Source organism: Myotis nattereri (genome assembly GCF_964212035.1).
Source record: "Myotis nattereri genome assembly, chromosome: 12".
NCBI lineage: Eukaryota > Metazoa > Chordata > Mammalia > Chiroptera > Vespertilionidae > Myotis > Myotis nattereri.
In genome coordinates this window covers 53,369,538-53,437,793 of record NC_138087.1, presented here as the reverse complement: position 1 = coordinate 53,437,793, position 68,256 = coordinate 53,369,538, and the positions used below count along the sequence as shown (strand labels likewise).

The following is a 68,256-nucleotide window of genomic DNA, read 5'->3' as shown; positions in this document are numbered from 1 at the left end:
TTTTGACAACGGTGAAGCTCAGTTGTCCTCTTACCCCCTTTTTACTATGGGAAGACCTTTTTTTTTTTTAAAAAAAAAATATTTTATTGATTTTGTTACAGAAAGGAAGGGAGAGGGATAGAGAGTTAGAAACGTCGATGAGAGAGAAACATCGATCAGCTGCCTCCTGCACACCCCCTACTGGGAATGTGCTCTCAACCAAGGTACATGCCCTTGACCAGAATCGAACCTGGGACCCTTGAGTCCGCAGGCCGACGCTCTAACCACTGAGCCAAACCAGTTAGGGCAATGGGAAGACCTTTTACTGAAGGTGGAGTGTCGGGGACATCCTGGATTTAAGTGCATCAGAGGGAATGACATCTGTACACTCCTGGGGAAGTAGTTGGTACCAGCAGATTGTGCCCCATGTGAGAACTGACTTCGCAAAAACATTCTCTCCCTTTGGCATCTATGATGCTAACCCTCCTGGTTTTCCTTCTGCAAGGATGGCTGTGCTGTGGTTTTATTTGCCTCCCCATATAATTGACCCTTGAATTTTGGGTGCGATCATTCACTGCCATTACCTCTCCATCTATTCAGCCCTTAACTATTGGAATTCCTCATCCTCTACCCTTAAAGTCTAGGTAGGTTCAGTCAGAGAGGTGGGAACCAGAGAATATATAGTATATGCCAGGGCCCCATAAACTCTAAAATAGTTCGTTATCTCCCCAATCGAACTAGAAACTCCCCCAAGGAGTACATGATTATCTCCCTGCTCACACTGAGGATTCCTGGCAGGTGGAGCTACATCTCCTTTAATACAAGAACAAGTGACCAACCTAGATTTCTGGGGCAAAGAGGTTTGGGAGTCTGAGGGAATGCGGGTTCTTTACGTCTTCCAAGCCTTGAACCAGGTGGTGTATCTTGGAAGTAACTTTCACTCCCCTTACAGGTGGCTGATGGCCTGGTCAAGGTGCAGGTAGCTTTGGGGAACATCGCGAGTAAGAGAGAGAGAGTGAAGATTCTGTTCAAGAAGAGTAAGTTGCTGTCGGGTGCCTGCCTGCCTTCTTCTTTTCCATGCCTGTACTTCCTGAGGACTGGCCCTGGTCCTGCAGCCCATTAGGTCGCTGGAGTTGCCCTCCGGGGATGGAATGTGAAGACGTTTCCCTGCTGAAACGGTGAATTGGGCTGTGCTTTCTATTTTGTGGTAAAACTCCAAGCCCATGACAGTGTCCCAAGTGATGGGATAAGAGCTCTGTCTGAAAGATCCCTTTGGTGAAGTATGGAGAACAGGTATGGGATTTCCACAGGCAAGGTTCAGAGGCGGGAAATTAATTAGGCGCTGGAGTCCTAGCCTTGGCTCAGCCAGCAACCTGCCCAGTAATTAGAAATCAGATAGAGCTCTGGTTGTCTTGGTGGCACTGAGGGGCAAGGGGCCTTCCACCCTTGGTGAACATGGGTCAGTGGGAATACTGAGGGTTCCAGTATGCTCCAAGCTCTAAAGTTTGAGGTCAGCCAGCAGGTGATCAGAGGGGCGAGACAGGGAAGTGTGGATAGGAGCCCTGGTAGAGGCCTGCTAATGGACGCTGGAGGCGTCAGCTCCTCACTGAAGGCTCTCCCCGAGGTGGGCCATTCCCCCAGTATCCTTCATAAAACAGACCCTCACTCCCCAACCCTAATCCATTTTCCATCTTGCTACTTTTCTAGTCGAAGACCTGATCAAATACCTGGATCCTGAGTACATTGACCGCATTGCCATACCTGATGCCTCTAAGCTGCAGTTCATCTTAGCAGGTATGCACGTGCATCTGGGGATGTGGATTGTGGGGGAATTTGGGCACAGAGGTGGCCTCCCTGCCAGTCCTAATGGGTAAAGCCCAGGAAACTGCTGTCTGGAATTCTGGCCATCGTCTGGGCTGAAGCTGTGGGGGTCCGGTGGTTCTCGAGTAGCACTGGATGGGTTGTACTTCTGAACCACCTGGAGGCCATGGTGCTAGCCACAGTGGAAGTGACTCCAATGTTCTATCAATGGTCTACTTCTAGAATTTTCCTTTAGAACCTTTCTCACTTCTGCTCACAGAGGAGCTTCTAGGAAAGGGTGGGAGCAGAGAGCATTGCATTTGGGAGAGGAGACTATTGGCATGAGTTTCTACATCTTCTTTTCCTATGAGAAAGCTCTGGGATTTCAGAGTTCTAGGCAATGTCTGCGCATCAGTCAGTCAGCCACTCCATGAGGCAGGGTTTGCCAAGCACCTGTGCTTGTTCATTCATTGAAAAGATTTTTAATGATCATCTACTGCATCAAATTCAGGAAATCTCTTGCACTAACTCTTGAATCCAGCCCCTCCATTCCTCCCTCTGGCTGCTGCTTCAGTGTTCGTCCACTCAACATGAATGGTTACAGTTCCCCAAGTCCTCTTTTGACCCTAGCTTCCCTTCTGGCATGTGGTCCAGTGCCATCTTTCCCAAACACATTTCCAACGTGCCGCTTTGTCTACTGGGGAACTTCAGTGTCTCTTTCTTTCTCTCCTTGCTAGGATAAAAGTCCTAAACCCTTAGCCTGCCACTCAAAGCCTCCTACAGTTTGCTGGATCTCCCCTCCCATCCAGCTCTGTTTTCTATGCTCTCCTTTGTCCAGTTCAGCAACTTAAATTATTTTTCTGCTACTCATTGACAAGCAATCTTGCTTCCAAATGTTGACCTTACGGTCCTCCCTTCTTCGATGCCCTTCCCACTCTTTGCAACCATTGAAATACCCTTCGCAGGGCCATGCTCTCCTTATTGGACTCTTCCGTGACTGCCCCAGTTCTCCAGAGCCACAGAGCAGAACCGGCCTGGCCGCGGCCACGTCTCCTCTTTCAGACCTTTCCTTCCCAGGAGCCCTGAGTGTGGGGTCCTAAGTCTGAAGGAATTTGTCTCCTGTGGCCTCAGAGGGGCTCACAGAATTTGTTGAGGCTAGAGGAAGAGGCCTTCGAGTTAAAAATTGGAGAAAAGTTGGATTTGGAGAAACTTAGAGGCTCCTTGGGCTCAAGATGGGTCAGACCAGAGGCATTCAGGGGTCTGGGGGCAGAATGGGGGAATGTGCACCTTGAGAAGGGGGCAGTGGGCAGTAGCTCCAAGCTCCAGGACCCAGCCATCTCCCCTGCCAGGATCTCAGCCTCTTGCATTGGAGTAGCAGTGCCCAGGCTTGCCTCACTGCCACTATCTTGTCTGTTTATCCTCAGAGGAGCAGTTTATCCTCTCCCAGATTGCACTTCTGGAGCAGGTGGAGGCATTGGTGCCCATGCTGGACAGTGCTCATATCAAAGGTACCTCTCCACTACTCTGCTTCGGGAGGTGGGGGGATGGGCGGGACTTCCCTGTGCCTCAGGTTCCCTGGGCTCAGGCTAGGTCTGCTCCTTGTTTTTGTTTGTTTGTTTGTTTTTCCATTTTTAATCCTTATTCAAGGATATGTTTTTTTAAAATTGATTTCAGTAAGGGAGAGGGAAACATTGATTGGTTGCCTCCCATACACACCCCGACCAGGGATCGAACCTACAACTTGGGTATATGCCCTGACCAGGAATTGAACCCATGACCTCCATGGGATGATGCTCCAATGAACTGAGCCACACCACCAGGGCCCTTACCTTTATCTTTAACCTGGGGGCGGAGGGGGGGGGGGCGGTACCTGCCTTCTGCATTGGGATTAAAAATTGCCAAGGCAGAGAGCTCAATTTCAGAACCCCGGGCAATTTTGGCCTAAGGATAGTAATGTAAGCCCAGCAGCCCCAACTCTGGGTATTCCTTCTGCCTTTATCCCATCTCTCAGCATCTGTCCTTTAGGGTGCTGCAGAGCCCAGATTTTACTGTCAGAGTCTCTCTGCCAGGTATGTAAATGTGTGTGAATTCTTCCTGCCACACTGCTGAGAGCAGTCTCTATGCCTGGGTTTTGACAAGCAGACAGTGACTTTAATTGAATCCAGATATCCATCTTGTCTGTCTCTGCAGGTATTTCTCCCAGCTCCCCCTCCCTACCCCTGGTCAGCTACCTGCTGAGCATCTAACAGCCTTCAGCTTTGGGCCTAGCATGGTGGCCAAGGATTTGGGTATTGGATTTCAGGTGGCCAGCTTAGGGACCTGGCATTTATCCACAGCCCACCTGCAGGCACCCTGTTCCCTAGGTCAGGCAGACCTGGTCCCACGGGCCGAGAGCAAAGGGACAGATCCCATGATAGGTAAAGCTCTTTTTACCTGTCACTGCTTATGACACTGGAGTGGAGGTATGGGGCAACTCTGGGGACCCCAAGGTTGTCTTCTAGGGGCTTGTATCTTCCCCTCCTTTTTGGGTCTTAGAATGTGACTGGCGTGAGCAGGGAGTCCTACCACCTCCTCTAGCTGCAGCGGTCGATGAAGCCTGGCGTTTGTTTAGTTTCTCCACTCAATACTCTAATCCTGTCAAAGACCTAATAGACTATTGAGCAGTCGGGGGAAGGCACAAGCATCATCGGCCGTGTGCATTGTGTTTTACAGCCGTTCCTGAGCATGCCGCCTGCCTGCAGCGCTTGGCCCAGATCCACATCCAGCAGCAAGTATGGGAGGGGAGAGAACGGGAAGGTGGTGAGGCTCCTAGTCCCCACCCCAGCCGCCTGGGGAAGCAGCCTCAGGCTACCCTGATATCCACTCCAGGGGAAAATTGGCGGTCTATCCTTAATTTCCATCAGCCTTAGAGAGGGGAAGGGACTTGCCTAGGGCCACATCCAGGTCTCCTGCCTCCCAAAGTAGGGTTACTCTGAAACACCAAAAGGTTGAGTTGGGAGGTATCCAAGAATCCCTGGGGATGGTGTATCCTTGACTGTGGGTGGAGAAGCTCTGTGTGTGTGTGTGTTTCACTATTCCCAGGCTCTGGTGTAAATCCAAAAAGGGTTCAGAAATAGAGGACGGGAGGAGGTGATATATACTAGCGGAAATGTTTCCTTAAATGTGTGGTCCATTCCTCCTTCCATCAGCTTTAAAACTGCTATTTGTGTACCCATTTTGGAGCCTGAAAGTACCCCTGTAGAAATTTGCTTCTTTTGGCTCAGGGGTTAAGCGTCACCTCTTTGGGGGATGAGGGTCCCTGATGAGGCAGAAAGGTTGGTGGGAAATGAGGGCTTTGTCCATCTCCTTTCTTTTCCACACCTTGGCCCCACAGGACCAGTGTGTGGAGATCACTGAGGAGTCCAAGGCTCTCCTGGAGGAATACAACAAAACTGTATCCTTTCTGCTCAGCCAGGCCCCTGAGGAGTTATGCAAAGCCCTGTCCTTTTCTTCCATCTCTAACTCTGTCTCATTCCATCCCAACCAGCTCTATTCACCTGCTCCCCTACCCTTTTGGTAGATGCAAAATATCTGCGCTACCTCACTCAGACTTTCACCTTGACCTGCAACTAGACATTGCTTCTCTCCAAGCAGTTCGTGCAGTGGGATGAGCTTCTGTGCCAGCTAGAAGCCGCCAAGCAAGTGAAGCCAGCAGAGGAGTGATGGCTGCTACCCATCCCATAGTGGGCCAGGGCAGCCAGGCTCTGGGGCCCTGTGCCAGCCTGCCCTTCTAATAGGGCAGAGGCAGCTCTGTATTTATTGGATTCACAGCCTACCTGTCTGCACTCAGATGGGGCCCTGAGGTCACAGGTCTGGCTACTTTGCATACCCTCCCCTCATCAGTGTCCTATTCCAGTGACAATAAACTGTAGAGATCACTGGAGGAGTGTACCGGCTTCTTGGTCTAGGATGGGGACGGGGTGATGGAGGGCAGTGTTGTCAATCTTCCCAGTGGTTGAACCAGGAGCTATATTCATCCAGGTCCAGCTTTCTGGGAGGTGTAGGGCTCTCAGGACAAATGCTCTCATTTGATTTGAACATTCACTTACATACCCATTTGTCCCACATTTACCAATTATCCCTCTTTATGTAACATTCCATGCCAGGGTGGGAGGATACAGTTAGGGTCCACCTGATCTCTGCTCTGCACAGGCTAGCTGCGAGATAGTCATGGAAAAGGGCAGCCCCGTCAGGTGGACACAGAGTCCTTTGGGACACAGAAGAAAAGAATGGAGGAGGCAGCCCTAGAGGGCGATATGCAGGGTCTTCGAGAGCCCAAGGAGCAGCAAGTGCAAAGGCAGAAAAAGCCCTTGAGTTTCTTAACTGGTAGCCTTCTTGGTGCTATTAGCCGAGAAGGGGAGCCCAGAAGAGGTTTGGACCCATTAGGGAAGCGGTTCTCAACCTGTGGGTCGCGACCCCTTTGGGGGTCGAACGACCCTTTCACAGGGGTCGCCTAAGACCATCGGAAAACATATATAATTACATATTGTTTTTGTGATTAATCACTATGCTTTAATTATGTTCAATTTGTAACAATGAAAATACATCCTGCATATCAGATACTTACATCACGATTCATAACAGTAGCAAAATTACAGTTATGAAGTAGCAACGAAAATAATTTTATGGTTGGGGGTCACCACAACATGAAGAGCTGTATTAAAGAGTCGCGGCATTAGGAAGGTTGAGAACCACTGCATTAGGGAATGAGAAGGAAGCAGGAGAAAGAGCAGAGACTAAAATTGTCACCTTATTCCACCAGGTGTTTGCTGCCCCCTTGTGGCCTCGGAGTGCTGCGGCTCCAGGCTCCTCAAAGGCCCTGTGATCCCACCCGCGCGGCCTCAGGCAGCTCAGATTCAGCATGTCCGAACCAAGTCTGAAACTGGGGTTCTCCCAGGCCCTTCTCTCCTCTGCCCCAACAGTCGCCAGCTTCTCACCATGCGTACCTCCTAATATCTCCCCGCTTAATCTGCATTTCTCCATTCCCACTGCCATTTCTCTGGTTCATTCAACAAATCATTTAACAAATATTTGAGTGCCTATTATAAGCCCGGCACCGGACGTGTCTCAGTGGCCACACCCCCGGGACCCAGGGGCCTGTGAGTCATTAGCGATTGCGGCCAAATTCCAATCCTCCCCCCTCCCCCTCTTAGCTGCAGCCAGAGTGAGCTGTGCACACGAACTATTTTGACTAGCCCCGAAGAAAACCCCCGTGGCCGCTAGTGCCCACGGAATGCGGTCAAAGCGCAGAGCTCGGCGACCAAGGCTCCGCCCGCGCAGCAGCCACTCTAAACGGAGCCTCGTGCCCCTGTCAAAGTGAAGCCCGCAGCTTCGCCTTTGCTACCGCGGTGTGCTCAGCTAGCAACGCCATGCCTGCCATTGTGCAAGGGCCAAGTCCTTCTCGTCCTGCGGACGCGGGACACCTCCGATGGCCCCTGTCCCGCCCCAGCAGGAGGGCCCCTTCCCCAAGCGGGGCACCATAGACCCGGCGTCACCCAGTTTTCCTTCGGAGACTCCGCGGGTCCCGCCCCGCCCCTTCCCACCCCGCCCCTCAGACCAGGCCCCGCCCCCAGATCCCGCCCCGCCCCCCAGATCCCGCCCCGCCCTTCAGGCCAGGCCAGGCCCCGCCCCAACCCAAGACTCCGCCCCTCGGGCCAGGCCCCGCCCACCCGTCCCACCCGGCATGCGCGGTCCCGTGGCCTCGGCGCGCTCCCGGCCCGCGCGCCATCTTGGCTCTGGATCGAGCTTGAGGCACGTGCAGTCACGGCGGTGAGAGCCGGAACCTAGCGGGGTTGGGGGTCACCTGGAGGCGGGAGGCGGGCAGGAGAGGCCGGCTCTGGGCCGTGCGGCCTGCAGGACACTGGGGCGACCTGTGGCGATAGAGGCGGCCGAGGCCGGCGGGCCGACGCCTGGAGTTACCCAAGCAACCGCCAGGCCGCCTGCCCTCCCCGTGACCGGGGTAGGGGGAATGACCGGGAGTCTCGGGTGAGGGGTGCTTGGCCCTGCCCTGGGGATTTCGGTGCTGCGGAGGGGTTAGTTCTGTCTTTGAGGAGTTTTTAAAGAATAATTTATTCTTGAAAGTGTTACATATGTGTCCCCCCCCTCCCCCATTGACTCCTTCGAGCCCGCCCCGCCCAGGCCTTCCCACGCTATGTCTGCCCGTGACTTATGCGCATATACACACAAGGCCTTTGGTTGCTCTCTTCCCACCCACCCACCCACCCACGAGGAGCATTTTGGCGGAGCATTTTGGCGAGGGCTCCCCTCTGCCTCGGAGCTTGAGGGACTGGAACCTTCCTTAAAGGGCCGCGTTCCGGGAGTTTGGTTCAGTCTCGGGCCGAGGGAGGGTTATGGCCTGTCCGGGGCGATGGGGTGTATGGGGTCCCGCCCTTCCCAAGGCGAGGCAGGGATGGCCCTTGGTCTGGTTCCTGGAGATCTGGGAGGAGGAACAGGCTGCGTCTGGGGGAGCCAGGGTGCGGGTGGCCGGGGCCCACTGCCGCGCGTTCACCCGGTTCTCCTTGCAGCGGGCAGTGAGCTCAGGCAGCAGCCAGCGGGATGGAGCACTACCGCAAAGCCGGCTCCGTGGACCTCCCGGCGCCGTCCCCGATGCCCCAGCTCCCTCCGGACACCCTGGAGATGCGGGTCCGAGATGGCAGCAAAATCCGCAACCTGCTGGGGCTGGTGCTGGGCCGTTTGGAGGGCGGCAGCACAAGACACGTGGTGTTCTCGGGTTCCGGCCGGGCTGCAGGGAAGGCTGTCAGCTGTGCCGAGATTGTCAAGCGGCGGGTACCAGGCCTGCACCAGCTGACCAAGCTGCGCTTCCTGCAGACTGAGGACAGCTGGGTACCAGCCTCACCGGACACGGGCCTAGACCCCCTCACAGTGCGCCGACACGTGCCTGCCGTGTGGGTACTGCTCAGCCGGGACCCCCTGGACCCCAATGAATGTGGCTACCAGCCCCCAGGGGCACCCCCTGGCCTGGGCCCCACGCCTAGCTCCAGCTGTGGCCCCCGACCCCGAAGGAGGGCTCGAGACACGCGGTCCTGAAGACCAGCTGAGCAGGCTGTTCTCCAAGCCCCAATGTCTAGGGTGGCTGTGCCTTCTCCGGAAGCCTCTCCAGCTGCTCAACATCCCCAGCAAGACTTGAGTCCACAGCAGTGGGCCTGCCTGTGCTGATTCCCCTTCCCTCTGGCGTGTGCAAGGGGCTGCTACAGAGAGTGACAGGTGGGGGCCCTCAGCGGGGCTCTGGTTGCTGAAGAAGGGCTTACTCTGCCCTCCATCGGCAGCGCCTCTGATCTGCCTGCAGAAAGAGGTCCAGGGAGGGGGTTAGGAAATAAAAGTTCTGCCGTTTGTCTGTCTGATGAGCCTCCCTCTGCTTGGTCTGCTCTGTGGAAATGGGGTTAGGGGGGAGGGGGTCTCTACCCTTGTCCCCCAGGAGCTCAGAGGCTGGCGACGGGAAGGGTAGGCTCAGGCTACTGCTGGGAGGATCGTTAACAAGCCTCAAACAGTGACCTGACTGACTATATCTAGATCCCTGGGTGGGTCTACTGTGTGCTTGGGGCTGGTTTAAGGACTCTGCAGGGCAGACATTTTTCTCCGTCTGTGGCATATAATAGTGGCTATGATATGGTCTCAGGCACCAGACTGTCTAGATTTGAATCCTGATTCTGCCTCTAGGTTATTAGTAAGTTCCTGCTTTGTGCCTTAGTGTTCTCATCCATAAAACGGGATATAGTATTTACCTCATAGGGTTTTTATGAGGATTGGGTGTAGAAATATACACATGGAACTCTTAGATACTACCTGGGCATATAGTGCTATGTAAATATTAATTGCCTAATTGTTAATGACTCAGCCTACAAACGTGCTTTTTCTTATCTTAAAAACATACCTTCATCTCATATTTTCCCTCCAGGTTTCATCTTTGCCTTCTTACCCCTGGCTGCTGCTTTTCTGTCTCACATTGGCTTTTGACTCTTAGATTCACCGTGGTCAGGTCAGGGGCATGAGGGAAGAGGTAAAGATTGCAGTGGTAACCAGGGGCCTGCAGGGACCAGAGCAGGATTGTGGGCAGTGGTGGACTCAGTGAAGAGGTGAGCCAACTGGGTCTCCCACTGGATTTTTTAAAAAAAATTACATTTGATGTTCAAAATATTAGTTTCAAGTGTAAAGCATACTGGTTAGACATAACTTAGGAAGTGATCCTCCTGATAAGTCTTCCCACTGGATTTTGAGGTCTCCAATGTGTCTAGTAGCCTGGGTGTTCAGTCACCAGGAAAGCACAAAGTTAGGGTTCTTCTAAGCTCATGTTGTAGCAGGGAGGACTCAGCAACTTGAGTGTTGAAGTGATGTTTGCCTGAGTGCGGGCAGGAGGGGTTGAGATGTTGGGGAAGACAGAGTTGGGGGGACTTCAGGCCTCAATAGGGCTTAGAGCAGGGATGAGGGGACCACAGGACCAGCAGGTTGTGGTCAAAACTTTGAACACTGCATCACCCTTTGCTTTCCAAGGTATGTTGCCCAGAGTGATGTGGAAGACCCTGGGGGAGAGGCAGATGATGGAGGTTCAGGGGATGTTAGGAGAGACGGGGGAAACTCAGCAGCTGCCTGGCCGGGCCTCTCAAATGCAGAGGGTCATGAAGCGTCCAGTATACCCCTAGGACTGTGGTGGTGACTCAGGTGTCTTGCTACCAGCAACTGCCTGACTTCTCCCTAATCTCTGTGGCTAATCTAGGTTTTTTGCTTCCTCCCAGTTTCTGCATATTGTCTTTTCTCTGAGCATCTCCACTGGTGTCTTCTACCATCAACAGCTCTTTGAGTGTCATTGGTCCCCAGAACTTTGGAACCAGGCTACTTGCAGACTGTTGGTCTTTGGCTCAGCATCCCATCCTGATCCATCCTGCTGTGGCCACAGTGGAATGATCATGTGGAATAAGCATGGTGACCTGTGCTGAAGGAATGATTCAGTAAGGTGCATCACAAGCTCTGGGTGTCTAGGAGGGGCTCCCAATTAGGTCCTCATCAGAGGACCACCTGGGATCTCCAGGGTGATGGAAGGGGTAGTGTGGAGAGAAACTGAGCTGGGGTCAAGATCTCTTGGGAAGAACAGCGTCTGCAACTCAGAGAATCAGGAGATAGGCCACAGGCTGAGGAAGGGATGGCTAGTGATTCTGGGGCTTTTTCTCCATTTGCCCTTTATAGAGCCCAACGGGAGCCTAGAAAAGGAAATGTGGGGAGGGACCAGAGAGAAGTGAGGCCTTTAGCGGTTGGAGAGAGCTTAGGAAGGAGCTTGAGTTGTGTATAAGTGCTGATTCAGGTATTTGGGCTTGTTTTTTTCTACTCTATTGTTAAAGCCACTGAAGTATGTCATTTGCCTCCTTTTTTTTTTTTTTTTTTAAGAAAAGGTTGTGCATGCCCAGCTGGCATGGCTCAGTGGTTGAGCGTCAACCGAAGAATCAGGAAGTCACAGACACATGCCTGGGCTGCGGGCTCAATCCCTAGTGTGGGGTGTGCCCGAGGCAGCCAATCAATGATTCTCTCTCATCATTGGTGTTTTTCTCTCTCTTTCCCTCTCCCTTCCTCTCTGAAATCAATACAAATATATTTTTTAAAAAAGAAAAGGTTATGCCACTCCTAAACAGCTCTTTCAAGAAGTTGGATTGTGAATTGGTGGACAGAGGTGATAAATAGCTGGAGAGGAATGTAGACTACAGAGAGAATTTTATTTATTTTTAATGAGTTGGCAGAGATTTGAACATGTTTGCAGGCTGACGGACAAAGCTTCTAATTTTCCTTATCCTGCCCCCCCATTTTTTAAAATTTTAAATATAATTTACTTCTTTTGTGTTTTTGTTTATCTGTCTCCTCCTGATGAGAATGTTAGCTCCAAATGAGCAGGAATTTTTGCTTTGTTGAATGATGTAACCTTTTTAATTTTTGTTGTTAATCTTCACTGGAGGACATTTTTTTCCATAGAAAAAAGGAGGGAGGCTGGGGAGAGAGACAGAGAGAAACATCTATGTGAGAGAGACACACCCATTGGTTAACTCCCGTACATGCCCCGACCAGGGCAGGGGATCAAGTCTGCAACTGAGGTATGTGCCTTTGACTGGAATCGAACCCGGGACCTTTCAGTCCACAGGCTGATGCTCTATCCACTGAGCCAAACAGGCTAGGGCTAACCTGAGGATCTTGAACATAGTAGGTGCTTGATAAATATTAATGGGTGAATGAATGAATATTGAGCCTCCACGTATGTCACCACACCCAGATCTCATCCCATGCCCAGATTAGTCGGCAAGATTCAAATTAATTCACTGGATAGCCTTAAAGGATCCCCTTGATTGGTCACTGCCATGGCTCAGCTCATCTTTGGTTTGGTCCCTTGGGTCCCTGGGCTCTGGTCACACTAATGCCTCACTCTTCCCATATAACATGAGATTTTTCTGCCTCTGAGCCTTTGCTCTTCCCATTCTGTCTGTTAGGAACTCGTCAAGAATGTTCCAAGGATACCAATGCTGGGCTTGGAGCATTCCTCAGGGCCTACCTCCCTATTCCCCTCTGTTTGTCTAGATCACCAGCCTGGAGCTCATGGATCAGGCCTAGTTCTATAGGATATCTCCAGCTCCCACTTGTGTATTTACACTGGGGTGAAGTCTGTCTGCACTTCTGAGTCTGGCCACGAGGTGGTAGCATTCTCAAAGGGATAGCCCATCCCTCCCCTTTGCTGTCTGCAGAGGTCCCCAGGAACGTCAAGACAGAGAGGATACCCTAGGCTTGAAATTTGGCCCTCGGTGGGCGCAGTGACCTCTCAGTTATTCAACAAATAGTTAATGATCACCCATAATGTAACGAATATCACTGGGTTTGGAACCTCCAGTCCCATGAAGAATATAACCACATATACTAGTACAGATAATTTCATTATTGGTGTGATGAGTTCAGTGATTAGGGAAGTTCATTAGACTTTGAGTGTTCAGAGCTCCTAGTCCAATCTTTAGGGACAGGCAAAGAAGAAGAGGAAATGCAGGCATGAACTAAGACATAGAGCTGAGAGGAGCATAGAAGTGATCACTGGAGTTTGAAGTTCAAGGCAGGAGCTTGAGGAATGAGGCTCAGAGGTGAGGGGGGGACCAGACTGGAAGGACCTAAGTGCCTGGCTAAGGAGCTTGGACTTTTTCTTTAGGGTAATGGAAAGTCACTGAAGGCTTTAAGAATGAAGTGATGTCAAATATAAGATTAGTATTAGATAGCTCTGGCTGCTACAGAGTGGAAGGTGGGTTGAGGGCACAGGGCAGGAAGAGCAGTGAGGAGGCTGTCATAGGGATCCAGGGGGAGATGGTGAAACCAAAATATGGCTGTATCAGGCCCCCAGAGAAGCCCCGCCTTGCCCACAAGAATTTTCAAGACCTGGCACTTTGAAAGGATTCTTGGCTCAGTACGCTCTCCCCCACCATTTGAGCCACCGCAGTCCTGTTCTTGAGGCTCCTTTTGGCTCTATTCTAGCTATGATTATTCTGGCTAGAACCTGGGGCTGTCAGTTTCCACATGGAGGCCACAGCGTCCTAGGTTCCTCTCTGTAGATCGGTCAGCCTTGAGCTCAGCCTACACCCCAGTGATCCTTTCCTGAACTCCCTTCTTTGACAGAAACACCCAGATAGACGTGTGAGTTAGGAGCCTCCTCCACCAGGGAGCCAGGGTGAGCATTGGTCACTCCCTGCACCAGAGTTCATGTGTACACACATGTGAGCACATGTGAGTGAGTGCATGCATCCACGTGTACCATTGGCAATACTCATGCTGAGGGAAGGGCATCCCCGGCAGGCAGAGGGGCATCACCTGAGGAAAGGTGTGGAGGTAGGGAAGTGCAAGGCATTGCTTGGGGAGCAAGGGGGAATGTTGTTAGCAGGGTCGGTCTGGCAGGGACAGGTCAGAGCCTGGGGGTGGGGGGCTCTGGAGCCATGGCCATGTACTACATGCAGGGAGCACCAGAGCCAGGTTTTGAGCAGGGACTGGGAGAGTCACCTTCACTCACAGTCTCATGAATATGCACAGAACCTGTTGAATTATGCAGGAAGAAAGGATGTAAATGTATATGCAAATTTGGTGCTGCCCTCCCTGTTGCTATGGAAACCAAAGAAAAGCAAGGGGGGCCCAAACCCTGGGGAAACCAGGCTGGAGAGGCTGGAGAAAGGAGACTCTCCTCTGTCCTTCGCTCTTCCCGTCCTGCTGTTTTGATCTCTTTCTTTGCCTCACTCTGCCTTTGTCTCCCTTTGCCTTGCTCTCTCTCCATTTCTCTGCCTCTCTTGATCCTTCTGTCTTTATCTTTGTCGCTGTCTCTCTCTGTCTTCTCCATCTCTATTTATCTCTCCTGTGGGTTTTTTTTTGGGGGGGGGGGTGGTGGTGTTTGTTTGTTTCTCAATCTCTGTCCGTGTCTGTATATCATTGACTCCATGTCACTGTTGTTCTGTGACTCTGATACAGTTTTCTCCCTGACTTCATGTCTCTCCCTGTCTCTGCCTCTGTGTCTAATCCCATGGGCCTCCCTCCTGCATCTCCCGGTCTCTGTGTCTCTGACTCACATCTTTCTTTCTCTGTATCTCTATTTTTGTGCCTGACGGTCTCTGATTGTGTCTGTTTCTTGGTCTCTCTCCCAGGTTCTCTTGCCTCTCTTTTGCTCTGACCTGTCTCTTTGAACCTCTTATCCCAATGCTTGTCTCTAACTGATGGGAAGACCAGGAAGCTGCACATCTTTCCTTGCCTGATGGGATGTTCCACCCCTGGCACAGCTGCCCACATGTTCAAGGATTCCTAGGTGCTCTCCCCACATAAAATCCCTTTTCCAGGCTGGCCCGTCACAGTGCTGCCACAGGAACTCTGTGACAGGCCCAGGCTGGCTGCCAGGACACCAGGGCTCCTGTCCCAGCCTGTGCCTGCTGAGTGACCCTGCCTAGTGTTTCTCCCTCTCCGAATCGGTAGGCTCAGCTCTCTCTCCTTGAAATTGGTGATCACCTTGAAGAAATGATGTGTAGGGAATGGGAACTGAGAGACAGGTCTTAATGGTTCACACATCTGGCCCTTTGCCCAAGGGCTGACGTGAGGGGTCTGGCTGGGGCCCAAGTATGGGGGTGTCTGGGGCTAGTTGAGACCAATCCTAGCCCCCAGAGAAGCCTCTTTGCTAAGCCACAGAGTCAAGCAGGAGTCTTCCCACGGTCTAGCCATGTTCCTGTCTGCTATAGTCTCAGCCATCCAATTCCCTATTTGAGGCCCTTTGTGTGCCTGCCTTCATTTGCTTTATAGTTCTAGAGCACCTATTTTGCTTTTATTTTATTTTTTCCATTGCGAGGATATTTTCCCATTGATTTTTAGGGAGAGCAGAAGAGAGAGGGAAAGACAGAGAGAAACATTGATGTGAGAGAAACACATTGATTGGTTGCTTCCTGCATGCCCCTGACCAGGCTGGGGAGGAGCCTGCAACCAACGTATGTGCCCTTTGGTTCACAGGCCGATGCTCTGTCCACTAAGCCAAACGGGCTAGAGCAGCCGTGGGCAAACTACGGCCCGCGGGCCGGATCCGGCCCGTTTGAAATGAATAAAACTATTGAAAAAAAAGACCGTACCCTTTTATGTAATGATGTTTACTTTGAATTTATATTAGTTCACACAAACACTCCATCCATGCTTTTGTTCCGGCCCTCCGGTCCAGTTTAAGAACCCATTGTGGCCCTCGAGTCAAAAAGTTTGCCCACCCCTGGGCTAGAGCATAGAGCACCTGTCCTACGCCATTCTCTGCCTTCACAGATCCACAGTGATAGAGAAATTACATCTGGACTTTTCATGTCCCCCCACCTCCACAAGAAGAGGCTCTTTGGTCCAGGTGAAGAACACAAGATTCTTCAAACCCATAGTTTCCTATCCCTGGCAGCCTCAGTTTGAAAATATAAAGCATATGCAGCTGCCAAAGTCTTGGACCAAAGTTAATAGAGAAAGAGATAGAGAAAAGAGAAGCTGGATCTATGGAGGCAGCATGCCTCCATACAGGGTTTGGGATGGGGTATGGGAAGCTCAGAGCAGGACTTGGGGTGAGGATGGGCCAGAGTATTTTGAGGGCAGGTAAGCCACCTTATGTAGAGGTGGAGGGCTTCCTCTTTTGGTTCTGGACTCTGGGCAGGTTGCCTTACCTCCAGGCAGGCATTAGACATGGGGGGTCTGGCTTGGGCCCAAGTGTGGGGGCGGTCAGTGCAGTCAGGGCAAGTCCCCCTTCCTCCAAGAGGCTGCCAGGCTGAGCCCCCAGCTTTCCTCCCCTCCAGAAAGAACACAGACACAATCACTCTTCCCATCAACTGTGATTCACCCATGTTCAGGCCCAGGCGTGATCTTGCTTCCAGGAATTCCATGTTTGAATTAAAATCCTCCCAGACATCCCATCCCACCCCACCTGGGCCAGTTGTGCCAATGGGGGTTGGAACAGGGTCAAACAGGGCTTGCCGGGGGTGGGGGGTGGGCTTCAGACAGAGCCAGATGCAGGGAGAGAAAAAAGATCAGGAGAAAGGTGGAGAGGCAAAGACTGAGGCAGAGGATAATGTAGAGAAGATGGCGAGAAAGACAGACAGGGAGAAGGAGAGACACGGAGACATCGTGGGGAGAAAGCCAAAGCCTGCTGATGCAGGAGACTCTAGTGCCCACCAGGCTGGTGCTAAACACTTGACTGGATTATCTCATTTAATTGCATCTTCACAAGAGTCTTTCCTAAGACTCTTTGCACTGTTATGATGCCATTTTACTCCGGAGGCAATTGAGGCACAGAGACATTACATCACTTGCCTGAGGCCACAAAGCAGTCAGTGGTGGAGTTAGGTATTTGAGCCCTTTGCTCCACTGAAGAGCCAAGGCAGAGACAGACACAGGGACAGAGGTGGGGACCGATTCTCATACCAGCACTCCTGGGGACTCTGGAGTCCAGGAGTCATCTGGCAGGGGGAGGGCTTTCCCATCAGGCCCACAGACATGAGGCTTCCTGTTCTTTCTGTCAGAGAGACAGAGGGAGAGAGAAACAGAGAAAGACATCAGAGCCGAGAGAGAGAGAGAGAGAGAGAGAGAGAGAGAGAGAAAGAGAGAGAGAGAGAGAGAGAGAGAGAGAGAGAGAGAGAGAGAGATATGGAAGGGGAGCTCTAAGCCTCGGAATCCCTTCCTCCTTCCTCCCCCCCTGGCGAGCAGCCTGTCCTGCTTGTGCTTCATATCCAGCCCAGCCAGCACCTTGTTCTGGTGGTGCCGGGGCTTTGAGACTCATCCTTACTTCCCCACACATTTACTGAGCACCTGCTGGTTGAGAGGTATTCCTGCCCCACATCTCCTACCTTTCTCTTCTCTTCCTCTATTGAGAAATCCTTTGCATTGTCTAACTTCAACCCCCTGGGATACGTTCTGCAATAAAAGATTAAGATGAGAATTTGGGGGCAACTTGATATGGGGGGTGGGGGTTGATGGACACACTGGGGTTGTCTGAGCACAGAGAAGAGGTCCGAAGGCTGACTTTGGGTGCCTTCTGGTTTGGAGGCTCCTAGTTGGTTTGGGGAGAAGGGTCATTGGCCCAGCTGGTGGGGGCCTGGAGAGCTGAGCTGTCAGCAGCCGGGAGGATGGGGGAGAGAAGAAAACCAGGAGCTATCCTGGGGGAGCTGGGGAGTCCACGTTATGGTTCCTAATGTCTTAGTCCTGGTTTCAATCACCGCCAGGGCCCCCAGGATTCCCTGACCACTGTAGGCTCCCAAGCTAGAGGAAGGCTCAGGACCCTCCTGGGAAGGCTGGAAACCAAGGCTCCTGGGTGGAAGACTGGGGGCAGGGCAGCTTGTTTTCATCCTCTTCTTACCTCTTGGTCTGAGAGAGGACCCCAGACCAAGAAGGGCTCTGGGGACAGCAGGAAGGCTGGGGAAGAAGGGGCCTACACTGTGCTCATGGGCCCCTGGTGGAGGGTATACATCAGCCAGCTCCATGGCACCAGCTCGGTCCCACTGGCCCCATCTCACTCCTAGCTCTAAAGCCCAGGGCCCATTCTGGCCTCACCTGGCTTCTTTTTGGTCCTATGACAGCCCTGACTCCTGGCTCTCCTTGAACCGCTCTGTCTTCTTTTTAAAAAATCCTCAACCGAGGATGTCTTTTCATTGATTTTTAGAGAGATTGGAAAGGAGAGCGAAAGACATAGAGGAACATCGATGTGAGAGAGACACATCAATTGGTTGCCTCCCACACACACCCCAACCAGGGCTGGGGATCGAGCCTGCAACTGAGGTATGCGCCCTTGACCGGAATTGAACCCAGGACCCTTCAGTCCATGGGCCGACACTCTATCCACTGAGCCAAACTGGCTAGGATGAACCCCTCTGTCTTTTAATCACGGTTCTCAGGATTTCAGCTGCAACCCTTTCCTCCCCTGCCTTTCATCACACCCTCTCCCTGCTCCCTGATCTTGTTCTCTCCCAGCATCCTCATGGTGCCAGGTCAGTGTAAGACTCTGACGAATGCCCATGCAGCCAGCACTAGTGCGGAGGGTACTGAGGGCGCTGGGAGCTGTTGGACAGGGACAACACACCTTCAGCCATCCAGTGAGCCCTCTCAGCTTCTCTGTTCTTCCCTCCTTGCCCCTTCTGGCCATCATCCCACAGACCCTTCAACTGGGCATGCCAAGCCCCAACTCTCTCTCCAGCTCAGTGAATGGCACTGTCATCTCCCAGTCACCTGTGCTTTGTATACAGTGTTCCCTCTGTGCCTGGCACACAGTAGGTGCTAATAAATGTCTGTTAAACTGAATTTGATTCTCTTTTCTCCTTTGGACTCCCTGCGCCCCCCACTCCCGTAAGCCCCCCCCCCCCCCCACAGCCCATCTCTATTGGTTTCCCTGGGCCTGGGTATCTGTGACATTGTCTTCAATTCTCTAATTTTTCTCTAACAAAACCCAGAAGTTGAGTTTCAAGGGGGTGGGGTGGGGTAGATTGAGAGCCTCTTTCCCCAACCCCCCCCCCCCCCTCCTCGCCCTGGGAGAATACAGGCTGGCTGAGAATGGAGCTGTGGAAGACAAAGGGAGGGAGCCAATCTTGGGGCCACATGGCCACCAGTTCATCAGTCCTGTTTGGAAATCCCCGTTATCAGGGCGGCAGCTTTACAGCAGCAGCAGGGATCAAGATCAGACTCTGGGCTGCCACTGGAAGGAGACATATGCCTCCTCCATGAAGAATGGGTAGTGAAGGAGATCAGGGCCCACTGGGGTGGGAAGGGAGGGAAAGGAGGGAGAGAGGGGGAAGGGAGGGACTTTGTGCTTCTGAGCAGGGAATTAGTTTCATGCAAATTTTTGCAGCACAACATGAAAAACTGCATCTGTGATTTTGCAAGTCTGTGCCCCTGTTCCCACCTTCAAACACATATAGGCCCCTAGGTTCCCCATCCTCCCTTGTGCCTCCCCTCCTCTGGATCTCTACCCCCCCTCTGACTATCTGCTTCTCTTTCCAAACTTCACCCAGACCACAGGATCGCCCAGGAGGAGGGTTCTGGGAGAGCAGACACTGAACTAAGTGTCTCGGGGCCTGTTCTCTATGTAAAGAGTGACATGGGGTTCCTCCAGGGTTCATGGGGGCAAATGGAGAAGATGAATCTGAGTGCCTCCTGTCTTCTGTCTTGAGCCCTATGGCCCTGCCCCAGGTCAGGCTGGAGGTCTCTCGCCTATGGGTCACTGCAAATACCTCCTCCCTGGCAGCCCCGCTTCCAGCCTTAGCCTTTCTCACCACCCTTTCTGAATGATCTCTCTAAAACAAAAACCAGGTTCCACTCCTCACCCACTTTATGCCTTTCCAGGCCTGCGTGGCCTTGGCAACAAAGGTGCTTCAGGATGTGGTCTCTGAGCCTCTCAGCCTGCCTTCTGGGTCTCCATTTAATCCCTGGCTGGATACCAAACCCTGTTTCCCATCCCTAGAGGCTGCGAAGCACCTAGATGGGCTTCCTCTCTGTGCCCTGGGACTTGACTCCTGCTTGCTTGCTTGCATCATTCATTATCTGTTTAAAACTATTTTCAGTTTTAGGAGCCCCTGTTCCATGGCAGACCTAGCTTAGAGGTTTCGGAAGATGGAACTCACACAGGCACCACACAAGTAACTAGGTAGGTAAATGTTGCCCTAACCGGTTTGGCTCAGTGGATAGAGCGTTGGCCTAAGGACTGAAAGGTCCGGTGTTCAATTCTGGTCAAGGGCATGTACCTTGGTTGCGGGCACATCCCCAGTAGCGGGTGTGCAGGAGGCAGTTGATCGATGTTTCTCTCTCATCAATGTTTCTAACTCTCTATCCCTCTCCCTTCCTCTCTGTAAAAAAAAAAAATCAATGAAATATATTTTAAAAAATGTCATACTAATTACTGTAAGGAAAGGGTATGGCGCTATGGGATAGGACAAAGGGGCTTCGTCTAGGCTTCTCTTAGATGACATTTAGGCTGTCACCTGTTGCCTGAGGGGGCTATGGAGTTAGCTACTGCATTCTCACATGGATAAATTATATACTCACCATCTTCCCTGACTAGAATGTGAGTCCCATGAGAGCAGGGGATTTTAAAATATTTTTTAAGGCAAAAAGTAAACAGTAAAATGCACAAACCTTAAGTGCACCGCTCAAATTTTGACAGTGTTGTACACTGTTGCACCCTCTCCCCCCAAAGATAACTGCAATTCCAACTTCTATCACCATAAATGAATCTTGCCTGTTTTTGAGCTTTATATAAATGAAATCACTCAATATGTATTCTTTTAAGTCTAGTTCTTTTTTCCCCCTTTTGCTTAACATTTTGTCTGTGAGCTTTATCCATTTTTGTTGTGTGTAGCTATAGTTGATTCTTTCCCATTGCTGTTATTATATCACAATGCATGCATCCATTTGAATAGTTTCCAGTTTGAGGCTATTATGAATAAAACTGCTATGACTGTTATTTGTGAATTTTACAATGATTTCTTCTGGGTATATATCTAGGAGTGGAATTGCTGGGTCATAGGGTATACATATGTTCAGCTTAGCAGATCTTGCCAAACAGTGTTTCAGAGTGGTTGTACCAGCTTATACTTGCACCAGCAGAGTGTGGAGTTCTAGCTGCTCCACATCCTTGATAGGGCAGGGATTTTTTATTAGTTCAGTGCTGTATCCAATCACTTAGATCAATGCCTGGCATTTAGTAGGTGCTCCATAAATATTTATGACTTCCTTATGAATGGGGGAGCCATCAGCATTCCTGGGGTCCTGCTCTGGCCCTGGCACTAATTTGCTGTGTGACTCTGGGCAGGTGACTCTCCCTTTCTGAGCTGTTTCCCTATCTGTAGCTTCAGGAGACCAACACTAGGGGCTTTGCCTTCCATTGCCAGCTGTGTGCTGTGGAAGCTAGATACCTGTTTATTCATTCACTCCACTTGCGTTTATTAAGGTCCTACTATGTACCGGGATGGTGAGGACAGAATCTGTGACGGCCTCTTTCAGGTTAGCCCAACCAGGGGTCACTGTCCATTTTGTCCCCACCTCATCCTCCTGGAGCCTGCCCCACCTTCCTCTGTCCAACCCTGACCCCAGGGGGAGGGGGTCTGGAGCAAGCTTGTGGATGGAAAATGTGATTAATAATCAAAAAAACATCCAAGAGGAAGAGACCAGGAAAACAACTTGGAGAAGGCTCCTTGCCCAGGGGAGGGGGGCCATGTCCTGGGCCTTGGGACAGCTCCGGCCGCCCTTTCTGCCGCCCTTTCTGGGACGCTGCCACAGGAGTGGGTAATTTTAGCCAAAAGTGGAAAAAAAAAAGCCACCCTACTTATTTATGAAAAATATGCCCCCCAATGTAAATTATGCTTCCCCAGGGGCTATCCCTTATTCTGTTATTTCCATCCTAGCGGTCCCCCTGCTTGGTCAGGCTGGGGGACCCTGGAGACACTGGGCTGGGGGCAGAGGAGACATTTCAACATGAAATGTTTTGTTCATTAACAGAGAACTTAGGGGGAAATTCCCTTTTTGCCTGGCCTCAGCAGCGCAGGCAGATACTCAGAAGCTATTATATTTAAAAAATAAAAGAGTCTGGGCTGCAGAGTGAGGAGGGGGCTTATGCCGGGGGCCAGGCATGGGCATTCTCTCCCCTTCTCTTAGACTCTTGACTTCCAGGGGTTTCCTGAGCCTTAGTCCTTCCTCCTTTTGGAGATTTCATCCTCAGCGTCTCAGGTTGCCCTCAAGCTTCCTTCTTTGCAAAAACAGAAGGAACTGGGGTTAGACTAGAGTTAGAACTTCCAACCAAGGAGGAAGGAAGGATGTTAAAGAGAAGGAGGGGAGGACTTGGATCTCTCAAGTAATTTGGAATTCTGAGAGAATATATTGGGATCAGTTGGCAGCGGATCTGAGCGGGGGGTGGAGGGGTCTGGAACAGGAGTGAAACCACCTCTTTCTATCAGGCTGGCTTTAGAGGGGAGGGGGGAAGAGGAGTCAGCTCCTGAGAAATGAGGGGCAATTCCAGGCTGACTGCCTACATTCTCCCTGGGGGCTTTAGCCCTCGCCTATTCTCTACCTTTAGGGAATCTTTGCTGTTTTCTGGTGCCAGAGGTTGGAAGGTCAGGGCACGCTGAGGTGGAGGTTCAGATGACAGGATTCCAGAGGATGGGTGTGTTGTGAGTGGGCCTAGTGCCGTTCCAGGCTGGTGCTGGGAGCCGCCTCAGGATGGAAGTGAGTGGCCCGGGGGTGGGGGGTAGGGGGGCTGGGCCGCACCCGGAGTGTGTGTGTGTGTGTGTGTGTGTGTGTGAGTGTGTGTGTGTGAGTGTGTGTGTGTGTGTGTGAGTGTGTGTGTGTGAGTGTGTGTGTGTGAGTGTGTGTGAGTGTGTGTGCGCGCGCGTGTGTGTGGGTGCTCTGGGCCCCCCTCCCTTGCTCGGCCTAGGGCTGTGTCAGGATCGGATTTCTCGGCGCCTGGAGCCTCCGCGAGGCCGAGCTGTTCCCGGGCCTCGGCCAAGCCGCCCCGGGCGCTGGCACTGCGTGAGGAAGCAGGGGGGCGGGGGGGGGGGTGAGGAGGAGCGAGGGGGAGCGAGGAGGGTGTTTACGTAACCGCCTCCTGGAGCCCGCCCCAATCCGCCAAACCCCAGTGTGATTGAGAGAGTGTGTGACACGCGGTGTGGCCGAGTCCATGGCTGGGAGCCTGTGTCCACGTGTGCCGTCTCAGGATGGAATAAGCTTGTGAATCGGGGAGTTTCGCCCTGCTGGGCCCTCCAGCTCCCAGCCCCAAGCAGGGGACCCTGACTCCCAGGGTGCCACATGGAGGTTAAATAGAGGCGTTGACTCCTTGAGACCCGGCGTGTGACTTTACCTGAGTGTGTGCCTGACTTTCGTAGGGAAGACACAGCCCATGTGTGAGTGTGTGTGTGTAACTGGGCAGCCAGGTGGGTATGTGCCCCATGGTCTAGAGGTTAGAAATAAGCACCGTTTGGGGAGGAGAACTGGAAAAGGCAGACATGGGAGGAGGGGCTCTCGTTCCTTTAGGACACACATCAGTGGGAATGGGGAAGGGTCCTGGCTACCCAAAGGCTTGATTCCTGAGGGTGGGGGTGAGAAGGGTTCCAAATTTAGGTCACCTGCCAGGGTGGAGGAGGGTGGAGACAAAAGTCCTGCCACAGAGCCTTCTTCAATGGTGGGTATGAAACTCCAGGAACTCGAAGTCAAGGAGAACGTCCCCCAATTTCCCAGGGCCTTCCAGGGTTATCAAATATGAGACCCCCACCACTTGCAGGGCACAAGGGCTTCAAACTGGGGGATTATTTCCTGCTGCCTCTTATGGGAGAGGCATGGTGAAGATGGGATGGAACTGGGGGGAGGGTGCCAGCTAACTGGGGTTTGGCTTATGGGTAGGTTAGAGGAGGGGTCTGGTGCAAAGCTGGGGAGGCCGAGGATGAGGCTCCTGATAAAGCTGGAGAGGAGACAGGACCAGACCTGCCAGGGCTTTCTGCCCCCAGGGGCAGTGAGGTCCCGGTGGGTTCCACACGGAGGTTTAGGAAGCTCAGAAGCTCGTGTGCAGATACGGCATTGGAGGCGGCAGGAGCGGAAACCCAGGAGTGATCTGTTGTCCAGCTCAGGTGGGAAGAGAATCGGTCCTGGTCAGGTGCTGGTGGCGAGAGGGAGGGCGTGGCGGGGGGGGGGGGGGCGCACCCTGGTTGTTTCGTAGCTTGGCGCGGCCCCTGTGCAGGAACGGCAGCCCGAGGGGAACGCGCGTCCGGCACCGCCCGCCAGGTGTCGCTGCGGCCCTGGGGAAGCGCGCGGTGGCGGCCGCGGGGTGCTGCGCCGGAGGAACTGCGGCTGGACCGACGCCGGGATCCCGTTCGACCTGCGCCCCTAGTCCCGGCTCATTCTCTGACACACCTACATGGCCCGCTCCCAGTCCCGGTTGCCCCGCGCAGGCCCTGCCCCAGCACCCGCGGATTAAGGCACCGCCGACGGCAGCCTTCGGGTGCCCAGGCGGAGACGGTCGGGGCGGAACTCGCCGCCGCTCCCAACCTGGCGGAAACAGGCTGAGCCCGGGACCCTGGAGGATCCCGAGGTCAAATCAGTCCACCAGCGACCCGTGGGTGGCGACGCCGGCTCTCCCTCTCGGAGAGGGCAACCCCCTGAGCACCCAACCACGCCCCTTTCGGTGCAGGGGAAGGGGCCATTTCTGACCCCCAAGATTCCGTCGCCCCCGCTCCTTCCTGGCACCCACCATCTGGTCCCGGTCTGCGACCCAGGGGCCTGGAGGCTGGGCCCCAGGAGAAGCCTGATAGGGGACACCTCGTATGGATGGGGGCGGCTGGGCTCAGCTGGGCGCCACAATTCAGGGCGCTGTGTGTCCTTACACCCCAGCCGGCCCTCTCTGAGCCTCAGGCCCCTGACCCCGGCCGGTTGCACCGAGGGGCTTCTGCGGCCACTGAAGTGAAAGTGGAAAGCCCGGACGGTGGCGGGAAGAAGGTTTCTCCTCTGCCATGGGAGTCCCTGAGGCATTTGTTGGGAAAGGGCCCGGCGCTCTGGGCAGCCTGCTGGGGAAGGGAGTGAGGAAACGGCGAGATCGTTCTTCCCCCTCTCCCGCCCCCAGCCCCGGAGCGGCTCCCGGGAGGTGCGAGCGCAGGAATTATGGGTCAAAGGTCAGGGGAAAAATCCGTGGGGTGGAGATGGGAGGGGGCCACTCGCGCTCCGCCTCTGCCACTCACCCTTTCTGGTGCTGTCTAACCCCCCCCCCCCACGGCTGTACCCACGCGGGAGGCCCGGGGGCCAGTGAAGTGAGCACACCGGCCCCGAAGAGGCCCAGGCTGCAGAAGGAAAACTCGAGCCCCTGAATCCCAGGGGAGGGTTCTCCCCAGGCCAGGTGTGGGGTGGGGGTGGGGGGTGAGGAAGGAGAGGGTGGTTGTGTTAGTGTCACGGGAGGTTTGGTGGGAGGTGAGGACCTGGGCTCCCAGCCTAGCCTCGTCCACTAAAGATTATGGGAGCACAAAGCCCCCTTCCCGCCTCTCGGGGGGAGTGTGCGTATTGCCGGGGCGGTGGGAATAGGGGAAGGGCGGAGACCAGTGGCCTCCTCTGCCCAAAGTGGGGCCTGGGCGCTCCGGCGCGCGCTCTTCCGAGGGAGATGCCGGCGGGGCCCTCCCGCGAGTTGGCTCGGTGTGCCAGGGTGTGGGTACGCGGTCGTCAGGGCCTAAACGTGCGGGAGTGTGCGCCGCAGAGACCTGGCCAGGGCTGAGTGAGAAGTGTGAGTGAGCGACCCCGGGGGATGGGTGCGCGCCCAGCAGCCCCAGGGAATCCGGCCGAGTGGGTGTGGGTCTGTGCGCGCGCGCGCCTTTGAGACCCGCGGCCGGGGCTGCGCGTGCAGCGCGGAGGTCACGGCGGTCTGGAGGGCGTTCCCGAGAATGGGCGAATGTGAGGGGGCCACGCGTGCCAGTGCGGGCCAGGGTGTCAGCGGGGTGGGGGCGGCGTGTGCCAGCTCGAGGAGACCGGGAGGGGGCTCACAGGCCCGCGCAGAATGAGTGTGCCCGCGCCAGCGGGCTGCGCGTGCCAGGCACGGGAGCGGGCCATGGTGGGAGCGCGCGGGGGCCGTGGCCAGGAGGGGGTCGTGGCGCGCGGCCGCGGAGGCGCGGGGAGACAAGGCGGGAGGGGGAGGGGAGCGAGGGCGCGCGCGGCCGAGCGGGCGCCCGCGGTCACATGGGCGAGGGAAGGAGGGAGGGGACGCGCGAGGGAGGGAGGAGGATGGGGGGGTTAAAGCGGCTGAGCGCCGAGGAGCCGGTGCAGAGCGGGCGGCGGCAGCGGCGGCGGTGGCTCCAGCCGGCGCGGTGCAGGGCTCGGCAGCAGGATCCGGCAGCGGTGTAAGCTCCGCGCTCCCTGCCTCGCTCCTTACCCGGAGCGATAGAAGGACGCGGCGCCGAGTCCGGGCTGTCCGAGGGCGCGGTGAGTATCCCGCGGCGGATCGAGCGCGGCCGAACCCTCAAACCCTCGGGCTGACCGACAGACCCGCGGCTCTTGTGCGCGCGGGAAGAGGGAGGGACACGCGTGGGCCCTCCAACGGGTTGGGGAGACGGGAAAGTTCACAGGAAACTTTGCCCGAAAACTCGGGGGCTGGGGTGCCGGAGAAGAGGCCCCCCCACGTCCGGGCGAGCAGGGGGGTTGGGCGTGGTGGTAGTGGGGGCGGACGATCGGCGTGGGGAAGGTGGCCCGGCTGGATGGACCTGGCGCCCCTGGTCTCCCTCACCCCTCCGCAGAGCGCGCGGGGTCTGGGAAAATTCCTGAGCGGGGGTCGCAGCGACCCCCGCGCGCCCGGAGGTAGCTTCCTTCTCCGGCAGAAACCTGGACCTCAGAGCGTCTAGTGGTTTGAATGGACGCGTCCGCCAGTGTCTGTGTGTCCGTGTGAACCCCCGTGTGTGTGTGTGTGTGTGTGTGTGTGTGTGTGTCTCGGCATGAGCCCCTCCGTGGTTTCCCCGTGAGTGTGCCTGGCTTTCTCTCCACGTAGTGGGTCTCCTCCGGTCTCTTTGTAAGTCCTCCAGTGTTGCGTGTCCGTGTGAGTCCGTGTGTGGTGTAGTCGCATCTCTTTGTGAGCCCGCCGGTGTGTGTCTCCTCCAGCGCGGCTCTGTGGGAGCTGGCCTGGGTGTCCCTGTGTTATTCGGAGTAGTGTGTCTCTCGTGCGTGGGGGCTGGGCCGCAGGGAGGTCACCAGACGGACAGCTCTCCTCTCCGGAGCCTCTCCTCCTGCGTCTAGCTCTCGCGCAGCTCGCTCCCTTGGCCCCCTCCCCCCTTCAGTAGCTTCAGGCGGGCAGGACTATTTCACGCCTTGTTGAAAATTCAGGATTTTCTTTCTCTTTCCGACTAGTCTCTCTCTGAGAAGCGTCTGTGTGTGTCTGTGTGGCTGACAGCTTGTCTGAAACACTGGGTGTGTGTCTGCCTGCCTCTTTCGGAGTGTTTCTGTAACATTAGTTATTTTGCCTGTAATACTAGCCGTAATTGTGTTTGTGTCACGAGGGGTGTTCGTGTGGCTGTAATGAGTGAGGTGGCGGGAGTCCGAGATGCTGGGTGTGTTTGTGTATCTGTAATTGCTGTGTGTCCAGGGGCTCTGAAACAGCTTATTTTTGTGTGTCTAATTCTGGGTGTGATGGCTCCCATTGCATGTGTGAGGATGGGGCTTCAATAATTGTGTAATCCTATGTCTGTAGGACCAGCCTGGGCTGGGGTGGGGTGGAGGGGCCTGTATGTCTTCAATAAACTATGCCTCCCTGTTGCCACTGTTCAAACCCACACGAATCCTCTGGACTGGTTCTTGGGGCTCCTGGTCAGGATTTGTGACATGGAACTAAGGTTCACACTCCATCAAGGCTAATACTCCATTTGGGGCCATAGCCTTATCCAAACGCTAGGAATTTAAAGTTCACATTCAAGACTTCTTGGGATTCTGGAATCCATACTCAGATTCACACTGGGACACTTAAATGCACATGACTCACACTCAGAATGACACCAGGACAATGGACTCACACTCAGGTGCACACATACATTCTGGGGTTCCTATCCAGCTGTACCCTTCATTCCTGGAGGTTACAGTCAGACTCACATGGGGACTCTATGTTCACACTTAGGCTCACATTTTTATCCTAACTCTGCTTACAGACTTACATTGAGACCTAGAGCCCATGCTCAGAATCTCACCGGGGTCCTAGGGCTCACAATTGGACTCATGCTAAGACCTTGGAGCTTATTCCATTCACACATCCCAGGGCTCATACTCAGAGTCACATTAAAACTAGGGGCTCAGTGTTATTTACAGTAGCTAAGATCTGGAAACAGTCCAAGTGCCCATCAGTAGATGAGTGGATTAAAAAAAGCTGTGGTACATTTACACAATGGAATACTATGCGGCTGTAAAAAAAAAGAAGGATCTCTTATGCTTTGTGACTGCATGGATCGACTTGGAGATTATGCTAAGCGAAATAAGCCAGTCAGAGAAAGACAAATATCACATGATTTCATTTATATGTGGAATCTAAGGAACAAAATGAACTGACGAACAAAATAGGTCCAGAGGCATGGATGCCTGGAACAGACCGACAGATTTCAGAGGGGAGGGGAGGGGAACAGGAAGGGGTTAACCAAAGAATGTATATGGACACAGAAGGCCTGGGTAGGGTGGGAGCTGGGTGAAGGGGGGCAAATGGGGGGACATCTGTAATACTGTCAACAATAAAAAATTACTACAAAAAAAAAGACTAGGGGCTCACACTCAGACTCACATGAGGAACCTGGGGCTCACATGTGAACTCGAGGCCTCACATAGGGCACAGGGTCATAGACTCATGCTTCCAGCTTAGAGCTCACACTTAGATTCAGACTAGAGCTCTAGCGATCGATTACATGTAAGATTCTCACCTCCATCCTGGGGTCACTTAGGGATCTAGTGTTCACACTCAGACTTCCAAATGAACCCTAGCATTCACATTCAGAATGCCCTTAAGACTAGGGGCTCTCACTCACACTTACTCTAGGACTCTAGTGCTTATTTATACTGACTTGTGTGGGAATCCTGGAACTCGCACTTCAGCCCTGCAGCTTAGTGTCAGAGCATGTCGTGACCTGAGTTCACACTCAAACCTGTACTTCCATCTTAAAGTTCACACTCACTGACATCCCTGGTGGTTCCATGAAACTCACCCTTATACCCAGATACACACTAGGGCCCTAGTGCTCACATTCAGACTCATTGCTTCCATGTTGAGGTTTTCATATTCACGTGGGACCCTGGGTTCACACTTAGAATCACACCCAGTTACACTTTTATCCTGAGGCTCAGACATTCAACTGCACACTAACACTGTGGTTTTCATACTCCCAGTGGAATTCAGAACTCACATTCATATACAGCCATGCTTCCTTTTGGTTTATGGTGTATATCAGGGCAGTTGGGGTGAGAAGCTGAGACTGCTACAAGACCCGTCCCCTCCAAAGGTGGGCAAGGGAGGGCAGGGATACATGTGTGGTCACATCTCTCACTTGGGAAGTGGGCTAATGGAGAGGATGATGGGAAAATGTTGGCATGGTAGCTGGACGGCACCAGGTCCAGCCGTGGGCAAACTACGGCCCGCGGGCCGGATCCGGCTCGTTTGAAATGAATAAAACTATTGAAAAAAAAAGACCGTACCCTTTTATGTAATGATGTTTACTTTGAATTTATATTAGTTCACACAAACACTCCATCCATGCTTTTGTTCCGGCCCTCCGGTCCAGTTTAAGAACCCATTGTGGCCCTCGAGTCAAAAAGTTTGCCCACCCCTGTGTTAGACGGTAGGGTCAGACTGGACCTGGGTTCAGCAACCTCGGTACTTGAGTTCTGGCTAGGAAAGAATTCAGAGCCAAGACTCCAACAATTTATTTAGAAAAATCACAGAGGTGATTACAGAAGAAGCAGTTCGTAGAAGACATGGGTTTAGGAAACAAGTTATAGAGGCAAAGGACAGGCCCTTGGAGCTTAGAAAGAGAGGAAGATAAAAGGTGACTGGCCTTAGGAGAGGGAAAGAAGAAGGGGAAGGGAAAGGTATGGGCATGCTCCCAGCGGGGAGAGCGCACTGGGTCCTCCGAACTAAAAGCTTTTAAGGGCGGAAATCTTAGGGGAGGTCCCATGGGAGGATCTCAATAGAATATTCCTTTCAGGGTCGGGGGTCTCCACTGATTGATTGGTCAGCGCCAGGGCGGGAGTCATTATTCAATGCAGCTTGTTCCTGAGGTCACCCTTGGTGTCCCTTGTCTGGTTTTTCTGCTTTTCTGAGCCTGGAGTTGAAATTCAACTGAAGCCTGATGTTATCTCTAAGGAGGAAAGGTCAGGGGGTCTAAACTCAATGACCAGCGATACGCTAGGGGAGGAAGGTAACCCCGGGGATGGGGTCCCCCACTGCAATTATCCGTTGCTAGGCATCCAGGGGCTTTTCACCTGGTGACCTTCTGTACCTGGCCCATCGTCCTTGCTCTGCTCATATCCGTCTCACTGCCCACCACAGAAACACTGACCCAGTTAAACCTGCCTTTACTTCCCCAAGGTGACTAGGCTCTTGGCAGGAAGGTCTGAGTAGCTTTTTGGTGAAGGGATGATATGTACTCTTAGAGTCTCCCATGTGCTTTGTTCATGCACATCCCTTCTGTGGTAGAGAGAGTCAGGTGTGTGGAAATAAGACTCATGTCCTCCCAAGACATCTGCTCCATCCCAGTCATACTTACCATGGGAGGGGTACGATGATGACCTGGTGAGGGGGTAGGCCTCTGGCTCCTTTGACCCTCTAAGGGTGTTGAGTTTCTGATTCTTTTTTTTTTTTAAATATATTTTATTGATTTTTTACAGAGAGGAAGGGAGAGAGATAGAGAGTTAGAAACATCAATGAGAGAGAATCATCGATCAGCTGCCTCCTGCACATCTCCTACTGGGGATATGCCCGCAACCCAGGTACATGCCCTTGACCGGAATCGAACTTGGGACCTCTCAGTCCGCAGGACGACGCTCTATCCACTGAGCCAAACCGGTTTCGGCGAGTTTCTGATTCTAAGGGAGGTTGTAGCCCCTGAGAAAGTAGCTGGAGGAAGACACTGGATTGGAACCCACCCTCTCTTCTCTGCCCTGGCTGAAGAGGGGTAGGGTCCCGGTTATGTTACAGCACACAGGGTCTCCTGGAATACCTGTTGAGCCCTTTCCTTGTCTCCAGGGAATGCCCAGGGTTCTCCACTCTACCCCTCAGAAGAACAATGGCCCTAGAGGATGGGGGGTTGTGTTGTGTTGGGCTAGGCTGCAATCAGCCCTAGCCCTCTACCTGCCCTGGAGACTCTGCCTGGGCTTTACATGCATGGCCTCCCACTATGGGGCCAGCGGGTGGGGTACTTGAGATGTATTATCACCCTATGGGAGCCCAGGAAGTCAGGACCTGGCCCTCAGGCTCAAATGATTGGGCTATGACAGCTCCTGTCCCTGAAGGGGACACATGCTCTCCAGCCCTCCTATGAGGGTGGGGGGCTTGGAGGAAAGGCGCCCTGCTCTCTGCCCCCCCCCCCCATGGTGAGTTGAAGTGTAAATGAATCGGAAACATATGGAGTGGATTTTCTTTGAAATGCAGATGGGTTGGGGGGGGGGACCATGTGTGCCTGGTTTGTAGGGGGGGGGGTGTCCCAGAGAGCATGGAAGCTGAGGAGAGAGAACTGACCTCCTCCTCCAGGCCAACCATGGGACATCAGCTGTGTAAACTCCCGTGGCCCTGAGTGACCACACCCACCAGGGCTCTTGGCTTCCTGTGGGGAGGAGCTGGGAAGGCAGGTGGTCCCTGTGGGCCAAGAGCACTGAGGTGATCCCCCCCCCCCCCCACCTCCTTTGCCTCTGCCGAGGGCAGAGGTCCCAAAGAACAGCCATGCTGGGTTGGGGGTCACCAGAGGTGGGAGCTCTGGGGGACACAAGGGATAGAAGGAGGAACTGGGGCAGATGTGGGGACTGATTTAGACCGGCCGCTGTGGGAACCAGCTCCCAGAAGCTGGGGCTAGAGCTATAGTGGAAGGAACTGAAGTTAGATTACGGCGGTGACTTCTAGTCAGTGCAAGGGCTGGTCCTGGGGTTTAGAACAGAAGAGTCCTCATTCCTGCAGGAGGATTGGTTTTCCCAGACCAGAGCAGTCAGTGCACCCCTCCAGACACTGTACCTCACCCTCACAACACTCAGCAAGCTTGCATAGTAATTGCCTGTAGGCTCTGTGGGACCCAGGGACTGGGTCTGCTTTGCTCCCCTCAGTACCCTGCCCCTGGCACAGACCTGGTACACAGTAGAAGGGCCGTGTTGATTAAACAGTACATCTTTTTCTCTTCCATCAGACTGCGTGCTCCTCATAGGCAGAACTGTAACGCCAGCTCCCAGCATAGTGCCTGAGAGGGTAGGTGCTCACTGTATGTTGAGGAATGAACACCTGTTGAGTGGGACAGACCACAGGGAGATGGGGGGGCTCCTGGGGTTTCTGGCTTGAGATATAACAGCCTCTGTTGTACATTCCTGTTTAGCTCAAAGGACCCCTGAGTAATTTGTAGGCTTGTCTCAAGGAAGGACTTCCTCGTACTTAGGGAAGGAGAGCAGAGGATAGGCAGCTTCTTCCTTGAAAAGGTCTGGACTATGGGAAATGGACAGGGCAGTGACCCTGATTTTGTGGCCCAGCTCGGAGGTCACCTCTGTTCTTTCCCCAGCTTCAGGGTTTTTCAGAAGGTGAGGAAGCCCTTCTTCCCCACGTTGTGAGCGTGTCCCTTTCTCTAGGTCTGGGTTTCTTGGCCTCTAGCCGAGGCAATGGACCCCATCTCTGAGCTTCTGAGGCTGGGCTTTGAAGTTGTTAAGCTGTTGTGGGCACCACGGACTGTCTGTATTGGTTATTAACGGCTGTCTGAGAACACAGGGTTCGGATCCTAAAAATATCCTGTCCAGCCAGAGCCTAGGAGTTGCCAGTGTTGGCTGGTGTAGTGATGGCTGCATCTTGATCAGAAAGACGCAGAGCCAAGAGAGACTGGGAGAGTGGGGAAACTGAGGCAGCGTGAGCAGGAGATGCACAGGAGACAGGATCTTTGTTTTATATAGAACAAAGATTTATAAAACCAGTAATGCCATTTAGTCAAATTATGGCAATATTTAGGGTAATCTGTTATCTTGCACTGCAGAGAATTTCCTTCTGAGATGTATCAGAAGATATGTCTGATATCAGATATAAAAATCAAGTCGTCAATAGTCACCATTTCTAGTCCAGCTTCAGGATGTTCCAAAATAAGTCTGTGGCAAAGAAAAAAATCTTCTCCAAATTGACTTTTCTTTTTAAAGATGGTTCAAATTGATTTTTAGAGAGAGAGGAAGGGAGAGAGAGAGAAACATCAGTGTGAGAGAGAAACATGTATCAGCCGCCTCCTGCACGTCCTAGGAATCGAGTGGCAACCTTTTCAGTGCACAGGACGATGCCCAACCAATTGAGTCACACCAGCTAGGGCCAACTGACTTTTCTGAGCCATTGTCCCCATCTCTACCTTCTAGAACCCTCCCTTACAGCCCAAGTCCTAATAAGGTTCTTGCAGTCCCCCCTCTTATAGTCCCCCTCCACCTGACCTCTGACTCTCAAACCTCTGTGTAGCCCCTCTTCCCTGGAGAAAGGAGCTGTGCAGTGATCCCACAAAGGAAAAAAGAGCCCAGCTCTGGAGGCAGATGCCCTGTGACCTTGGTCCTTGAGCTGACCTTTCTGGGCGCCTTCTTGAAATCATGGGCTGGGGGGCTGGGTCCTGGCCCAGGCCCGGAGAAAACGCTGTTTTGGCATCCATCCAGGCCCCTGACGTCAATGACTCTCCAAATAATGGAATCAATATTGGGTGGGGTGGGGGGGGGGGGCAAGCGTGAACCAGGCCCCAGCGATTAGAAACAGATCAGCACAAACCCGCAGCTGATTCTGATAGAGCTGCCTCGGAGAGCTAGGGTGGGAGGCCTGGGCGGAGGTGGACCTGGGTAGGAAAAGGGGGGCTCAGGAATGGGAGGCAGAGCCCCCTGAGTGTCCAGACCATGAGGGTACACTAGTGGACAGTCTCTGGGGGTGCTGGGGTGGGAATGATAGGGTGCGGATTCCTGCCCTGGCCCCTTCCTCCTTTGAGCCTGTGGGGGTTCCAAGGCAAGGGGAAGTTTGTGAATGGAGACTTCTTTCAGCCAGTGAGTGACAAAGAATGGGCAAGGGAAGTTCAGAGTTCATCTTTCTGCATCCCAGACTGGGGCCCCTAGACTGGATTGTATTAAGGGTCACAGGTTATATACCGAGGGTAGAGAGAGAATTCTGAGTGAGACCTAAGGGAGATGACCTTTTGCTTGGAGGCAGAAGGCATTAATCTAAGACTGAGAAATGGGTCTTCCCCCTCAGATTGGGAGTGTGGCCTCCTCCATCAACTCCTGTCCTCTCAGCCTCCTAGAAGGCAGCAGGTGAGGATGGAGGGGGCCATAGGGTCCATAGAGGGCTGGCCTGGCGGCAGCTGACAAAAAACAGGAAGAAGGGCTGGGGGAGCAGCTGTAATTATGGGGCATTTATTATTAATCAGATGAAATTGCTGGAAGCAGCTGGTGTAATCTGCGTAGCGATACAGACTCTGCATGCTCCCCCCAACACATGCGTGCCACACAGCCTGAGCCTTGTTTGCTTTCACAGACCTTTTCTTGTGAAGGTTGGATGGCTCTATATGTGTCTCTGTGTCTGTTGGCATGTATCTGTCTGCATTTTTTCATGTCCACCTGTGCCCTGCTCTCCCTCTATTGTCTTTTTTTCCAACTACCTCTGTCATTCTTTGGCCCGATGCGTGTCTCTTTGCCTCTGCCTCCCTCTCTTTGGGCCCATCTCTTGGTATGTCGGTATCTGTTACCACCAGCCAGCCTTTCTCTTAACACCTCGTTTTAGTTTCTGGCCATCTCTCTCTGGTTGGTGGTTTCTCTGCATCTCTGGGAGGAGTTGGATGACACGGAATCCCTTTCTCACGAGTATGTGTTTAGGCACCTGATCATGCCTCTGGGGCCAGTTTTGGGGGAAGAGGGGCATTTGGACCCCGAGGATCTCCTAGGGCAGTGGTTGGCAAACTCTTTGGCCCCTTGAGTGTGGCTCTTTCTAAGCCTTAGGAGTACCCTAATTAAGTTAATAACAATGTACCTACCTATATAGTTTAAGTTTAAACAATTTGGCTCTCAAAAGAAATTTCAGTCGTTGTACTGTTGATATTTGGCTCTGTTGACTAATGAGTTTGCCGACCACTGTCCTAGGGTCTTGTAGAAGGTGAGGGCTCTTGGGAAGTGACTGGAGCCTGTAGAAGCATCAGTGACCTTTAAGATAGTCCTGAGTACAATGGCAGCTCCCTTACCAACTAGAAGTCGGGTGACTTTGGGCAAGTGCTTTTGTTCTCTGGGCCTCGGTTCCCTCACCTGTGAAATGTAAACAGAATTACCTCCAAAGGTTATTCTGATAATTTTGTGCAAAAATGTATGTTAAGTACTTAGCATGGTATCTGGCTCATCAAAGAGCCTGAACAATTGCTAGCTGCTAGCAGCCGTGGGCAAACTACGGCCCGCGGGCCGGATCCGGCCTGTTTGAAATGAATAAAACTAAAAAAAAAAAAGGCCGTAAACTTTTATGTAATGATGTTTACCTTGAATTTATATTAGTTCACACAAACACTCCATCCATGCTTTTGTTCCGGCCCTCCGGTCCAGTTTAAGAACCCATTGTGGCCCTCGAGTCAAAAAGTTTGCCCACCCCTGTGCTACTGTATTATTATTGGAAAAGGCACCGAGCAGGTAAGAGAGATCCGCAGAGGCTAACTGGTATAGAAGAAAAGCTGCTCTGGAGTGAAGACTCAAATCTGTGTTCTGGAACTAATCAGCTATGTGGTGTTGGGCAGGTTCCTTAACCTCCCTAAATATCAGGTTTTTTTCAACTGTCAAATGTGAATAGTACTATAATCTACCTCATGGAGAAGTAAAGAAAATTAAATAAGATAATGCATATACAGTGCCTAACAGTTCCTGGCACGTAACAAATGCTCAATAAATCAGAGTGGTGACGAGGCAGAGGAAGAGGATGGTAAGATGGTGAGTGTTTATGCCGTGCCCGTGGCCATGTGTCTCTGTGTGAGGACGCATGTGAGAATGCATGTGTGTGATATGAAGGTACTGATGTCTGAGAACTGGTTGTGTGGAGATTTGGGGGTGTCTGGGTGAATGTGAGAGTGTATATCTGTATGTGGTGTCAGCCACTGGCTTCTGGTCTCCCTTTGCTCCTGTGGTTCAGAACCTAAAGTCCGCCAGGGGTGCCAGGTGGACTTTGGACTACTCCCAACTTTTCTTCTGGATGCTTCTGCTGCCTGCCCGAGTCTCCCCTTCCTACAGGGGGTTGTGAGTATAGAACAGACTGTGGGTTGGACCAAGGCCTGTGGCTCCTCTGTGACCTCTGATTTGTGCCCTTTGCCCTTCTAGAATTCAGCCTTGTCACATCATCCGCCCCCTTGGTTTTGGAAGTCTCGGGAAGAGTTGGGTCCGCAGGAAGAGGACATTGATGTGCTCGGTGTGTGGCCGGTGGTGAAGAGGTACGTGCTGGGAACCCAGGGGAGGAGGTCAGTCTCGGGGCATCAGGCAGATATGGTAGGTGGAGCTGTAGGTCGGGGGATGTTAGTGAAGGAGGGCCTGAGATCCCTTTCTTCTTTTCCCCTGTCTTCTTCCTCCTGGGGCCTTTCATGCTCCCATAACAGGTCTGAAAAGGGGGAGAGACTTACCCACAATCACACAGGCAAGAGCACAGCCAGTACAGAAAACTGGGTTCTGCATGAGGGGACTGAATCCCGGATGTGGGAGTGTGTTTTTGTCTCATTGTCAGGCTCCCTCTCTGCCCCCAAAGCATCTCTCTGGCTTGATTAGGGAAGCAGCTGGGTTTGGAGGAGATGGGATGGGGGGCGGGGGGGGGGTGTCAGAAAGTCTAAAATATTCTGGGGCCAGCCATAGGGCTGGGTCTAACTCTTCCCGCCTTTCATTCAATCCAGGCAGGGCCCCTGGATTGGCAGCCCAGGGGTGGGGTTGTCCAAGGAATTGAGGCACTGGAGCGGAACGGAAGGGCCTATTGTCCAAAACCCGCCAGAAGCCCACAAAGGCCAACGGGCTTTTCATCTCAGCTCCCAAACAGACTGGCCATTTTCCCGGCTTGGCTCGCGAGTGATGGGGACTGACCCTTCAGAATTAGGACTGGGGTGCTGTTCAGTGTGGGGTGAGGTATCCCAGACACATGGCCATTAAAGAGACTTAAAATGGAGCTGGGGTTCTGAAGAGGAGGAAGGGAGGCTCCAGAGGGCTGTAGAGAGTTACGCTTCCATCTTCACTGTTCCCCAGAGGACCAAAGGACATGGAGTGGGGTATCTGATAGAAGTTCAGATTTATTAATAGCTGATAAATATTTATAGGGGGCACACCTGGGAGGAGTCTGATGGCTTGTTGGGAAAGTGAGCTACTGAGCTGTGAGGGCACATAATCCTCCCCTTAGACTGGGAACACCTTAGGGAGCTGGAACAGGAGGTGGAGAAGGCAGGCTAGTGGTCAGGCAAGAGAATGGGCTTCCTGCAGCAGGAGGGATTGAAGCCAGACAGCAGAAAGGACTTCCTGCCAATGAACAGTAGCTCTGATGCCCTGACCCTGTCCACAGGGATCCCAGAGGATCACAAAGAGCAGGGGAGCTGGAGAACACCCCCCGGGGGGGGGGGGGTTGGGGGGGTAAGGCTGAGGCAGCTTCTGTGAAGGCTGAGGAGGCTGGAAGGAGGACTTGGCAGTTCTGTCCACCCTCCCCCAGCAGCACCTCCAGCTCCACTTTAAAAACGGCTTTTTAATTTAACAAAGTGGATGAAAAACTGTTTTTGGAAATAAAAGATATCTGCTGTCTCCCAGGCTAGACTCAGCCCTTGCAGAGAGCCTCTCTCTGGGTTTCTCCCCCTACCAGTGGCTCCTTTCCTCTCTCTGTCTCTGTCTCTATTTAGTTTTTTCATTTCAGCTCCTGGACCCCCTGGCTTTCCTTTGGCCTCCCATCACCCATCTCCCCCATTTCAGCCTCTGTGGGCGTCTCAGCCCCAGTTGCCCATCTCCATGTCTCCGCATCTCCTTCTGTCTTTCTCCGGGTCTCTCTCTTCTGGAGCTTGTCTCTCTCCTGATTTGTCTCTGTCTCCCTGCCTGTGTCAATCTCTCTCCCTTCCCCCCTTTCCTTTCTCCCCCAACCCCTGCTCTAAATGGGTCTATTTAAAACACCCGACGCTGCCAAGTCAGAAAAGCGTCTCCTGATAAAGCGCATTAGGCAGAGGGAGGGAGGAGGGGGGAGGAGGGAGCAGCAGGCGGACGGATTGATCCAAGCCCGTAACCCCATTAATCAGGCATCGTGGATCCCCCTCCCTCCCCCAGCTTCAGCCCCTTCAGAGCTAAAAGCCCCTGAAATATTTATCACCCCTCCCCCATGGGGGCGAGGGGAGGAGTGTGTGGCCCTTGGTGTGAGCATCCCCAGCTGCTCTCCGCCCCCCCACCCCCGTGTGTATATGCACATGTGTGCATGTGCTCATGTCTGCACGCCTGGGTGTGCACACCTGACAGGCCCAGGGGCCAGCTGCCTTCTCGGCGCCCCTAACATGAGCAGCTTGGCTCCCTGGGCAGCCCCTGGAGGCCCTAGAATCTGGCTGGACGTGGGGAATAGGGAGACTTCAGGGTCAGGTGGGGGTCCTCATGCCTCCCCCGCCCCCCCCCCCCCCGCGCAAATTGCAGTAACTGAAGGACGGGGTAGCTGCACTGTCATTCTCAGGTGAGCTTGGGGTTCAGTGCTCAGATTCCCCCACATTTCCAGTGTGAGCAGTAACGTGGGGAATAGAAATGGGGACTCCATGCTTCGAAGCGCACGAAGGTAACTTGGAAGGCTAGATGAAGTTCCCCCTTTATCCTCAGAGGGCAGGAAGATGAGCCGAGGTGGTTTGGGGGTCTCCCATCGCCCTAAAAAATGCAGGAGGTGACCTGGGCCTGGGAGGGGTCGCCATCACCCCCAAAGAGTAAGAAGGTGGCCACGCCGGCATCGATGGGGAACGGGGCCCCACATCCAGGGCTCCCCTGTTAGCAGAGGTCAGCCCTGAGCCCAGCCGGGGTCTGCCGGAGTTGGTCCCCGCCAACTTCGCCTGGGGCGGGGTCCCGGAGGCCCCCCCCCAGCCCGGATCCGGGAGGGTCCCTGCCCCCTCCCGTCGCCCCGCATCAAGTGCCACATCTCCTCCTGACTCAGACAATTAGATTCAAAGGATGACCTCACTGCCTGCCGTCCCTCACTCGCTCCCTCCGCGCGCTGGGCTCGCTCCCCGTGCGCTCGCGGCGCGCTCCTGCCCCCTCCTCCCGGCCCGCTGGCCGCCCCGCCGGCTCGCTCGCAGCTCTGCGCGGCCCCTCGCCCGCCCGCCCGCCGGGACTCTCGGGAGGGGGGCGGCTTCTGCCTCCCGGGCCGCTGGGGCCCCAGCCCCGAGCCCGGGGGGCCCGATGCCCGCGGGGGGCCGGGCGGACCCACGGAGCGCCGGAGGCACCGACGGGGCGTCTGCGTGGGGACACAGGTCAGTGGCCGCGGGCCACCGGGCGGCGGGACTGGTCACCGCCGCCGCCGCCGCTGAGACGCCCCCGCCCGCGCCTGCCAGCCAGCCCGCCTCGGCGCTTCCCGCTCCTTTCTCGGCCCCCGCCCCCCGCCCCCCGCGGCTGCTCCCCGCGCTCCCCCTGCCAAGCCGTCTCTCTCCTCTCCGCGCTCTCCCCCCGGCCCCCCTGCCTCCGCCGCCGGTGGGAGGGACTGGGACTTCCTGAGGTCTCCGGGATGGGGCCGGGGGCCCGCCGGCTGCAGCCGGCCCAGGCCAACGGGGAGGGGGCTCTGAGCGTGCCCCTTGGCCCGGGGGAGGGGACCCGCACCTGGGTGGGAAGGGGGCTACCGAGGGAGAGGCCCGGGGGTTGAGCTCCTGGTGTCTTTCTCTTCTCACGGCTGCGGGCCTCCTGCCTGGCTTCATTTGTCCCCACCTCCTAGCTAACTTGAGTCCCCACGGCCCGGCTTCACGGGACCCCCACAGCCCGTGTTCTTTGGGGCCCTGTCACCGGGGTTACCCCAAGACCCTGCCTCCTGCCTGCTTTTGTTCCTCCTGCCTGCCTTCCACAGGTCTCTCCCACCTGGCGTTATGGGATTGCCCTGCCTTTGTTCCTTAGGTCCTGCTGCCAGGTGTCTGCTCCCCTGCCTGGTTTCCATGGAGCCCTATCAGGCTCCCTTCAGGATGGGGATTCAGGGTCCAAGCTACACACCTGGAGTGGCAAGTGGTGAAGGTGTCAACAGCGTTTCCAGTTGTTCCCTGGTTGGGGCCTGGCCAGCACAGCCTAGATTCCATTCTGCCGGGACAGCCACATGGTGTCCTTTCTTGTCATGGGGGCGGGATGGGGGTGGGGGTGGGTGGGGGGGGGGCGCAGGGTCCAAGGATTCTTGTCCTCAGTGGTTGCTTAGAGGAGTAGGGAGTACCAGCTTGGCCCGTCCTCTCCCCATCTCTCTTTGGGCCTGACAGTGATGACAGTGCTTTGGCTGGGGACTGAGGTTGAGGCCCCATCTCTTTCCCCTTCCTTCCCCTCCTGCAGCCAGGCCTAAAATTCGGTGCCCTATAGACAGTTGTGGGCATGCAGCTTTTAAAAAAATTGTTGACACTATTACAGATGTCCCCCTCCCCCCCACGTGGTCTCCCCCAGGCCTTGCCATGTTATTGTCTGTGTCATGGGCTCTGCATATATGCACATGTTCTTGGGTTAATCTCTTCCAGTCCCCCCAATCCCCTTCCCTCTGAGATCTGTTTGAAGGGGCCTGGGATCACACAGCCTATAGCTAGGCTGAGAGCTGCTGCTGCTTCTCATCCTAGAGAAGAGGGGGTGAGGAGGGGAGTCATAGGGGCCTGGGGAGTAAGCTGGTTTCTGGGGTTTTCTGGCTCCTGCTCCTACCAGTGCAACCATCTCTTCACCCAGGGGCTTCTTCACTCCTCCTGTTTGGCCTGGAGGTGCCCTCATTTCCAGATGCTGGTGAAAGTGGGGTTAGGGGAGGAAGTAGCTGCCTAGGTCAGCAGTCTTCAACCGGTGTACTACATACAGCACACTGGTGTGCCAATAAAAACCTTTAAAACGTGCAATACCTGACTATTTAGTCCAAGGCACTGACTTTTCCCCCCTTAGACCGTCAAATTAAAAAAAAAAAAAATTGACAAAACAGCCAACACAGCAATAACCATCCAGTGTGAATAAATCAAAATTATACCCATTTTTTTGTCAGATTGGCAAAAAATATAGATTTTGGAGTTCTGCAGAATTTTAGTAATTAGTTTATGTGTGCCATGAGGTGAACTAGGTTGAAAACCGCTGGCCTAGGGAATAATCAGTTATTTCCTTACTTGTTAGGGACCAGTGAAGAACTTCCCTTTTCCTTCCTGCCTTGGGCTACCCTGAGCTTGACCTTCTCCCCCCAAGTACCGCCCAGAATATAGTCACTCTTCTGAGGGTGGATCTCTGTGCGCCGCCGGCTGTAGGGGTGCGAGAGGCTAAAGGTCGCTGAGGGGCTCTGGAGGTGCAGTGGGATCTATGTGGAAGATCGACTGTTCCGAGTGTGTGATGGTGTCCATATGTGAGAACATCACTGTTCTGAGTAAGCGCATGTGAGAGAGTGTGTGTGTGTGAGACTGTAATGTGTGTGTGCACGCACACCAGCGTGTATGAGGCTGTGGCAGCGGGTGTCCATGTGGGAGGCCGTGATGTGTGGCCATGATGGTAGACTCTGAGAGCCAGTGTCTGCAAGAGGCTTTTGGGTGTGTCTTTAAAGCTCTGGCTGTGTGTGTGTGGAGGTGGGGACCTTGGGGAGGTCTGCCAGGTGGTCGAGAGAGCCCAAGTGTGTGCTGGGACTCTGGGTGAAGCGAGCACTGGGTGCTGTGTGACCCTGAATCGCTGGTGTGTGTGTGAGCGTGTGTGTGTGCGTACTCACGCCTGTGTTTACCCATCAGGAACAGATTGCTCTGGCTTCCCCACTGTGAGGAGCGGAGGAAGGGGGAGGAAGGATGGCTTGCTTTTGCCCAGCAGACCAGAAGTTTCCTCAGAGTGTGCGCAGTGTACGTGCATGTTAGGGGGTAGGGAGAACAGGACACTGTTACACGAAGACAGTCGAAGTTTCTGTCCACCCCCCTGCCCCCATCTTCCATTCTTTTTGTTACAAACCCATGCTTCACGTGCACTGCCTCCCCAGCCCTCGTGTGTGTGTGTGTGTGTGTGTGTGTGTGTGTGTGTACACAAACTTACAAGCATAGGCTTCTGTCTATGTATTTGAGTGTATTTGAGGATGTGTCTGCACCGTAGCAGTGATGGGGCCAGGGGTGCAGCGTAGTGGGAGACGCTGAGGCAAATAGGTCTTTGTTCCAGCCCCGAGATCTGGAAAGCTATTTTGTCCATTCTTCTGTCTTCACGGAAGGCCCTGCAGCCTCCATCCTGCCCCTGCCTCATTTTCTTCGAGCCCTTTCCCCGTCAGCTAAGAGACGTCTCATTCAGCCCCATGGGTCTGCCCATCGCTGCATTTCATGGCGTTCTTCCAGCTGTCAACCTCCTGCTGAGCATTCTGTCCCTCCAAGAGGAGCAGCACCTACTTCCACAGAATTAACCTGACTGGTGTGTGGGCCTTTTCTAGGTAGAGGGATCCTCCTCATTCTTCTAGAAGCCAGAAGGGACTCAGGACTGGGGTGAGGGGATGGGGGATTTGGTGCATGTGCCCTCAGGTTCTGTGAAGCTGTCCAGAGCCCATGTGCCCAGAGGGAGGATAGGAACTTACCTGTCTACCTGCTCCCCGTTTGAGAGGCAGGGCCAGTTGACTTATTTATATATATATATTTCAGAGAGTAAGGGAGAGAGAGATTGAGACATCAATGATGAGAATCATTGATCAGCTGCCTCCTGCACACCCCCTACTGGGTATCAAGCCCACAACCTGGACATGTGCCCTGACCAGGAATCGAACCATGACCTCCTGGTTCATAGGTCGATGCTCAACCACTGAGCCACACCAGCCTGGCTGGACCAGTTGACTTTTGAGGGAAAAAGCCTAGACCTTTTGCACCTAGAGGGCTGCATAAACACAGACCTACATATATGTGCATATACAAGCCCATGCCCAGGTCACCAGGCAGCTCCCATCTGAAGTGGAGCTCGAGGTGTGGGCACAGGCTGGTGGGATTCGGATTCCTGCCTCTTCAGCACACCTCCCAGCTGCCCATCCAGGCTCATCATGGGAGGGCCCCAGGTTTCCCCCACAAAACACCCCCACACACGTGCAGCAGGGCATGCACATGCTGATCTCAGGGTCCCCATGGTGCAAGAGGCTGGGGGTGGGGGGTTTGAGCGCTCAGAGTCCAGGCTGCTGCCAAAATCCATCGGAATCTTGTCCCCCCCAGGCCCTCATCTCCGGCTGCGGAGGTCACAATAGCAGGTGCGGATACCGCCCCCCCCCCCCAACTCACTCACATCGGGCTGCCTCCTTTTCCACAGCCTCAGCCAAGGGCTCGAGCTGGGGGACCACTCCCCCTGCCTCTCTCCTGGCCCCCCCTCCCACTGGTGCTCAGCTTCTGCCCCCTTCTATGGGGGGAAGGGGGGTCTATGTTTGGGTGGGATCCTTTCCCCTGAGCACTGGGGTTTGCCCCGGAGTGTGTGGGATTGTGGTAGCCCAGGAAGAGATAAGGCATGAATCCTGAACCCAGACATGGCTTTTGGGTCCTCTGCTCCTTGGGGTGGGGATACTGAGAGCTGAGAGGAAGGCCAGGTCTGAATTCAGAGCAAAAGGAGAAAGAGCCAGAGACAAGAGACTCAGACGGGAGGGAGCGACGCCACAGGGAGTGGGAGCCTACCCCATGGCCAGCCGCCCCAGCCCAGAAGCTGGCCCCTGACCCGGTCCGCCCCCTCCCTGGTGGGGGGCCTGCAGCCAGCTGCCAGGGGCCAGGCCTCTCTCCATGGCCTCACCCCCGCCCCCAGCCTCTGGACAGCTCAGGCCTCTGCCCCCGCCCCCACCGCCCACGCTGTCCAGGCTGCCTAGGCCTGGTGGGATCTGGGGGCCTCCTGGCCTCAGCCCCTCCTCCCGCTCCTGGAACTTCCCGCCAGCCAGGACTGTCTCTCCCAGGCTCTCCTTCCGCCAGTACTGCTCCTCCCTGCCCACCACATCCTTGTCCCCGTCTCTGCCCCTGCTCTGTCTCTCATTTTCTCTCCATCTCCAAGTGTGTCTCTCTTCCTCACTCCGCTCTAATTCCTCTTTAGGTCCGAGGCCTCTAGAAAACCTCTGGCCTTTGAATTAGTTCATGCTGTGTCCTGTCCTGAGCTCTTGCCTCATTCAGGACGGGGCCTCCAGGGCTGCTGTGGGGGGAGTCCAGGCCAATCAATCTCCTTGGATCTCAATTTCTTGGAGGCACCACATGGGGCCTCCCTGCTCGTTCACTGTCCAGGCAGATTGAGCCTATCTGACCATCAGCACACCCACACCATCCAATACCTCGAAGCTCCGAACACTGTTTGTGACACATCAACACATGCACAGTTAGAGCTGGGTCAGTGGTGCTAGGAACTTCTTATGTTGGGCTTGTATAATCTGACCTGTCTGCTTCTGCAGGGATGAACAGGGGCTTTCCAAAACTCATCCTTCCCCTTCCTCAGGGTCTGCCTTCAGCTGGGCAGGAGCTGAGGGGGACGCAGGGCAACTGGGACCTTGCTGGGACTTGCAATGCCAGAGTAGGCAGTTAGAAAGAGATGAGCTGGGAGAGGCTGGAAGAGGCAGCTGGGGCTTGGAGGAAGTTGTGGGAGATGCAGCAAATTAAAAATAGACGACGGAGGTGACAGGCCCCGGTGTGAGGAGGAAAGAGCCCCTCGAGGGTGTGGTCTAACCAGTGGCATAACACCTGGTGAAGGAGCTTTATAGTTTGAAGATATATTTTTTGAGACATGAGGGCGGGGATGACTTGCTCCTTGCCTAGGGACGTTCCAGCCTAGGGGTGTAAATCCCCTAAGCTCCCAAATATCGGGGCACTTGGTTATCTCTGGCCAGAGACCACCCCAAACACAGCCAATAGCAAGAGGGGTCGGGGACCCTGGCTCCTACCCAGACTCAGACCCTAGGTCACCGAGGTTCCTGATCTGGAGTCTGTCATTGTGTCTGTCATTGTCACGCTGGTCACTGTCAGCCTCCACGGTGTAGACCATTACTGAGTCTTATTAACATCCCTGTAGCACTGTGAATGTCACCATCATTGTTGTTCTATGTGACTGTCAGTCTCCTTGCATTTTTTATGTTGAGATAACTGTCACTCTTCCTGTGTCAATGTCAACAGGTGTCATTGCCTTGTATGTTGGTGTCATTGTATGTGACTGTCAACACCTGTGTGTCATTGTCAACTATGTAACTGTTATTTATACTGGGTGCTGTTCGCAATGTGGAATTGGTGCCCTTGTGTCACCATGGGACAGTGACAGTAAGTTGGGGGCCCAGGATTTGTCTCTCTCTCTCTCTTTTTTTTTTTTAAATCCTCACCAGAGGATATTTTTCCATTGATTTTTAGAGAGAGTGGAAGAGAGAGGGAAAGACAGAGAAATATTGATATGAAAGAAACACATTGATTGGTTGCCTCCTACACGCACCCCAACCAGGACCCAGGCTGGGGAGGAACCTACAACCGAGGTATGTGCCCTTGACGGGAATTGAACCCGGGACCCTTTGGTCCGCAGGCCGACGCTCTATCCACTGAGCCAAACTGGCTAAGGCCCAGGATTTGTCTCTTGGTGTGTCGCTTGTATGTGTGTATAACGATGACACTCTGGGTTTCTCTGCCAGGAGAAGTGCTGGGCTCCGTGTGCTGACAAGGGGTTTGGGCTGCTGGGCACTAGGCTCCTTCCTTGCTACTGGGGTGCCCTGTTCTCTTCTCATTCTGGGGCTGGGGCTGGAGGCCCGGCTGGCCCCTGAAGTGGTCTATAGGGAGCCTGGGTCAGTTTGCATGGCCCTCATCTGGGGCTTTGTGGGATTTATCCTCCAGATCTATCCCAGAGCCATGGGGTGTGGACTTGGAAAATTCCTGGGAAAGATGCTCTTTGCCCTGGGATGGGTGGCCTGAGGTGAGCTAGGGCAGGGTGGAGGTGTAGCCTGGATGCCTCTGGCCTCAGCTTCCCTACCTGGGAATGGGCCCAGCTGGGACTTTCTGAGTGAAGGAGAAATGAAACTGGCCTGGGGTTTTCTGGGTTTATGGGGCAGAGATCCCCTGGGGCACTGGATCCCCAAAGAGAAGTCCTGCCGTCCCCAGGAAGGCCCTGCTCTTCTTGACTCAACGTTGGCCAGGACGGCTGCCCCGACACTGCCCCTCCCGCTGGAGGAGCTGGGCGGGTGTGGAGAGATGTGCTAGGGTGGCACAGAGACCCTGCCAGTGTCTCTGTCATCTCTCTCGGTCTGCCTCTCCTCTGCCCTTGAATCTCTGCCCATCTTCTATTCCCTTCATCTCTCTTCCTACGTCTGTTCTTCCATTTCTCCCTATTTTGGTCCCTTCTTATCCCTCTGGGTCTCTGCTCAGGTCTTTCCTTCTCTCCCTGCCTCGGTGTTCCCCCCTCCCTTTTCTGGGTACCCCAACCTTGCAGTGTCTGTCTTGGTACCCCATCCCCCACTCTCTGCAGTACGCGCTCTCAGCAGCGCCCGTCTCCCATGGCTGCAGCCCCGTTGGCCCAGGGCCCGGCCCTTACAGTAACTCATCGGGCTGATGGAGACGACTTTGATGAAGAAGCCACCCCTCCCCCTGCGGGGATCCAAGTGTGTGTGTGTGTGTGTGTGTGTGTGTGTGTGTGTTTGCTTGTATGCATGACACCCATGCTAGGCCCTCTCCTCCCCCTTACCATCCCCCCAAAACTGGGACCAGGAAGGAGCTAGGAGCAGAGGGCCACCCGGTCCCTCTCCTCCCATCCTGTGATCTAATCTCCATCCACTCCGCCTGCCCAGCTGCCTGCCCATGCCAAGGTTCCTGCTCCATGTGGTGGGCAGTGGGTGGCACTGAGGTGGAGCATTTTCCTGGCTGTGAGGAGAAAGACGGGCAGATGGCAGAGATGGCAGGGGTGAGTCTGAGGGCTACCTGCAAGGGTGGAGGTGGGGAACCAGCTCTTGCCTCTCTTTCTCTAGCACCACCTATAAATTCTGACAGTTTGGGGTTCATTTCCTGGCCTCACTACTTGCTGACTGTGACTTTGGCCACTGTCTCCTAGACCTGAGGAGTAACTGAAGATGGGGGAGTGGCTGAGGGTCAGGAGCCAGGCCAAGTGGTAGCTGAGTGAGAGCCAAGGCCACATGGGGCCTAGGGAGATGAGCTGTGCCAGGGAGGGGCAGTCAGAACACCTATGACTGTGGCTGGAGGAAAAGCAGGGCAGATGGGGGACTCGCCTGGTGAAGGGCAAGTATAGCAACAGGCAGGCAGGCGCCCTCTCCCATTAAGGAGCCACCCGCTGGTTCAGGCTCACCCCGGCGTTTGTCTCCTCCTGCTTCAGCTGTCTGCAGTGTCGCTGGCAGTATTTCTGACAGTGGCTCTGGCTGTACCTGGCAGTGTGTCCGACTGTGTGTCTGAGTGTCCCTGGCAGTGGTTTTGGCGGTGTGGATACTGACTGAGCACCTGGCTGTGTCTCTGGTTCTCTCTCTCGCTGTTTTTCTGGGTGTATGCCTGTTTGTCTCTATCAGTTTCTCTGGTGTTTCTCTGCTTGTGTGTCAGGCGGTGTCTCTGGCATGGTTTCGGACGGTGTCTCTGGCTCTCTGGCTGTGTTGCTGGTGGTTTCTCTGCTTGTGCTTCTTGCTCCTTCTCTAGCCCTATGTTGGCTTGGGTCCGGCTGAGTCTTTTACGCTGTTTCTGGTGGGTCCTTTGGTTATGTATCAGCTGTTCTCTGGCTTCGTCTGATTCTGCCTCAGTCTCCCAGTATAACTCCAACTGTGTGGAGTTGCGTCTTTGGGGTTCTGTTTAGCTGTTTTGGGCCATGTCTCTGGCCAGCGTCTTTGCTGTGTGTCTGGCTACACCTTTGAGAGTGTCTGGTTGAGCATCTGGCAGTATTCCTCTCTGCGTTTCTACTTCTGTCTAGTTGACAGTCCCCCTTCTCCTCAGTCTGGGTTGGGAGAATCATAGTTGGAGCCATTTCTGCAGGAAATAGTTATTTCCCTCAGGTGTAAACGCTCTCAGGTGTACGTGTTTGCTGGGGTGGGACGGCTGGGCCCATTCCAGGAAGCAGGACAACGAGTAGGGGGGCCATTGGATTCTTCCTGGGTTCTGGGGACAGGGCCTGAGTGTGCTTTGTGGACCCACACGGGTGTGTATAGACCAGGGGTGGGCAAACTTTTTGACTCGAGGGCCACAATGGGTTCTTAAACTGGACCAGAGGGCCGGAACAAAAGCATGGAAGGAGTGTTTGTGTGAACTAATATAAATTCAAAGTAAACATCATTACATAAAAGGGTACGGTCTTTTATCTCAATAGTTTTATTCATTTCAAACGGGCCGGATCCGGCCCGCGGGCCGTAGTTTGCCCACGGCTGGTATAGACACTGATGCACGTCTGCTGGGCTGCGGGTCCCAGGCTGCTGGGGCATGTGGCTAGGATAAAGGATGGGCCGAGACCGCTAACAAGGACCTATCTGTGAAAACCTCTCGTTCTTCTCTTGATCATCGCTGTGCACTAAAGCAAAAGCCACATCCGACCTTGGTCACACCGGACCCATCTGCTCTGAACTTCCCAGAGCCAGTGGCAAGGCTCACTGGGGGGCAGGGCTGAGGGCTCCTGAGCAGCAGGGCTTTGGGCCCTCTCCCCAGGAGCACAGCAAGGGACCTTCCCTTCAAGGCAATTTGGAGAAGTATAGACCTCCAACCAAGTTAAAACATCACCCTTTCATTTTGCGACGTTTATAGCTAATTAGCCAACCTCACCAGTAAAGTTGTTCTGTTTTTATTTTAAGAAAAAATGGTTCTATAACTCATCCGCGGTTGACTACATCCTGCAGCCAGCAGCCTTATTGAGCAACAAACCGCTGTAGGTTGCCTTCTACCATCTTAGCAAACCTTTGCCGACAGATGCCAGTAATGTTTTCTATTGCTTGAAAGAGGATCCTGAGCCCTATTAAGAAGGGCATTTGGGGTCAAGGTGCCCGGCTCTAGGGCTGGGATTTCCTAGTCTTGCCTGAGAAGTGGGCGGGCTCCTAGGAGGTTCCTGCCTGGGCTGATTCTGCCCCTTCCTCCCCTCCTGCTACCCCTGTTTCTCCCGACAGATGGCTGTTCCTGTCCCGTGGGCCTGCTGTGCTGTGCTTGCTGCCGCTACTGCCGTTGTCTACGCCCAGAGACACAGTCCTCAGGGTGAGTGCTTGGGGGGTGGGGGGAGTGTTCCCTGCCGACCCTCTCCCAGAGCTGAGGATGTACCTCCCCTGGCGTAGCTGTATGCACTCACCTGAGCGCCACACACTGGCACATGCTGGCATCATCACCCATGAGCACCCAGAAGGACATGAGTTATATGACACAGATGTTCAGGGTGACCCACTGATGATGTATCATAGGCATGGTCCTCCAGTCCCTCCTGGGTGGTCTCATGTTGATGGTATCTCTGGCTTGAGAGGATCTGTCCGTCTTCCCACAAGGACGGATGTAGGGTACAGACAGGTGGGATGGAAGTTGGGGGCAGCTAGCGCCAGGGCCCCTGTACAGTATGTGGTGAAATGGAGTCTCCTGGGGCCTTTTGGGATATGCAGTGCAGCGGGAGGCACTGAGAGAGACAGCGGGCAAGGGAATTTGGAGACTGAGATAATAGACGGAGAACAAGAAGGGGGAACGGGCAGGGTGGCAGGTGGGAGAGGCTGCACACTGGCAGGGGACTGGGCAGTCAGTCGGCTGGAACGGAATGGCTGGAGGAGGCAGGTGTTATTCAGGTGGTGCCATTGGCAGCCTCCTGCCCTCCCCCTACCAATGGCCAGTGAGGGCTGGGTCCTCCCCACAGCCCACAGGACAAGGAGCTGCTGGGAAACAGGTACCCTCTTAACTTCAACACTGGCCCCTCCACTGCATTTGAGGCAGCACCTCAAAGAGCCACATCAGTACAGGGGCTGCCCTCGGAACTCCTCAAGCAAGGCTCCAAGTATAGGGAGCTCCCCCTTTGGACGTGTTCTGCACCACCCACCCCAACCCCAACTGGCTTGGGTAGAGTCAGAGAGGTTGAGGGCATCTCTGAGGCCCAGGCAGAGCTATGCCATCCTCAACCCATAGCTCTCAGGCTATGGGTTCAAAGAGGGCAGTGGGTCGAGGCTACTGTGGCCTCTTCCTTGTGAGATCAACACTGGATGAGACCCAGAGCTCCCAGCCTGCCCCAGGGCTGCTCCCCAATAGGCAGGGACCAGAGGGACCACTGCTAGGCCAGCCCATCGACCCCCCGCCTGCTCCGGGCTCCTGTGCCGACCTGACTTGCCTGGGCCTGCAGTGGTCTCTCCCCTTGGCCCGGTCCCCGCCTTTTGTATAAAGCAGAGCCACGTGTGACCAAGGCCACCTCTCTCCACCCGCGTGAGACGTTCTTGTGCATTAGGCTGCGTTCTTGTGTGGGTGAGACCATGTCCCTGCTTGTGTTTCTCTTCGTGGTTGCATCCTTGCGGGCTGTGCTCGGTGTGACATTGTCTGTGTGTGTGACCCTGCCTTTCGGGGACTGCGTCCTTGTGGTTGAGACTCTAGGAGAGCCGCTCTCTGTTTCTGTCTGTGGGCTTGTGCCCCTGTGAAGCTGTCCCCCCGTGTCTGAGACCAGGCCCCCCACGTAACTGTGCCTCTCGGTGACGGTGCCCTGCCTGTGCGTGCACATGATCTTGTCTCAGGTGTTGCCATCCCTGAAGCGGACGTGTCCCTGTGTGGCTTTGACCCCGGGGACTGTCGTCCTGGGGGCGCTTGTTCTTGGTGGGGATTGTCCTCGTCCTATGTGTGTGGCGACGTGAACTTGCTTAGGACGCCCGGGGGGACAGTTTCCGGCATGTGGTCCCCGTGTGAGCCTGTGTGCGCAGGTGTGAGGGAGCTCTCAGCTCGGTCCCTCTGTGTCCATGACCTCATCCTGTCTCTGTCTCTCATCCTGGCTTCTAACAACCTTTTCACAGCTGATTCCTTTGGAGCATTTGTCACCGCGTCAGGGCCAAGAACCTCATCCTCCCCCTGCTGCTTGATTTAATTTCTGAAATGGACAGCACATCAGTAGGGACACCCATGGGGTGGGAGGAGAGCTGTCCAGAGACAAAGGATTAAATCACTGCCGTGCTTGGAGCTGTGGCACGGCTGTGTGTATTGCCGTTGTTGTGTTACTGTAGCAGTGTGGCACGGTGTGATTGTCATGTCACGTTGCCCCCTCTGCCTCTGCCGTGTGGCCTGTAGTTGTCTTCTGGCATTGTCGCTTTTCGTTCTTGTCCTGCCCTGACGTCGTTGGTTTGTCATTGTCGTTGGGTTGTGTTTCCATGTCCTCTGGGAGGCAGGCAGGGTGCCGTGAGGAAGTGTTATCCCGCTGCCATTGTCTTTGCTGTGCTGATGGGCTCCTATTTCCTCATCTTATAGCGATACCTGCCCCCCCCTCCCCCAGATTAAAGGGCCATCCTGGGTCCATGTTAGTTCTGAGCTGCTGTTGGTCAGTGTTGATGTGTTGCTGCTGGGACCATGATGGCCACACCCCCTCCCCATCGGTCAGTTTTCAGCCTCCTCCTCAGGCAGCTGGACGCGGAGTCTCTCTGCTGGGGGGTGGGGTGCAGAGAGAGGGGCTTGGCATGTTTCCTGGAAGCTCCAGGTTTTTGGAAGGGAGGATGGAAGGGGGCTCAATGGCTAGGGCTGGTGGATTGGGGGGGCTCTATGGCTTGAGCCTTGGACACTGGGCCTCTGGTCGGGGGAGGCCCCCTCAGTCTCGAGTCCAGCCTCACAGCTGTGGCCTCCGAGGCCCCCAGCCGCCGCCCTTCCGCCCGTTCATCCTCTGTTCGGCTGGTCCCAGGCCCCACCGACGAGTGGTCAGGGCTGGCTGGGTTTCCTGCTTCCTTCTCCTCGGACAGGGACAGGGAGGCTCAGAGAGGGGCAAGACAGAGACAGGCAGCGGGGGAGAGACCTGGAGCTATGGAGAGACCCCACAGCACAGGGAGGCCGGCAGAGGCAACAAACAGGGACAGATGTTCCAGCAGCACGGAGAAAAGCAGGACGGGGGCGGGGGCTTCGATGGAGGGAAGGGGTGGCTGGTGACATAGGGGGATCCCTACCCCCTGCGGTCCTGGTGGTGTTAACAAGTCTAATTAAGAGGCCACTGGCCCAACTTAATTGGCTCGTTAACAGGAACTGCCTCTGAAAATTTCCTAACTCAGTGGGGTAGCTCTCTGAGGGGAGACTTGAGCGAGTGTTAACGAGGGATCCCACAGCCCCCCCACCCAGACTCCTCCCCCTCCCCCCTTCTTCTTACCCTCACTCCACAGATCTGGCTGAGACCAGGGAAGCATCTGTCCTTGCAGACTTGGGGGTCAGGATGCAGAGAGTAGATTTGCATCTCCCGGCCCTGCTGGTGTCTGTAGATGGGTGTCTGGGACTTTCTCTGTCCCACACGCCTCCCCCACCTAGCGCTGCCTCTCGACAGGTGCTCCCTCCCGCCCTTCCACTCCAGTCTCCTGGGCTCCGTCCATCACGCCTGGGTTGCCGAGGCCAGGGCTGGGGTTTGCTTTTGGCTCTGACAGGCCCCTCCTGGGGGCAGGAGAGGAATGGTCAGAGAGCTCCCTCAGTCCCAGCATTCCCCCACCCCCACCCCAAGCAGTTCCTGCCTCGTGAAGTTGACAGCTGCCAGGAGTTCCCTAGGGCTCCCGTCCTCCACCCAGCCCATTTTCCCTTCTCCTACTGCTGCCCAAGCCCTGGATGTCTGGTTGGGAGTGGGGAGGTGGGGCTTGTCAGGAAGGCCAGAGGGGGGAGAGAGAGAAAGTCAAGACAGAAAGAGATAAGGATGGGGAAGAGAAACAGATGGGGAAAGACAGAGAAAGGAGTCCAGGAATGGGGCCCCTCAGCTCCAGCTTGCCTGGGTAGCAGATGTCAGTGACTGGGGCTGGGCCTGTTGGTGGTAAGAGGGTTCGGGTCATGGGGTCAGGAAAATTTTTTAAAGGACCTAGGGACTAGAGGTGAACTGGGTTTTCACTGAGTTCTAAAATACTTCCCAGTACTCTACACAATCTCTCTCTCTCTCTTACACACACACACACACACACACACACACACACACACAATCGCTCATTCATACACAGTTTGGAGACACTCCCACACCTGTACACTTGCACAGCCTTGGAGACATTCTGCACGCTCATCTCCCCACACACTCACACCGCCAGACCCAGAGCATCTTAGCCTGGACTCCTCACTCGTGCACATTCACCGGCTCTCACCTCGGCACGGCTGTGACCTGTTCCTTTTGCTCTGTGTCCTCCCCACCCCCACAGAGGCACCCCACGTGCAGTACGAGCGCCTGGGCTCAGATGTGACTCTGCCATGTGGGACAGCCAACTGGGACGCAGCTGTGATGTGGCAGGTAAACGGGACAGACCTGGCCCCTGACCTGCTCAATGGCTCTCAGCTCGTGCTCCGTGGCCTGGAACTGGGCCACAGCGGCCTCTATGCCTGCTTCCACCGTGACTCCTGGCACCCGCGCCACCAAGTCCTTCTACACGTGGGCTGTAAGTGTTGCCCCCAACCCCTCATCCGATCTCCTACTTCACTCAAAGGGGTTGTCAGGGAGGCCCAGACCCTTGGCGTAGATCAAGTCCCCTTCCGGTTGGTGAGGGGAGGAGGGCTGCCGCATCCTGACCCTTGCCCTCTGATTCCATCCCAGCCTGTTCTTCTGACCTCTGAGCCAAGTCTTGCCCACTGAGTCCAGACCCCTGGGTATTTTGCACATATATCTCGCCCCTAACCCCAGAAGTCTTTGAGATCCTGAAATCCTGTTCCTGTGTCAAGATGGGTAGAGGAGGGCTGGTAGGTCATGGCCCATTTGGGGCCTGGTGGGGAGTAATCCCGGGGTCACAACTCAGAGCGGGAGCAGTCACATTCCACTGTATGCTCTCAGGGGATGGGCATGATGGCCTTATGGAGGAAAATAGGACCTGTGGTTATATAGGTATAGTTATGGGCACTAGGGGAGGCCCAGGAAAGAAGGAGTGGAGGTGGGGACAGGAGACTAGAGCAAGAGGAGTCAAGACAACTGGCGGTACCAATCACTGCAACAAAGACACAGTAGGAGGGTCCATTGGAGCAGAAGATAGTATGTTCCGTTTGGACAGTGTCTCTTGGTTTCCCTAGAATCAGCTCCCAAGATGAGAATTCATATGCAAGTAGTTTGTCAGGTGACGGAAACACCTTAGGGGAGTGGGAAAATGATAGGAAGTTAAGTTAGTCACCAAAATGTTACCAGCCACTAAGTCTGGGCTACTGGAGCTTAATCCACTGAGGGAACTCCGGCCGCCCAGGCAGAACATGAGCCTCGGAGGTCTCCTGCCAGAGGGCGGAGGGAGCTTGGGTGCTTACACACCAACTCCTGCCCATCCTTGGTGGGGGGTTCTCCTGGGGTGGGGGCGGGGACGCTGCTCATCCTCCAGCACTTTGGCCTGGTGCTTCAGCAGGAGATGCAGGCTTTGGTGGCCAAAGAAAGCTCTTAGGCAAATAACTGCAGAAGCACCGTGTATGGGTGAGGGACCTGTGGTACCGTCCATATCTGCTGTGGACACGTTTGTTGGGGTCCTTGGACGACAACCAGGAGTTGATGGCTGGTAGCCAGTGAATCTGATGGTCTGGGATTCAGGGGAGAGATCTGTGCGGGAGATGGGAATTTAGGGAGTTGTCAGCATTCAGGCCATGGGAGGGATGAGATGGCCAAGGGAGAGACTATGGGATGTGGGGAGAAGAGGGCCCAGAATGAACCCCAAAGACTATCACGGTACAAGGTGTTGATGGAGAGAAATGAGCCACCCAGAGAGAAGGAGCCAGCAGGATGGTAGAGGGAAGCCCAGGTGAATGGGGTTTCGCAGAAGACTTTGGAGAAGTCGGAAGGGTGAGGTGATCAGTGTTGCTGAGGGTCAGCATCGGGATCCCAGCTAGAGGCTCTCACGGACAGAATAACTATGCAGAAAACAGCTTTACTTATTTTCTCCTTGAGCCAAAGATTCAAGCTTCTCTGGCCTCATGCCAATTGGGTGATGCACCCCACTGTCTGAAGATGGTTTCTTTACTCCCCCTGGCAGCTGCTGAGGGGAGGAGATGCTTGAGGGTCCTGGGAGCAGGCCCTTGCCCCCCTGTCAGGAGATTGGTATGGAAAACCATGGGAAATGTTAGATTGAAGGGTTGCTCAGGGTCCTCCACAAAAACACGGACCCACCAGTAGGTCTAGAGGAGGGTGGAATATGTTTTGGTGGGGATGTTCCTTTCCTCACGAAAGCCTTTGTTTGATATGTTGAAACTCTAGAGAAGGCTTTCCTGACCAAACAGCTTAGTTGCAAGCCAGGGGTGGAGTGACCCTTGTTGTCCAGATCTAGAAATGCAGGACTAGCCTAGAGGAGTCCTCCACGACCCACCTGAAGTGGAGAACTCAGCCTCTGTCCCCCCACCCCGCACCCCCCACCGCCTTTCTGGAGGTTGGGGTGGGGAGGTTGCATATACTGAGTGAAGAAGGATGAGGCCAACTTGGCACTGTCTCTCACTCCTGACTTCTCAGTTGATTTCCCACAAGTCTTCAGGACGGACAAGGTTGGCAGTCCGGCTGGGCTTGGTGACACTGGGCCCCCATTCCTGATGGCTTGGTCTTCTTTGAAGGAATTGGTCTAGAAGTCATTACTAGAGTCCGTACACACAGGACATGCCCACAGCTGCCCTGTTGTGACCCGAGCCCAGACCTTTTACATGTAGTCCTGACCACGCCCAGGCCCTGCCTGTCGGAGAACAGCTGGCCATGAATTGGTGGTGGCATTTGTAACAGGTACTTATCTCCCGTTGCCTTATTTCCTTCTAAAGAGCTGGCCAGAGGAACAGGGGACATTAATCATGATTGTCTCAGTCACTTTATATTAGTAACAAGAGACTGGGTTTGGCAGCACTCAATATCAAATTATCCTTCTTGCCAGCACTCAGAGAACAGGACAAATTTACCCCTGATTTGTGGGTCATTCAAACCAAAAATTATTTAATGTTTATCCTAAACATACATGATTTTTAAGTCTGTATTTCCACAGGAACCTGATCATAAAAATATTTTGTTGAGTTCTGGCCAGTTTTGCTCAGTGGATAGAGCATTGGCCCATGGACTGAAGGGTCCCGGGTTCGATTTCAGTCAAGGGCACGTACCTCGGTTGCAGGCTCAAACCCCTGCCTGGTTGGGGCACGTGCGGGAGGCAACCAATTGATGTGTCTCTCTCACATCAGTGTTTCTCTTTCTGTGTCTCTCCCCAGCCTCCCTCCCTTCCACTTTCTAAAAATCAATGGAAAAATATCCTTGGGTGAGGATTAACGAAAACAATAAAATAAAATATTCTGTTGAAAGCCCTCTTAATCAGACTGATCCCTGGATTGCTTTCTCTTGATCCACCTTCCTGCCCTCAGGTGGATCCCCCACAAACAGCGCTGAGGAGTCTCCTGCCCAGGACGATTAAGGCGGCCCCCCCCAGCCCCCCCCCCCGCCTCCGCTCCCCCCCGCCCCGTTCCTCCTCCGCCCCCCCCCCGCCCCCTGCCATTAGTAAATAGGATCACAGGGTTCCCTTTAATAGCCTTTTGTTTACTAGACACAGCTGATGCAGTGTCATTCTGTTTTTAAGCTAAAACAAATCAAAGAATAATCCACTAACTTTAAATTGGACAGTTCCTTATCCAGTTTTTTAACATTTGTGTTTGATTGGTCAGGATGGAAGCTCCAGACCCCCTGGTTCAGCACCACTTTGCCCTCAGCCCTGTTGGCTGGGAAGGAAAGAGCAGCCTGTGGGAGGTGGGGGGAGGGGGAGCATTTGGGAGTCCAGAATTTGGGGTATATCAAGGGATGCCACAAGATAAGGTTGGGAAAGGCTATGGCCCTTGAATGCCAGGCAGGAGGAGTGTGGGTAGGGCCTGGGCAGGGCTGGAGCTGGAAGGGTCCTGCCCTGCCCAGCCTGATCTGGGCTGGCCAGGGGTGTGGGCTGCCTGTCCCTCCTCCTCTCTGGGCCTCGGGCAGGCCTCATGCATGCCGGGGGCTCCAGCCCAGGCGGGCTGGCGAGATGAGAGGAAAAACATGCGGTTTGGTGGGCTGGACATGGAAAAACAAGCCAATTAGGAGGAAAACAAACAAAGCCCGGGCCAGCGAGGGCACACGCACACACACGCGCACGCACACACAGCCCCGCATGGGACCCAGGGACACCCTGCCACTGGCTGACAGCATCACCGGGACATCTCAGGAGTCCCCACAAGAGGCAACTCAGGATGACATGTACGCATGTGAGCTCTTTCTAGCACGCTCGCACACGGTGTTCAGCTCACACATGTGAACACACTTAGAATTCTGGGCACCATCCCACACCCAGTTTGAAAAATACATCCAGGCGGCAACTCCATCTTGCGTGTCTCAGGTGTGTAGCCTGGCTGCCGCTGGGCTCCAGACCGGGCGGCACATTTGCACGTGCTCCCGCGGGGTGCCCCCGGCACAGCCTCACCCACAGAGACGGTCTCAAACGCCAGCAGCCTTTCCTTGAGTCACACACAGCCAATCACACGGCTACACGACTGCCCAGCGCCTCCGCCACACACACGAAGGCTCTCAGGAGTTACTCGGCCTCACAACGGCACCCTCTTAAACTGCACTCCCAGCAGGCCTCCCGCCCGCTCGATGCTGCCCCGCAGCCTCACACTTGGTCTCGCAGCACCCCCACCTCCGCCCGCCCTCAGCTGGGCTCCAGCTGCAGCAAGTCCCTCCTTGTCTTCCTTCTCTTTGTTTTTCTTTCCTCCTTTCCTCTGAGAAACCTGGTCCCTGTCAGGAAACCCAAGCCCTTCCCTACTCAGGGCCCAGGGCCAGGCAGGACTAGCCAGATGACAGACAAAGCCCTGCCTGGCCCCCCAGCCCCCCATGACCTGCCCAGTTAGAGGGGGAAACTTGTCTGAGGGGGGCGGCTGGTTTGAGGGGGGGCGATGGTCGGAGGAATGGGGGAGGCTGGCCGGGGGAGGGGGCCGTGAGGCCAGTGCATGGCCCGCTCTGCCCTCCCGAGAGTCCCCGGCGGCAGGGAGCTGACTCTGCAGGCTTCAGTCCCCACCCCCCACCCCCCAGCGCCCTTCTCCTTTGAAGCTGGGGGTGAGGGGGGGTGGCGGCAGAAGGGAGGAGTGGAAGCTTTTCAGCCGACCTCGGAATGTCCTTTCCTCCTGGGGTGGCTGCCAACTCTGGCCTGGCCCACAGGCCCCCACAAGGCACTTCCTGTGTCCTTGGCCGCCCCCCACCCCACCCCCACCCCCACCCCCACCCCACGCCTCTGTGCCCCTAGGCAGATAGGGAAGGGATCCGAGAGGCACACAGTATGCACATGAAACAGACATGAGACGGACCCAGGGCCAGGAAGGCTTCCCAGGGGAGGCAGACAGCAGTGAGCAGGACGCAGGTTGGGGGGGCTCAGCTGGGCTCTGGCTTTCCCTTGCAGGCCTGGGCCACGCAGCTGCCTCTGTCCACAGCACTGCCCACTCCACCTGCGACACCCAAGCTTCCCCGATGCCTCTCGGAGCCCCTCATCTCTCCTGCTGCGAAGCCAGATGGGGCCCCGGGGGGTCAGCACAAATACATACGTACATACTCACACATGCTGGACATGCTTGTACACACAATCACACAGAGTCACTCACAGTCACGTGCACACTGTGGACGAAAGCCCACAGTTCCCCGTGTGTCACCATGGCCACTCAGCAAGCATAGACATGCACTCCCCGTCACTGTCCCTGGCTCATTGAACTCCCCCCTCCTATTTCCTGTCCACCTGTCAGGCAGGGGGCGGGGAGGGAGGGAGGGGGCACGGCAGGGAGGTGTCAGTGTCCCTGGAGCCGCCGAGGACATTCCTTGCCTGGCTCAGATCACAGAAGCTGCCTCCTTCCAGGAACCTGAGCCGGCTGTCCTCACGCCTTACCCCGGGCCTGAGGGCGGGGCAGTTGGACTCGGTGCTCATGGCATCAGAGTGTGGTTAGACAGCAGAAAAGACGCCCCAAGGGTATCTGTGTGGTCACGTAGGTGGTATCCCCGTCCTGGGGCACAGTCCCAGCTTTGACTTGCTGTGTGACCCCAGGCAGGCCCTCTCCCTCTCTGGGCCTCTCCATTTCGAAGTGAAGACAGCTGCCGACCACGTAAAGGGCTTCTTAAAGGGTCTCTGATGGAGAAACCAGGGCTAGGCTGGGATGAGGTGCCCACCAAGGGAATAGCAGCTTCCTCTCAATAGGCAAATGCACACATGCAATCATACGTGGGCACACACTCTGAGAGCCACGCACATAGGTGCTCCTACACATGTACCTACATCCCATCACGGGTCACTCGTTCATGCCACACATGTAACATACATGCTCACACATGCAGACATGTACAGGTACAAACCTGGGCAGCCACCCCATGCTGCTGCTCCCGTGGAACCACCAGGCCTGGTCTCATGTTTCTCGTTCTCTTCTGAGAGGAAGCCTGGGGTGTCTTCTCCAGGGAGTGCACCCTGATCACCCCAGCAACCAGACTCCCTCCGGCCGCTGTGACACAGTCTGGGGATGGACACAGTGTGGCAGGAGATGCGGGTTGGTCTGATTCCCCCAGACATCACCTCCATCCTGTGATTGATGAGCTGAGGCCCGCAGCCCCCTGCTCCCCACAGTTCCCGCCTCCATTGAGCAGGTGGGGGGGGGGCTCCCTCTCCTTACAGCCCTTGTTTTTCTTTAATTAAACATCTGGCTCTCTGTGGCCTGGGAAGCCTCAGGCCCTCGCTGACAGTCCCCCCTCCCCTTCAACCTCTGGCATTGCTGATGGGTTGGAAGGGGAGAGCTGGGGTTCTGGGGCCCACCTGTCCCCATGCTAGTGCAGGGGACTGGGGGCTCCACGAGTGCCTTGACCATGCTGTCTTCACCCCAGTGCCGCCACGGGAGCCCGTGCTCAGCTGCCGCTCCAACACTTACCCTAAGGGCTTCTACTGCAGCTGGCATCTGCCCGTCCCCACCTACATCCCCAACACCTTCAATGTGACTGTCATGTGAGTAGACACGCCTGCCACCCAGTTCCAGCCCTGACCTCTGACTTCTCCCATCCTCCCCTCACCCTGTGCCTACAGTCCAGACCCTAGCCTAGCCTTGCTTGACCTTCCCCCAGCCACTGCCCCACCTGAACCTTGATTTTGGTAACAGTGCCTGGGCCTCACCCCTCCCCAGGCACGGCTCCAAAATTATGGTCTGTGAGAAGGACCCAGCCCTCAAGAACCGCTGCCACATCCGCTACATGCACCTGTTCTCCACCATCAAGTACAAGGTCTCCATAAGTGTCAGCAATGCCCTGGGCCACAACGCCACAGCCATCACCTTTGACGAGTTCACCATTGGTACGTGGGAAGCGGGGTTCCCTGCCGCCTACTTCAGTGGGAGTGTGTGAGTGGGTATGTGCCAGAGGTATATATGAACATTGGTGGCATGTTCACTGTGTGCACAGGTCTATATGGTATATATACACACGTGTACATATATGCGTGGCATGTGTATATACCTATAAACATTTGAGTGAGTTTCCTTTACCTGCAGGGGCCGAGAGACCTCTCCAGCAACTCTTCCCATCATCTCTCTGGCTCCCACAGCATACAGGAGGGGGAGGGGGGCAGGCTGGGCCAGACCCTTGTGCAGCTGCAGCCTCCACCCCCCCACGCACACACTAATAGCTTCCTTACGGCCTGTGATGAATGAGGTGTCAGAACAGGAGACAGGAGTGGGACAGATACTGCACTCTCCCCAGCCCCCATCCCAGCCAGACCCTCTGCCTATCTCTGCTCCATCCCGGACAGACCCTTGCCTTCTCTTACTGCTAGCCAGACCCAGCCAGACCCTCTGCTTGCCTCCCCACCCCGTGGTTGGGTCCCCAGGCAGACCGTTTCTACGTGAGCTGGGCCCTTATATGCTCCCATCAAATCCTCAGCCTACCTCCAACCCAGATCTGCACACCTGTGGACTGTCTTTCAACCTGGACCCACAGAGCAACTTCAAACCCGGACTCTTCTAAGGGAGGCCAGTTCTCGGTTTGGGAATGGAAAAGTTGAAGTGAAAAGCCAGGCTTTCGGGGGAGTGTATGATGCTGGTGCAGGAGGGGGGTGATCCAGGCGACGATGGGGGTGATGGCAGAACCATCGTACAGGCTTAGTAATTGGGATCCTGGTCATCATGAGGATGGGCTGGGATGATGGGATGAAATTTGGGATGTTGATATCATGAGCTAGTGACAGTGACTGTAATGACAGTCATTGGTGATGACAGGAATGTGAGGTGAAAGGAACGAGATGGTTGTTAATGGAGTTGCCAGACTTGACAGAGAGGAGGGATGGTAACCATGATGATGACCGTGAGCTGGTGGACAGGGTGGCTGGGTCGTTCTCAGGATTAGTGTGGTAGCAAAGCTATGTCTCCTGAACAGTGAAGCCGGATCCTCCAGAAAACGTGGTAGCCCGGCCGGTGCCCAGCAACCCTCGCCGGCTGGAGGTGACATGGCAGACCCCCTCGACCTGGCCCGACCCTGAGTCCTTTCCGCTCAAGTTCTTTCTGCGCTACCGACCCCTCATCCAGGACCAGTGGCAGCATGTGAGTGCCCGCCCCGCCCCTGCCCAGATCCCGAGTGCCTGTATCCCCACTGGAGCTGTCCCAGTGTGAAGCCTGAGGGCAGTCAGAGAGGCTTTCTGCGGGGAGAAGTCACCAGGTGGGCCTGGGAGGATGGATGGAGCTGAGGGAGGTGTCCTATCGAAGGCCCTTAAGGGTTCCTGGTGGATCCAATTAGATGGGAACACGTCAGTCTTTGTGGCTCCCTGGGTTGTAGAGAGAGATGCTGGAAGGGAGATGGCAGGCAGGGCGGGCAGCTTCCTGACTTCTGGCTCTCAGCCCTGACCAGGCGTCTCCCTCTTACACTGTGGCCCAGTCTCTGGGCCGGTGCTGGACCCAACGTCCAGGACAGTCCCGTCCTCAAGGACTCACAGATGGGCTCACGGGGTCAGAATTAGGCAATGGAGTCAAGTTTGGTGCAGGGTGTGAGTTCGGGCCATGACTAGTGTCAGGACTCCAGAGTCAGATTTAGCTTAGGGGTCAGCTTAAGGTTATGGGTCAGAAGGTGGCCTGGGCTGGGAACTAAGCAGTGGACAAGGGACAGTGTGGGTCCAGCTGTGGTCTGGAATGTTAATCAAGCTATGATGGAGAGCTCTGGGGAGCAGACAGGGGGTCTGGGACATACTTGAGGTTCCTTCTCCGTGAGAGCCCTGGGTCCATCGGGTTGTGGGCGCTGTTTGGCCCACGAGGTCCGTGAGCTAGGACTGGGGCTGGGAGGGTGCCCCATGGGGCAAGCCAGGCTGGCACTTGGGGGTCAACTTGTACCCCCACCACATCCACCAGGCTCCAGCCCCATCTCCTCATGCCCCCCTCCCAGCTAGCCTTTAAAGTGCGTAATTCGATTCCAGGATGCCTGTCCGGGTTGCAGGCCTGGCCCCCACAAAGGCTGCTCACACGCTCACATGTTCCCTGACAGAGTCCGGAGTCCCTCCCGCCTGGCCAGCTGCCCAAGCCTAATGCATTGCTAATAACCAGGGTCTAGTTTCACAAGCCCCCCTCCCCGGCTAACGAGCTACAGGCAGCAGCCCTGCGCGCGTCGCGGCGCACACGCCTTGCAGTGGACCTGGCATACTGCCCACCACACACACGGGAACATGCACACACACACGTGGTCCTCAGGAGGAACCATGCTCCATACATGCATGTGACTAACACTTCAAAACCGTGCACTGGCTTGTACCAGGGGCAGAGTCAACCCCACACTGAGGTGGGCAGAGCAAATAGCACACACATGCTTGGCCTGTGGCACATGCTAGCCCTATGCCAGGTCTCGTTGGCATTGGGGTTGGCCAGATTTATGGCTCCTGAACTTGAGTTTTGCTCTGAATAGAACCTTCTCTCCCTGATTCTTGATCTTAGAGAGAGGCAGGTGTATCATTGGGGGTGGAGGGTGCGGAGGGTAGAGCAGAGAGAAATATCACTTGGATTTTCAGGAGGAAATGAGAGATGCAGGCCAGGAATTGCTTGAGAATGGGCACCATGAGGCCTGGCAGGGGCTGTCTTCCCATGGACAAGGGGGAGGCAAATACTGGGACCCAGCTCGGGTCTCCCTTCCCTGTGTCTTCTGCTCTGGCCCCAACTCGGCAGGGAGGCCAGGAGACTGGATGGAGGGCTCAGGGGTGAGGCCAAAGCCAGCGACTGCAATTCCTGCCAATTGAGGATCCATTCTCTTAAGGAGGTGGATTAAGGGATTAGTGACAACCTAGCAAGAAGGGCCCAGGCCTAGGAGTTGTGGCTGCTACAGGGCATTGGGCTTCTGGGGCACATTCCTAGAGGTATGGTGCCCACCACGGGCCCACCAAGGGGTAATTTGATCTGCTTGCCCATGGCTCTCCCTTTGGGGAAAGGCAGATGTGGAGGTCTGGGAGACAGTCAAAGGAAGGGCTTGGGGGCTGAATCCGGTTGAGAGGAAGGAGGAGCTGGAGGAGCTGGGGCCGCTCAGCCAGAGGGAGTCTTTGCAGGGCAACAGGGGACTGGGGGCCCGAGATGGAACTGGAGCCCAACTCCAGGAGAGGAGGGACTGGGGCCCATCGGTCTTCCAGGGCTTAGTAAGTCCTACGCCCAGATCTGGGCCCAAAGTGGCTCTCACCCTGACCCTGACCTTTACCAGTGCCTCTTGCCTCAGGGCCACAGGCTCAGAGGGAATAGGAGGGGCTTCCCACTTCCCTTGGACTGAGCTGCGCACATACACACGCACGCATGTACTCACAGCCTCTTAGGGCAGGTAGCACAGACCCCAGTTTTCTAGGGTGGGGTGGGGTGGGGGGGCTGGGGGAGATTCGAACAGGGACCAAAGAAGCCTGAGGCCAGACGTGGCCCAGAGCAGCCACCCCCACCGGCTGCTCCTGTTTACGAGGCGGCTTAATGAGGCAGCGGGTGCTGCTGAGATGAACCAGAGCTCAGCCTGGGCCTGGGAGGGGCGCTGGACAGGCAGGCCAGCCTGGAGGATGGGGATGGGGAGACCTGCTTGATAAGGCCGGCTGGGGCGGGGGTGGGGTGGTGATGCCTCGAGGAGGAAATGGAGCAGCTGTTCTGCTGTCCTGCCACCCTGGAGCGCCCCCCCCCCCTTTCCGCCTCAGGCAGGGCCATAACCACATTGAGGCCTTCTTGTAGGGGAGGCCAGATGGGGCCAGGCTGGTGGGTGCACCGGGCACCAGGAACACCGGCTCTGAACTGGAACTCTTGACAGAGCTGACGGAAGCCTGTGCTTACCGTGTGTGAGTCCTCATTACAACTCTGTGAGATAGATCGTTAACACCATTTTACAGATGAGGACCGCAAGGCATGTGCAAGTTAAGTAACCTGATCACCTAGCTGGTAGGGAACAGAGCTAAAGTTTGGACTCCGGCGGCCTAGCTCCATATCTGTGTTTGTAACCTTCCCTCTAAACTGCTCCTGGATGGGAGAGGGCAGCACAGTGCCATCCTCTCCCACCCTGTTACTCTCGTCACCTCTAGGCTGGGACTGACAGGTCTCAGGCTGGGGTTTGTGACCGAGCTGGGATGACGGCAGAGTCCAAACACCGATGAGAGTTCCCCTTTATTCTGCCCTGGGGGTGCTCTTCCAGTCACCCTACAGATTTCCTCACTCTCCTTCGGACGGACCATCCTCCCCGCTGGGGGTCTCCTCCCTGAGGTGTCTTTATTCTCCCGCGGGAATATTCTCCATGTCTCCTGACTCCCCCAGGGAAGTCTTCATTCCTCCCAGCGGTGTCTTCACTCTTCTCTCCCCAGAAGCGTTCTCACTTCCTCTGGGGGTGCCTCACTCTCCTGACTCCCAGGGGTCCATCCCACCGCCCACCCCCACCCTCACCCTGTGGTCTGGCTGCAGGTGGAGCTGTCCGACGGCACGGCACACACCATCACGGATGCCTACGCCGGGAAGGAGTACATCATCCAGGTGGCAGCCAAGGACAATGAGATCGGGACCTGGAGCGACTGGAGCGTGGCTGCCCACGCCACCCCCTGGACTGAGGAGCCACGGCACCTCACCACCGAGGCCCAGGCTCCTGGTGAGCTTGCCCCCCCGCCCCCCTCCCCCCCACCCAGCCTGCATTGTTGCCTGGCTTTATCCTGCTCCCTCCGTCTTCCTGAGCCTTGGCCCCTCTGACCCTCAGCTGTGGCTGCCACATTCCCATTTGTCTGTCCAGCCCCCGCTGTTCCTGTTTCTTTTAAAAAATGATAATAATAAACAAACATACATATACATACATATATGTGTGTGTATATATATACCTGATTTCAGAGAGGAAGGAGAGGGAGAGAGAGATAGAAACATCAGTGATGAGAATCATTGGCCGGCTGCCCCCTGCATGCCCCCCACTGGGGACCGAGCCCGCAGCTCTGGCATGTGCCCTGAACCGTGACCTCCTGGTTCATTGCTCGACGCTCAACCACTGAGCCACACCGGCCGGGCTGTTCCTGGTTCTTGCTGTCTGGATGTTCTTGGTGGAGGCCGTTGGGTAGAGGGATCATCTCTAAGCCTTGGGGAACCAGGTCTGCCTGAGGGGGCAGGCTGGGGCGGTCTGGTGGGGAGTCAGCGCTGGTGCGATGCCGGAAGCAGGAACAGTGCTCCTCAGGAATCTCCAGCCCCGGCCCTGCCCTGAGTTTCCCCCATGTTCCCCAGAGACCACGACCAGCACCACCAGCTCACTGGCGCCCCCGCCCACCACGAAGATCTGTGACACCGGGGAGCTGGACAGCGGCGGAGGACGCTCAGCACCCTTCGGGGCCCGTGTCCCTGTCACTCTGGCCCTGGCTGCCGCTGCTGCCACCGCCAGCAGTCTCCTGATCTGGTAGGTGAAGTGAGGCTGGGCAGCGGAGGGGAGCGCCCCCCTCCCTCATCCCTCACAGCCCCGCCCTGTCTCCCCAGAGCCCGGCGCCCTGTGAGGACACGCCAGCGCACCTGCAGAGGAGCAGGAGGCCGGAGCCGAGCCCGCAGACCCCGGTTTCTATTTTGCACACGGGCAGGAGGACCTTCTGCGTTCTTTTCAGACACAATTTGTAGAGACCCCGGCGGGCCCGGGCCTGCCACTCCTCTCCCTACCACACCCCACGGGCCCTCCACGCTCCCTCAGAGGAGGACCACGCAGCTAACCCGCCCGCCAAAGACCACCTCACCCCGACCCTGCCCCCTCGGGCTGGACCCTCCAACGCCAGCGACTCCCAGGAGCCCATGGGGGCCTGAGGGGAGCCCCTCACACCCACAGTTTCTCCTCCTGCTCCAGCCTCCTGTCTGTCCCAGGGTCTCTGTTGCCACCATCAGATTATAAGCTCCTGACACTGGGGGGGCCCAGCCATCCCCCTCCCCCCAGCGCCCATACTTTTCAGTCTCCCACCTCTGCTCCTCTTTTGTACAACCCTCCCCTTTCCCTGCTCTGACCCCACAGTATTTAATGCCCTGTCAGTCCCTTCTAGTCTGACTCAATGGTAACTTGCTGTATTTGAATTTTTTATAGATGTATATACAGGGGAGGGGAGTGGGGGGTTCTCATTAAACGTCACCATTTCATGAGTCCTCGGGACAGACCTGCTTTGGGAGGGTTTTCCTCTTCCAGGGACCCCTCCTCTCAGGCCTGGAGGAGGAAGAAATTACAGTTGGGGAGAGACTGCTTTTCTGTAGGGTATGGCTCCCCGGAGGTCGGGGGCAGACTTGTGGGAATGAGGGGTCCAGAGAGGCAGGTACCAGATGGTGTCCAGTCAGTCCTGGAGGCTCCTGGGTCCTGGCAAGGCAGAAGCCTGTCAAGGGTCATCTCCAGAGCTGCCCTCCATGAGGGCCCAGGCCTGAGCACGACCCACTGGGGCAGAGAAGCAAGGAGGCGCGGCTGTCAGCCCTGCATCCAGGAGACACAGTCCAGAGGTTCTAGCGGGTCAGGCCTGGGGCTCAGCCAGGCCACGGGGGTCAGAGTGCAGGCATCCAGGGCCTGGGCAGATGGAGGCGCCACTTGGAATGTGACTAGGGGGCAGACCTGTGCTTCAGGACCGGAAGTGTGGAGGACAAGGTTTACCCAGGGCTCGATCACAGCGAGGCCTCGGTGTGCGCCCAGTCCATCTCCACAGCCTGCCCACACCCTTCTAGCTCCCAAACTGGGACTCCTGGGCCCCTTGATTTCTCAGAGGCGGGCCCCTGGCTGCCACAGGCCTGGTCAGGTCTGGCCCCTCTTGTAGAAGCCTCCTCGCTGAGGACCCTGGGCTGAGAGTGACGGGGGCTGCGGCCAAGTTGATAGGCACCTCTGGCTGGGGTGGGGGCAGAGTGAGATGCGAGCCCTGACCTGGGGAGCGAGGCGTGGCTCTGCTCTGAGTGGCTGGAACAAGAGAGAAGTGGGATCAAGGCCGTGTGCAGCGAGCCTGGGCATACACTCCCCGCAGCAGGTACGGACCCTGCACTCCAAGCTGCTAATCCCAGTCACACACACACACACACACACACACACACACACACACACACACACACACTTCAAATCCTTTTCCTCAGACAGGTTCAAAAATGGACATTCCTTACTGGCCTTGCAGGCCTGCCTGGGATCGTGCTCTGGGAGGACAGCTCACGGTCCTCGGCACTGATGAGCCGGGCTGGACAGGATTTGGGGCCGGGTGAGGGGCTCGAGTGAAGGTGGCGGGCTCTCCTCCAGGACTAGAGGAGAGGGGTATCCCAGGCGGGAGACCCCATGGAAAGCAAAGGCCCGATGTTGGGGTAGAAAGGCCTGCGGCTCTTCAAGTGGTAGAGCCCCCGCGATGGGAGCACATGAAAGCAGCGTCCAGGGTGGACATCTGATGAGTGGCTGTGGGCCGGCCTCTGTGCCCCAGACCCCCCGTTCTGCCTGCCTGTCTGGTCCCTGCGAGGTGTGGCTCAGGTGTGAACCTCAGGCCCAGTAGCAGTGGAGGGAACGGGGAACACCAACTCTTGCCAAGGACATTGCATCCTGGGATGGGTCTTCCCTGTCCTCGAGGTACCGGGGCTGCATTAGGGGGTCTCTGGCCTGTGCTGCCTTCCTGCC

The 68,256-nt window shown here is 55.3% G+C and overlaps 3 protein-coding genes across 6 annotated transcripts in view; all 3 read left to right on the top strand.

Annotated features, from left to right (window-relative positions):
- Positions 1 to 5,699, top strand: part of DCTN3 (dynactin subunit 3) — a 6,342-nt gene extending 643 nt beyond the window's left edge. The window contains exons 2-7 of one of the 2 annotated variants that reach the window (XM_081103271.1): positions 932 to 1,016; positions 1,687 to 1,773; positions 3,204 to 3,287; positions 4,492 to 4,546; positions 5,153 to 5,212; positions 5,392 to 5,699. In XM_081103271.1, coding sequence (XP_080959397.1) covers positions 932 to 1,016; positions 1,687 to 1,773; positions 3,204 to 3,287; positions 4,492 to 4,546; positions 5,153 to 5,212; positions 5,392 to 5,446 — 426 coding nt within the window. In that variant the 3' untranslated portion in view covers positions 5,447 to 5,699. Of the gene's footprint in view, positions 1 to 931; positions 1,017 to 1,686; positions 1,774 to 3,203; positions 3,288 to 4,491; positions 4,551 to 5,152; positions 5,213 to 5,391 lie in introns of both variants that reach the window. The other variant, XM_081103270.1, reaches the window with a different exon arrangement.
- A 627-nt stretch (positions 5,700 to 6,326) lies between these two features.
- On the top strand, positions 6,327 to 9,182 carry RPP25L (ribonuclease P/MRP subunit p25 like). 3 transcript variants are annotated; one of them, XM_081103266.1, is made up of 2 exons: positions 6,327 to 7,587; positions 8,343 to 9,182. In XM_081103266.1, exon 2 carries the CDS (start codon positions 8,374 to 8,376, stop codon positions 8,863 to 8,865), a length of 492 nt encoding a protein of 163 aa, XP_080959392.1. In that variant the 5' UTR covers positions 6,327 to 7,587; positions 8,343 to 8,373; the 3' UTR covers positions 8,866 to 9,182. The 3 variants fall into 3 exon arrangements, with proteins under 3 accessions (XP_080959392.1, XP_080959394.1, XP_080959393.1); XM_081103268.1 differs by having other exon boundaries at positions 6,926 to 7,569; XM_081103267.1 differs by having other exon boundaries at positions 7,576 to 7,803.
- Positions 9,183 to 26,050: 16,868 nt separating this feature from the next.
- Positions 26,051 to 66,854, top strand: CNTFR (ciliary neurotrophic factor receptor). Its single transcript, XM_081103717.1, has 10 exons — positions 26,051 to 26,253; positions 36,328 to 36,437; positions 49,196 to 49,280; positions 53,393 to 53,626; positions 60,046 to 60,163; positions 60,339 to 60,505; positions 61,582 to 61,745; positions 65,091 to 65,271; positions 65,886 to 66,054; positions 66,132 to 66,854. Coding segments are annotated over exons 3-10 (1,119 nt in total). The 5' UTR covers positions 26,051 to 26,253; positions 36,328 to 36,437; the 3' UTR covers positions 66,133 to 66,854.
- The last annotated feature ends 1,402 nt before the right edge of the window (positions 66,855 to 68,256 follow it).

What these genes read in the sequence shown, in the direction of transcription:
- CNTFR (XM_081103717.1), top strand. Translation starts at nt 49,196, where the DNA reads ATGGCTGTTCCTGTCCCGTGGGCCTGCTGTGCTGTGCTTGCTGCCGCT. An exon ending in AGTCCTTCTACACGTGGGCT is followed by an intron (nt 53,627 to 60,045) that starts GTAAGTGTTGCC and finishes TCTTCACCCCAG; the next exon opens with TGCCGCCACGGGAGCCCGTG. An exon ending in CTTTGACGAGTTCACCATTG is followed by an intron (nt 60,506 to 61,581) that starts GTACGTGGGAAG and finishes TCTCCTGAACAG; the next exon opens with TGAAGCCGGATCCTCCAGAA.
- RPP25L (XM_081103266.1), top strand. Translation starts at nt 8,374, where the DNA reads ATGGAGCACTACCGCAAAGCCGGCTCCGTGGACCTCCCGGCGCCGTCC.